At 51.1% G+C, this 68,282-nt stretch overlaps 1 protein-coding gene across 2 annotated transcripts; it reads left to right on the forward strand.

Annotated features, from left to right (window-relative positions):
• The first annotated feature begins 15,202 nt into the window (after positions 1-15,202).
• LOC143423145 (homeobox protein prospero) lies at positions 15,203-51,271 on the forward strand. Of its 2 annotated transcripts, none has more exons than XM_076894244.1 (5): positions 15,203-17,749; positions 18,345-18,830; positions 22,159-22,313; positions 49,476-49,620; positions 50,842-51,271. In XM_076894244.1, the coding sequence occupies exons 1-5, from the start codon at positions 15,212-15,214 to the stop codon at positions 51,019-51,021; spliced, it is 3,504 nt and encodes a 1,167-aa protein (XP_076750359.1). In that variant the 5' UTR covers positions 15,203-15,211; the 3' UTR covers positions 51,022-51,271. The 2 variants fall into 2 exon arrangements, with proteins under 2 accessions (XP_076750359.1, XP_076750361.1); XM_076894246.1 differs by having other exon boundaries at positions 18,360-18,830; positions 50,842-51,267.
• Positions 51,272-68,282: the final 17,011 nt, after the last annotated feature.

Raw genomic sequence — 68,282 nt, forward strand, 5'->3', positions numbered from 1 at the left:
AAAACAAATTCAGAGTGCGGTGGAACGTCCGTATATCTCTGGTCGTTAAAACGGTTCGCACAGTCGGGACAGAGGCGAACGGAGCACCGATTACACGACACTGTAAATCATGAAACGGTGACATAACGCCTCCTACGCGAGCACGTAGCCTTGTAGTTGTCGGATAATTAGCTCGATGCTCGGCCAGTCTTCGTAAGAATCATTGCACGCGAAACTACACAACTGAGACCGCCAACTTCTCTGTTTCTTCCATTACTTGACGTAGAGAACTCTGCGTTCTTTCGAATTAGGAATTTATCTACGATCGTCTTCGTCGAATCAGAATATTATCATCATCAAATTGTACTCGATCACGAACCAGTTGCCACAGCGAGGTAGCTGTCAGACAGAATTTCAGTTAAAGCCTTAAATCAGTTCGAAGAAGCGGCCCGCTCCCTCGCGCGTCCATTTAATCGTCTACTTCGTAATTTTAATTTGTGAGAACCTCGTGTCATTAACACCCGGCCGACCATTTGCCGCGTCTTACTTATATTCGACTTAAAGCTTAATGAGAGCCACACGGTAAGTTCGTGGTTCGCGCGCTTAATGACGTCGAAGGTATCAGTTTGAAGGGAGGACGCGGCGGCAAAGGGGGCGAACGGGGATCCCGGGCTTTAAGGTCGCAGGATTATCGATGGCTGGCGAACCGCACCGGCTAAAGGAGTCATTTGTCTTCGTAGCCACTTTGCTTGTCAAATCGAGCCGTCCTATTATGAAGGCAGCGCCGTTGGACGCCTTAGATTTAAACACGCTCGTTTCCAGCTAATATCCTGCCGCCTCCGGAGCGGCTCCACTTTTCAGACGCCGTTAACCCCTTTGAATGGTGGCGCGCGCCGGTTCGACTTTGGTTCCGCGCGACCCTTTATCCTCGCCGCTTGCTCCTCGCGATCTATAATTACCGTCTTCGACGTTGACAGTTCGATCATGCGCTGAACCTTATTACGTGTTGGCTTCCACAATTTTAATGGTCTACGAAGTGAGACAAGGTGTTAAAATTAATTAATTGGTCTTGGAAGACACGCGATTCCACTTAGTAGAGGTTTTGTCGAGCATTTTAGCTCCAACCAACCATATAATTACAAACGTGATGTTAAGATGAAATTAGTTAACAACTTCTCTCATAGTTCTAAACTAGCAACACTCAATGTGTAGTCAACTTGGGGAGAGCGTTATTAAGTATATGCGAAGCACACAATACTGGATAAAATCGTCTACAATATTGCGTCATGTTTTCCCTGAATTGAGACGTTAACGAGACAAGATTAGCCGAGCTATATTCAGTCACGATCTCCAATAAATAAATTACCACGATAATCACTTATAGATATAAACCGTACATCCACAGATCAGTCGTGCACCGTGCGAAGAGGACAGCCGAGTGTCTCCTTCGAATTCGCGGACGAAGGAACGCGGTGGCGCTCGTCTCCCACGGCGAACGGAAATGTCGAGGAACATTTTCTCTTTTCAGACGGCACAGCGGCGCATCCACGGACCGCTAATTAGCATTCTCATTGAAAAAGGCTTTTCCTCGAGCGCTACCTGGTCCTTAGATCCGCGAACGTGAGGCACGAGCGGGGAATCTCGCTCGAAAACGTGGTGGAAAGGCCAGCGAGCGCAAAGGGGTGCGCCGGAGCCGACTGGCCGTGGAAAGAGGCCGGTCACGCGCCGTTTCCGGAGTTGCTTGTCGACGAATCTGCTTATTTGCTAATTCGGAAGCAATGTAAACAATCGTGGTATCACGGCTGGGCGACACGAATGGCCGAGGCCTCTCTGGTCTCTTTCAGGAGACGAGCTTCACTGACCACGCGGTTACGACGAGAAAGTATAGACGAGTCGCGTAAGCGGCGCGGACGCGGGTGCGTTGGGTCAATAAATGGCCGATTCCCGCGATCGTCCAGGTGTATCGCCTTCCGTGGCATTGTCAACAAGTTCCGGATCTGAGAAACCCGGCTACGCGTCTATCTAGGTGCCGCGTACGCACGGTTCTCTCTCTCTCACCCGCGTCTACCGCGCGTCCTCGTACCCGGTGCTACCATTTTTTCTTCTTCCACTTTTCTCTTCCCACCGCCTTCGTTCGCCTCCTTTTTCTCGTTTCGTTCCATCCGGAGCAACCGCCGTGGCGCGCGGGTCCGCGATCAATTCATTTTCCAACGACGCGCGGCGAGCGTGTGCATTCAATTTCTTAATGAGGTTTATTACACTTCACTCCTTCTCCGGCGCGCCGCCCGCCGCCCTCCCGTACCTCCGGCTCACCCTCCGCCACCGCCCTTACGTTCCCCTTTGTCCCGCGCTCTTTTAACATTCGCGTTTGATAATATTTTTATTTCCCTGTTATTCTCACGCCCCAGGTGTTTCCATTGTAACCTCATTAACATTGCCGCAACTCGATACACTTTGCACCCCCGTCGCCCTTTCTCGCTCTCGCCGCGGCCGCTCCCTTTTCTTTCCTCCTTTTTCCTTGTTTTCCTTTTTTTCTGTTTTTTTTTCTCCTCTTTTTTCTTTCCCTTTCTTTTTCAATTCTCTCTGTCGCCCGTGTCAGCGTTTCGTCGGGGCGCGGGCAACGATCCGCGTCTAGACTACGGTTCTCGACAGATTTTCCCGAGCCGCGCGGAATCGTTATTTTTACACCGGGCCTACCGGTGGGACTGCGGGAACCCCGCAGGACAGGGACGACGATAACCCAGGCCTACGTTCTCCCGCGGCGTTATCGCCGCGGCCGTAACTGCGACCGTGCATCCAGCGGCGTTCGCGGAAACTTTTTCCTGTTCTTTCTACGCGTCCACCGTTCCGCGGCCCCTTCGCGTCCCTAACCCCACCTCGTTCCGTCCCTCTCTTTCTCCTTCACGAGCCCCGGCTCCCTTTTCTTTCATGTCCTGCCGCAAGGTCTCGTTTTATAACCACGTAAACTCTGTTTAATTAACGCGTGGACTGAAAGAGGAGGAATTTTCGATGTAAGCGGCGCATTGCACAGCCGGTGCATAAGGTACGCGCGCATTCGCGATGATCCTACGTCGGTGATGGAGTCGGTCGAGACGGCGCGCGGCGGAGGAGCAGAGATGGTTAGAGGTCGGTCTGCAGGGGTTGCAACAGGGAGGACCGTAATACCGGCGCTGGTGGTCGTAACGTTGATGACGATGGTGGTGGTGGCGGCGATGGCGGTAGTGGTGGGTACTTGAGAGAGCTCGCCGTTTCCCTTATTCCTTCAATCAACGTCAGCTGGGGAGGCGAGTCTAGTGTGTACCCTGAGCAAATACTCGCGTGCTCCGCACTAGAGCAGCATAGAGCTCAATGACTACATCATCCACGAAGGTGGTGGTTAGCTAGACGCGCCTTTGCCCCATCCGGGCAGACAGTCATCGAAATCGATTCTTTCCGTGAAATAAACGGCCAGCTCGCAAATACAGCCCCGGTATTATAGTAAATACGCGGCCGGCTGAAGCGGCGCCCGCTGAAAAACGTTCCTGCCCGCGGGAAGATGCGACCCCTTCCGCGTGAAGACGCGCAGACCGCCCGTGGTATCCGACTCTGTTGCACGTTATTCCGGGAAAACCGTTGGAGATTTAATGACGCGCCCGGATAAATTCGGCTAAAACGTTATGTAGCCGTTCACGTGTACGAAATTACGCGCTATGTACAGCGCGGAATCGATAAATCATTGACAGATGCCTCGTCCATAACGAAACTCCGAAATACTCGGGCAAGAATAACCACCGAGTTCGAGGGGAAAAATGTGCCAATTTTCGCTCAACTTGTCCTGATATGTATCTGTCTGGTATGCTCGATAATCGTTTATACATTCTGCCGTTCGATCCGAAGTTGAACATCGCCGAAAATGTACGCGATATCGAATTAAGACCGCGAGAATCCAGCCGTGACGCGGCCGGGGGAATTACGTAGCGCGTTCGGGCAGCGCGACGGGCTGTTCCTCCGTTTAAACGAACCGTTTGGGTGTCGATGTCTCGCGGCTCGAAAGGTCTCGTTAAAATAGGAAGGAAGAGGGCCGGATACACGGCGGTTATGCATGCATCATCTAAACAAGCTGTTTAGACGACTTCAAGTTAACCCAAATTGACTCAATTGGATTAACCGCGCCGTGGCTCACCCGACACTTGGGAACCGGCCTGTACCGGCGTCACCGTATCCGCGAGAGAGCCAGTCCTTTGCTTCTCATGCAAATACGCGTCGCGTTATTCCACCACTTCAGCCCGTTTCTGCTCCCTCGTTCCTCTCTGGCCGAATCCTTTTTTCTCACCCACCGGCCGCCGGTGCCCCGCGCCCTTCTTCTCCACGCTGGTGAATTTAGCTGGTTAGCTGAATTGACGGCGTTTGGGAAAATTGCCTCGTCTACTACGGTCCGCACGGGGCTGTCGGAGGGGTCGCGGGGGTGAGCGATGATCAGAGGCGAGCTCTCACCAAGAAGTCCCTCCGCGTCTTCACCGTTCGCCTGTCCCTCTCGGTCCTGCGAGCAGCGGGGGCGCGAGCGAACAGCGTCGCTCGGTGTGCGTGGCGAGCGGACCCCGTCGACGCGGGCCACGAAGAGTCTTCCGCTCCTCGAGCCAGTTTCGCGTGCACACGTGACGCGGTGACGCACGTTGTTCTCCGCTGGTTCTGTCTCTCATGTCAATTTGCGAGCGAGGGCCGCGGAAGGAAGAGACGGAGAAGGCAGAGAGGGCGAGCGAGGGACCGGGCGGCAGAGGAGCGACCAGAGAGAGGCTTACGTTAAATCGTAGGATCGGGGGAGTGTTGGGTGGATTGAAGTGTCCGTTCCTTGGCTAACCGGGTACCCTGTCCGTGTACGGTTAATACGAACGCTGCCTCCTCCGCCTCCGCCTCCGTCGGCCTCGACTGCTCTACGGTCTCTGTTCCTCCGCGGTACCCCGGCCAGTCTCTGTCTTTTATTAACGTTGCACCCGACTGGGCTTCTCCGCTTCTCTCTCCCTTGGCCGCTCTCCGCGATATATGGATCGTCGGAAGTCACCTTCCTCATTATCATACCAACAGGCTCGCTCGCTCACTCGGGCACAGCCTTCATCCTGTGCCCTAGTCACTTACGGATCGCGGGTGACCAACCCAAGTACAGGCGGCCCGGTCGTCGGACGACCCGGTAGGGTGGACACCGGATCGTTCTGGTAACCGCGAGAACCACTGCCCTGGGGGACAAGACGCAAGTCCATTATACTCAATCACTGCGTGATTGGCTCAAACGATCGGACCACCGCTCGCCGCGCGTCGTTCCACGGAGGTTCGCGCGGACGTACCGCGTTGAGTTTCGTAACGTCAAGAAGGAAAGATCCTGCTTCGCTCTGGACCACTTCTCGTCGCCCTCGAGTTTCCTCTTCCCGTTCATTTTTATACCCCCCCGCGCGCGCGCGCAGACGAAGCTCTGGCGGGCTCGACAGACTCGTTCCTCGGCTCGACTTACGTCGCAAGATTAAAGATTTGCGTAATATCTTTGTTATTAGTCTGAAAATTTGGTAATCATTTCTTCGCGACGTCTATATGTCGCCTTTCGATACTAACGGGAATGGAGAACCAGGAACGTACGAGTTAGTCTCTTCTTGGCTGTCGTCTTTGTACCACCAATTCCATTCTAATTAAGGGAATGGCCGGAACGAGTATGGTCGCGCGTAATCAAAGACAACTCCGGCGTCTGTCTCCTAGTTCATCAGCATTCGCACGATAAATTGATTCGCGGTAACCAGGTGTTCCTAGTTTCGAGAACGATCAAAGGTGTGTCCCGTGCATTCCGTTTCCAGAACCTCGAATGTAGACCAAGGTCCAGCTGCAACAAAAGCCACGCCGTGGCTCTAAACGACGCAGGGCCCCACTTCGTGTCTATCTATTCCCACATCTGTTCCTCTCGATCCGAAGGATGACTCTTCATCTCCGCTCTGATCTATCCTCCGCTGTTCTCCCTTTTTTTTTATGCGTGTGTTTTTTCCTTTTCCTTTTTATTTTACCTATTCCGGGCAGATTATCAGGGAACTGCGTTGGAAAAGGTAAACCAGGCACGGCTTTGCGTTCGCGCTTTGTATCTGTAATCTGGATCGTGGCCGTTCGCCGCACGAGCACCTTAATGACGTAGAATGCGGTCGTACTCTCTTTTTTTTTCGTCCACCCCCCAAGGGGTGGACAATGGCGGGCAGATATCTGCGGCCACTCGTATCGAAGCTTCCGTCAGCCGTGGCGCAATGCGTTTCCCCGTTATTTCCGTTATCTCGTCGAGCGTGATGGCGGCATAAATTTGTAAATAACGGCTCGAAGAAGCGCGGATCGTCGCCGCGCTCGCTGGCACACATTCCGCAATTGCCTGGGACTTGGAGATGGCGCGGACGCGCTGTACAGGGACGCGATCGTTCCGCTCGAGCCAAACGTCGCGGATAGCGCGGAATTTTGGCAATTGAATATAATTAAGTAATCCCGCGGACGACGGCGGCCGGATCGGCGGACGACGGGCGAAAGCCGTCGCGGCGCGAAACTGGAGTGCACGCTGGCCGATTGCCATAAGAAGACCCCGCCGCGATACGCCAACGACAATAACGCCGATAATCCCGCTGCCTCCTGGTTGCCAATATGCCGCGGACGTATCTGCATAACTGCCTCGAAAACTAGCCCCTGGCCAATAAAAAGAGAACAAAGAAAGGCCTGGTATCCGTCGTTAAGCCTCCTACGATCCGCTTCTCGTTGATTACTCGACTCGCGAATCTGGGACTGTTGCTTGGCACCAGGGACCAGAAGGAGGTGGAGCGTACCAGGGTGAAAACTCGATGCTCCACGGAGTTGGACCGTCCGGCCGACCGGTGGCTTTCGACCGATCGATGCCTCGAGAGAAAAAAGAGACGCTCGGTGGAAATGATTAGAGATACACGGATTATCGTAGGGACAAGGTTCTATCGTATCAAACGTGATTGTCCATCCATCGAGTTATTTGCATTTTAATCTAAATTTCTGGGTACATTTACATTTTAATCTACGATCTATGATACAATCCTTACACGACGCAATGACGTAACGTGTAAATCGACCAGTGAATGAAAAAGTAATTAATTGCAGCAATTTATATACGATACACGTCCACCGGTTAGAATCTGATTCTGTACGAAACACTTGAATCCGCTTGCACGCGCGGGACGACACACCCCAATGGAGCGTTCCAACGTTCTTGTGTTTAGTCTACAATTATCGTCGACCCCAAGACGCAACAGTGTCCCGGGCACCCTTATCTACAGCGGATCGGCTCACTACAAAATAGCACGGTGTCGTCGAAAGGAAACAGCCAGACCGTTACTCCACCCATTGGCACGAGTCAGCCGGGCTTGCGCCGGTTGATTCTTAAGACGTTGGCGAGGCAGGGGTTCGTTTGTGCTCCAAGACGTTGGGACAGACCTCGCCCGGGTCCCAACAATGGCAACAAGAAGCCGAAACGTCGGTTACTCCTCGCTAACGGCAGCTGGCACGCGCCCTCCTTCCGATTCCCTTCGTCTGCCGTCTTCTTCGCCCTTCCTTCTGCGCCTTGAGTCGACGGCGTGCTCGCTACTGGGGAACGAGGGCCACCAGGGGGACCAGAAGCCAGTCTCGAGAAGTTACCTTACCTGAATCCGGTCGTGGGGATACCTGGACATTTAAATCGGGCGACGCCACCCGGCGGAACCACCTGAATGCCAGCAAGGGGGCCTCCTTGATCTTGCAGTGGCGTCGCTCGTAAGGGGTGCGTCGCAACGCTCGATCTTGCTTTCCAGTCGATTTTGGATTAAGTAAACACAGGGTGATCGCGGTGACACGAGCATTTTTATGGCTGCGGTTTTGAATTGAATATATTTTTACAATCGTAATTTAAAAAGCAATTCGATATTAGTTAGGGTTAATGAGGATCGGAGAGAATTCTATTAGAGTCACGAGGTTGTTAGAATATACGAGTGTTCTTATTAGGAGATTGAAATACTGTACGTATTACTTCCCGTTTATAAAGTATTAAAATACTGGAATATTTATGAGGTACCATAAAAGTGTCATGTATGTACGAATTGATCATAGAATAAATCATGAGAGACTGGGGGTACATGATCCACAGCAAAAGAGAATCGTTGATTAAAAAAGGATGTAGAAGAAATTTCGAAAATTCGATATAAAACGAGGGAGGCACTGGCGACCGCGAACCTGGCTAAACGTTGACAGTTTAAATGTCCCTGGAGACTCGAACGGATGCCCCCTCGGTTGGCGTCTCTACGCCGCTGAGGGCAAGGACCGTTGTTCCTACTTCCTTTCCAGAGGGAGGACGAAGGGCGCCGTAGGATTTTTTTGTAGCTTTCAATATTAGACGTTAGCGTTTCCCACAGAGAGAAGTCATGGGAACACGTCGGGCGAGAGGCCGCAGAAATGTCTCGTAAAGTTCCTCCGGAGGAGATTTGCGATCGCACCTTGGGAACTTTTCCAAGCGAAGGAACCGCGTTCGGATTTTTCCTCCCTCCGATCGATCACCCTCGTGTTGACGAACTCGCTGCTTAGCTCGTTATCGAAGGGAGTATGCAAATAAATAGTTGAATAAATGATTTATTGTTCGAAGCAAGCGCGAAATAAGGGAGAAAGTTAGAGTACGCGAAACATTCCGGCAGCCAATAGATTTGAACGCTCGACGCTCACCCCTTTAATTCGTGGGATGCTCGGTGATCCTTTTTTTTCTTTCACCCCGCCTCTCGTAATTTGCAAAATCCGCCGTTAATGTCGGGCAATGTCACGGGCAGATCAGGCCGGTCTCCCCATTCATTCCGCTAAACCGAAAAATTCCAGCATCATCGGGGCTCTCGCGGGTGGTAAAAGTGGCGCGCTCATTATCGCGCGTATTATCTGTAACGCGGCATGAATGGCAACCGAAATCGAAATGAAAACGGAGGAAAGGTCATGCTCGCGTGCCAGGAATAACACGTTGGCCGTGGCGTTGACCCACATTGTTTTTGAAACGCGATTAAACTCATTGAAAACGACCGAAGGTAGATTAATGGCCCTGGGTCGCGTAACCGCTCCGCGGAAAGCGAGGTAAAAAGCGAAACAAATTTAACGAGCTGTGAATTATGAAAATCGGTGACAGGCCGCCGCTTTTAAATGCCTCCCTCTACCACCTACCCACCCTCATCCTCTCTCTCTCTCTCTCTCTCTCTCTCTCTCTCTCTCTCTCTCTCTCTCTCTCTCGCGTTCCCTCCTCATCCACTGACTGGCTCTCCTCTCTTTCTCACACTCTCTCACTCTCTCTCTCTCTCTCTCTCTGTCGTGCGCGCGCGTTCGCGAAGTTTGGTTTGGGCGCGTGCCAGTGAATCGAAACGATTCGAATGCAAAATAATAATAAAACAGTGGATGGTGTACGTGGCGCCGCGGGGGTGACGCCGGAACGGGGGGGTGGGGTCGGCAGCGCATTAACGCAATTAACCTCCAATTAATAACACATCAATTGACACCCGGTCAACTTGTTGCATCGGAGCAACCCGATAATATGCAGAACGCGTGTGAGCCGTGCATGTACACACACAAATCACCAGCCCAGTTGCTTTCGTATGCGTGTATCGTTGCGTATATATAGAACAGAGATGTTCCTACTCCCTCTCGCAGTCTGTCTGCCATTCGATCTCTGTCTCGCCGTCTCTGTCCGCTGGTATCCGTGTGGGTGGACTGTATGCCTGTCCGACTGTCCGTCTGCCAGCTACCTATGCACCGAATGCAAATACGCACTAACGGTTAGGCGTCACGAAAAGCCAACGCGTTTACGTGTCCACGAACGCGTTTCCACCGCGAGGGGTCGTGGCGCACGACGCGGGGCATAGACAATAACGAAACGAATGTTACGATAATTTTCTATACGGAGGGGACGCTGGTGCATAGCGATGCGTGCGGATCGTACACGTAGAGCGCGCGATGGACATGGGCTGATGACCATAGACGGGTTCCCATGCGCAACCCCCTGCGAACACTCCCGGCCACATGACACCTACAGGGGGTGGAATTCCGATGCACATGCCGTTGCCGCGTTACCTCGACAACGCCATGTGGAGTACGCGCGCCATGTGATATTCACCAAGTAGGAACTTGCTGCTATGTCCACTGGCACACACGGCTCGAGCTGCACGCCGGAAGGAAGTCGTTGCCGATCGCAAAGTAGAAGTAGCATCGTTTCGTTTTTCCTGCGGGTTCTATACTATATAATGGATCACTTTGGTTCGTCCAACCCTCCTTCGAGAGAGATGCGTACTGGTTAGATTCTCGTCTCGTCTATTTCTGTGGTCCACTGTGTAGGGACGCGTGAGTGAAGGTATCGTCTTCTTCTTGGAGAACTTGTATATATTCTGGCTCAACAAGTGGTAGTTCTTTAGCCTGTCCTTTGAGGATACGTATCCTTCGTTGGTCTCTCTCGATGGCACACTACTACGAGCGATACCAATGATGACTGTCGCGAGACAAAAATAAGGTAGCGCCTCTATAGGCGTCCACACAGAGGGCAAGTAGCTTGGAAAGCGAAGAAACTTTTCCAGTAGTAAAAAAGTTTCTCCAACAATAGGATATTCCGATGGCAGGTTTCTTCGTTTCATATCGATTCCAACGCGATCAACCGTGGTCCCACGGTAGACCAGTGCACCCAGACGCTAAGAAAAGAATCGGGACGGGAACAGAGGAGCACTGGCCTCTTTCAATACAACGGTGGACTCGTTAAAAAATTTCGATTCCTCGTTTTTCCATTGGATTTTCATGCAAGGTCGATCCGCACGATGGACGGTAACAGATTAACCAACGTTATCCTCGCCCCGAGCTCTTTTGTCTTCCGGTCTCCTCCTTAATTACCCGAGCTGTAGGTGGAAGTTGTCCGCGTCGATAGTTGGAAACAATGCCCACCTTAGATCCCCTAACCCTTTAACGATGAGAGTCTTCGGTAAAAGTCGACGGGATCAGCCGTGGAGAATATAATCGACGGTTACTTTTTTAACGCGACGATCTTCTCTTCGCGACGTAACTCGGTCCTCGTCTTGCTGCAAAGCTTTCTGCCTCGTTTTCCTTTGATGATTACGTTCATTAGGTGTTCAATTCGAGCGGAGTTCGCGACGGAATTATTGAACGGATAGTGGGACAGGACAAGTCGGTTTCAACCGGCGATTTTCTAATCTCGTATCGCAACCCCACCGGCATGACCTGTAATCACCCCTTCGAATCAAGTCACCTGCTTAAACGGTAAATATCGCATGACGCACAGGAAATGGCTGTTGGTGGTTCATCAGGCTGTTTTCGCCACGCTCGAAGGTGATCGATGCGAATGTCATTGCCCATTGAAGTACACGGTTTAGTAATCACAAAGTCACGTTTATTACTCTCTCTCGTTGACGTGTTTTGCAACTCGTGCGTGCTTAATCATTTCATCGTATTTCGGGGAGAAATAGACGTGCATCGATGCGGAACGATTTACATTTGTTAGCTCTCCGATTAAAACTTTCGCCGTTCGTTCGTTTCCTTTACGGTGACATAAACATTCCGATACGTTAATTATCTTGGAACTGAACGTAATACACGAGTACGTAGCTTCAGGATTTTCGAGATCACTCGGGCGTGAAAGGTTACTATTGGAGTACCGTCATGGGAAACGTCCATTTAAAATATGAAATGCGAATGTATGCTCTATGCAAGCCTATATAAATTGCTATACAATATTTACAAACACGCGCTAAACAGAGGGGCAGAGAAAGGAAATGTTTCGAGCAATTTGTTCCCAGATTTCGCGAGTGAGAAGTTTAAGGGCTGTTACCAACGAATTTCTTGAAACTCATGGTTATGAATCGAACGGCGGCGCATCTGCTCGGGCCGGCATATAATATCGACAATGGGGTCACGAAAGTTTCTCGAACGCATCGCCGCAAACACGTTCCTCGCGTGTAATTAGCCCGGCGTGTCTACTTCCGAGTCGAGGCGGCAGGGGAGAGTTCCTAAAACCATTTCCGGCCGGGGCACCTTTTTATTCTGACCGTCCCACGCATGGTGGCACAGGGGGGAAGTGCCGATTAAAAGTAGGAAGGACAGGCCTTGTTGACCCCCCTCGAAGCGTTGCGTTCTTCGAGGCAGGTACGATCGCAGACGTTATCGAGCTTGAGACCATATGTCACCCTTTCAGCCAACAAATACACCCCCTCTCTGCTACCTAAGATAATAGCTAGGGAGCAGTATCTCAGAACAATTTTCTACCCGGGTAACACTTGAAAGTATGACTGTACAGTCGTAGAAACACGTATAATTAAAATTGAAAAGTTTTCAATCCCAAGATCCATCTTTTTTGCAACATCGCAAACAGCGACGATCATGGCAAGCTCGTTGGTAACAGAAACGAGTTTCGCGGTAACTTTCATCCCCGTCTGGCCGTAGGGGACGATTTACGCGATTCGAGAAAATAAACGGAAACACCGGATAATCGTTATTCAATCAGATGCATCGCCGAGGCAAGGGAATAATCGATGAATTCTAAGCTGTTGGCTTCTCACCCTCTTGTTGCTCGCGCGATCGCGCGAACGTCGGAGGTGCGGCGCGAGGCTGGGTACGCGCGCGCACGCGCTCGCCGGCTCCGTTCGAGGGAAAAAGGAAAAAAAAAGGCAGAAGGAAAAAGAAAAAAAACAGGAAGAAAGGGAAGAAAAAAAGGAAAAAAAGAGGTACAACGATTCCGTGCCTCCACCAATTCGCCGCTTTTGCCACGTGTTGCTATATATACGCGCACACGTATTCGTCTCTCTTTGAGCCTTCTTGTTGCTTGGCGAGCAGCGCGCGTATATATACGTCTAGCCGTCGATATATACGTACAGGGACGGAGTGCTCGTGTCCTCGAACGCAGGCGGCTCGTGCGTAGGCAAACTATGGAATATGTCGGCCTATTGAGCGCAGGTGCTTTAAGCTGCTCAGCTGTTGCTTCGAATCTCTCGTGCACATTCACGCGGGCGTGTACCGCGTTGATATCGGTGCACACCGAGCAGAGAGCACACCGCCGCCGTATCGGCCGCCCCGTCTGCGTGCAAACGCAGAACCGACTCACGTGTTCCACCCACGCACTTATGCGTATCGGCAATTGAATGGTGGAACGATCGAGCCCTCGCTTGCGAGCCCTGTCGTCGGTGAATGAATTCGTTGAACGGCCGTCGATTATCATCCGTCCTCGGAGTCCCTCGAATTGCGCGAGTGTCGCGGGAACGGTTTCGATTATTCACGTTTCGGATGCGAAGTCGATTGTCCCCTTCTTTCGTACGCGTTCGCGAGTCAGACGGGGATGATCGCTTCGCGAAGAAATCTCATCGTTCTCGATCATCGATCGACGACGACGCGTAGTCTCCGATAAGGGGTAATTTTCTTATGTCCTCTTGTCTTCGCAGAGAAATTCTGACGTTTTCGCTGCAAGTGCGTCTTCCACTCTTGGCGGGACTTCGGACCAAGTTGAAATGCACACCGTTCGCGTTACCGGTCTATTCTTTGTCTTGACGGTATGATCGATCACTAGTATTTTTAACCGGTAACACTTGCCATTCCTCTGGTGCACGTTCTCTAGAGTCACGTGACGCGATCGGACGATGAACCGATACACTTCTCTCTGGTTGCGTGACCCTCGTTTCTCGAACGAAATCTCACCCTCTCTTGTACGATTTCGACGAGAATTTCTCCAATAGAGAAAAATTCGAACCTCATCTGGTAGAAAAATGTTAAACTTTGATGGACGTTATTCTAATTAGATGTCGCAAGGTATTAATCGTGTTGTTGGCTGCGATTAAATTAGTCCAAGTAGAGTTACGCGAAGGGAGAATATCAGAGGCAGAAGTAACGAATAGGGGGTCGAAGTGTGCACAATATCAAACGTTTTTATCCGCGGAAGCGATCGCGTATCTATATATGGGACGCGTTTAAAATAAAATAAGAGTTGACGAGTGAACCTCGCGTAGCCTCGATATATCGATCGCGTCTGATCGAACGCGGACACCGCGTGGCACCGCGCTCGTCTCGCATGAATTAGTAACTAATGCGCGACGTTTCTGTTTGCAGACGAATAAGAAGACGCGCGGAAGGTAAATCGAGACGAGGGAGCGTGGGGCACCCAGCCCTTTGGCGAACTCGAAGGATGCCGCTCCCAGGCGGGAGCACGAGGATTCCGCCCGCGAGAGCACCGGCCATCGTAATCCGCGCCACCGTAACTATACGCGTGACCGTCACCGTGAGTAACATCGTATCGGCAGTGACGAAGATACGCAACGACAACGGTAGAAACAGTAGTGAAAGTGGCGGAGCCGGTACGCACGGCGATAGGAAATTAAGGGAAAGCGAGAGCAGTGATTACGGTACCGAGTACGAGCCGCGTCTCCTGAGAAGAAATCGTCGCATCGAGACGAGGACGAGCCGCCGACACCGAGTTACCGAGAAGCCCCAGCTGTTGGCGTCAACCCCAAGGCGGAAGGAGCGGGGCGAGGAATAGTGAAAAGAAGGCAGAGAAAAGCCGAGGGACGACGGAAGAAGAGGAAGAGGAGGCGCGAGAAGAGGAGAAGAAGGTGAAGAAGAGGAAGCAGGAGTTCGTCGGGAAGGAGAAGGGTGCCGACGTCGTCGTCGTCGGCGGCGGCGGCGGAGGAGGAGGCGGCGGCGGCGGAGGAGGAGGAGGAGGAGGAGAAGGAGAAGGAGAAGGCGAAGCAGGAGGAGGAGAAGGAGAAGGAGAAGGAGAAGGAGAAGGAGGAGGAGGAGGAGGCGGCGGCGGCGGCGGCGACGGCAGAGAAGGAGAAAGAGGAGGAGGAGGAGAAGAAGGGGAAAGAAGAAGAAGAAGAGGAGGCAGCAGCAGCGGAGTCAGCGGCGGCAGCGGCGGCGGCGGCGGCGGCGGCGGCAGCAGCGGAGACGCCACGGTGGAGAAGGAGGAGAAAACGAAAGAGACGGAGAAGGAGACGGCGAAGACGAAGAAAGTGGAGAGGGGCGAGTGTCGGCGATTAGAGTGGGGAAGACAAGGTAGAAGGAACGAGGAGAAAAGGCGGGTGTGGTAGGGGTAACCGGCGGGAGTATAGTAGAGTAGAGAAGCCAGAGGAGGCAGCGCGCTGAGCCACGAGGGGCTATTCGAGCGAGAAGGGGAGGGGTGACAAGGAACCCTGGCGGGGAGGGGACGCGGAGGCCTTCGGGGGGCCGACCAACCAGACGGCCGATGATGTCATCGGGGGAGGAGACCGAGTATTTCGCCCCCTACGGAGCAAGTACGGAAAGCAAGCAACAGCGACTCCAGAAGAAGCAGAAGCGCACCAGACAGCGCGTGGACGCCGGCGAGCCGCGCAACAACTACTCGAGTATACCGCACTTCACCTCCCGGCCATCCTTCCACGGCGGCGGTCTGTACGGTTCTATCTTCGGTAGCAGCGGACCAACGCATCAGCAACAGCAACAGCAGCAGCAGCAACAATCGCAGCAACACCATCAATCGCAGTCGCAACAGCAACAACAGCTCCAGCAGCAACAAGCTGGAGCGGCAAGCAGTCAAGGTCACTTAGGTGCAGCTACGACGGGTCCGAGCGCTCAGCAGCATTCCGCCCACGCGGCATTCGGGTTCTTCGGGGCACCGGGTTACGGCCCCGCCAAGATGTTGAACGAGCTACTCGGGCGACAGGTCAAACAGGCCAGTGACGCCGGTGGCTCGCCGCCAGAGGGCGGCCACGGGATGACTGGTGCCGGCATGGACCCTGCCGCTAATTTGCAATCCGGTGCTGTAGTTAATTGCGACGACCCCGCCACCGCCGAGCTCACGCAGCACATGCTCCGCGACATACTCCAAGGGCGAAAAATCTCCGCGCTCTCGATCCCGGAGCAGCCGAACAACAATAACAGTATACACAGCAACAATAACAATACCACAGCGGATCTACTTAAGTCTCAGCAACAGCATCAACAAACGAATCAACAGCATCAACAGCAGAACAGTGATAGTGCACGTAGTGGAACAGTGCAGAGTGGTGGAGAGGAGAGTGGTGATGGGAATAACGTCGTGAACAACGCGAATCACAGTGACCGTGATACCGTGATGCCGGGCGATGCGGAGGATAGCGCCGAGGACGCAGCCGCGGCCGCACGTGCCATGGAGGAGGCGTTCGCCGAAGCTGGTATGGAGCCCGGGGCCAATCTCGACGGATCCGACTGCGAGCAGAGTTTGCCGCCGAGTCCCACGCAGCCAAGGTCAGGCTCCGTCTCGGTCAAGGAGGAGATCCAGGACTCGTTGAACATTAAGCGCAGTCCCAGTCACTCCCCTTGCCCGATCGTCCCGAAAACGGAGACCAGCTCCCCGACCACGGAAACGAAGCGGGCTCGCGTCGAGAATATCGTGAGCACGATGCGCAGCAGTCCGGCCCTGCAAACTGCCACGGTGAACGGGTGCAAGAAACGGAAACTCTACCAGCCGCAACAGCAGACGGTGCATCTCGTTCTCCAGCACGGCGTCAACGACGCCACGATGGACGACGAGGAGGAAAGCGAGGAGGAGGAGGACCCATCGACCATCAGGCAGAAACGCGAGGAGAAGGACAACCTTCAGAGCCAGCTGAAGAAGCTCCACGAGCAATTGGCCGTGATGCAGCAAAAGTATAACGAGCTTACGAGTAGAATCGACTCGGACGCGAGCGAGAGTATCGGTGCGCCGTTGAGTCCTCAGCCACCGATCAAACCACCGCGACCTCATCCGCCACGGTACAACGGACTCCCGGCGCTACCGACCGAACACCCACACGCCGCGGCGGCCGCGATGTATCACATGGGACACAAGCTCTACCTCGAACAGCAACAAGCTGCTCTCGAGAGGATGAAGCAGCACCAGGAGGCTGCCGTCAGGCAACAGCACCACGAGCAACAGCAGCAACAGCACCAACGACAAACTTCTCCGCCACCCCCTCCGAGTCAAGCGCAGCAACCGAGTCAAAGCAATACCGGCCCGTCCACGCCGCAAACGCCGCAAATGCAGCCAGCGAGTACGCCTCATCAACACAAAGAATTCCAGGAGAGGATAAACGTTTTTAGAGGCGCCGCGGCGGTAGCTGGCTTGTCGGGGCCCCATATCACGGACGAGGACCTACAGGGTCTCTCGGACACGCTTAAGGCGGAGATCACGTCGTATTTGACGAATCTGATCGACAAAGTGGTTACGAGATTCGTCCAGCAGAGGAGGTACCTCGGTAAACAGAGCGAGGCGGCCCAAGTTGCCGCCGAGCAATTGAACAAGGACCTTCTGCTGGCGAACCAGATGCTCGAGAGGAAGTCGCCGAGGACGAAAGTAGTCGACAGAGGAGCACCGCAACCGCCCGGTGGCCCAAACGGGCCACGGGGGCCCCACAACGGCGGGCCCCCACCTCCACAGCCTACGGGTTTCCCACAAATCGGATCCATGGGTGGTGGGCCCCATGGTCCTCATTCTGGCCCCACGGAAAACAATCTTAATCAAATGAACCAGCTGACCTCGCACGTGAGGGCGAGCAACGCGATGTTTCAGACGCCAAAACCGCCATCGATGTACAACATGGCGTCCATGCAGGTGCAACAACAACAGCAACAGCAGCAACACCAACAGCAACGCGAACACCAGCAGAGAGAACAACAACAACGCGACCAATATTGCAACCTGAGGGGCGACGAAAGAGAAAGCAGGGACTCGGAACAGAACGAAGCTCTCTCGCTCGTCATGACACCGAAAAAGAAACGACATAAGGTAACTATCCATTTTTGTACGAATATCTCGAATCTTTGAAAACTACCCCTCTTTGTACGAGGGTCCATCGATAAGTAACGCACGCTCGATGCAGTAGTAGTCCGTAAAAATTCCAAACCCTCGATTAAATCAGAATCCAAACACGAACTTTTCAATCGCGAAACCCCGCAAGATCGGCTTTACTCCTTTCCGCATTAGAACCTAACCAGTTTCCGTTTTCCAAATTACCAAACATCCCCGCAAATTATCAAGGAGGGAACAGGTGGTGGTTTCCAGACTAAGAATCGATCACACGATGGTTACACACTCGCGCACACTAGCCGACAAACCGACTGCTGTTTACCCTAACAATAACCCCAGGTAACGTAAACTATTTAAGATCGAGCCACCCCTGGACGAATGATTTACACGACGAAGAAATTGACGATTCGATTAAACACTTGGATCAATCTGATCAACGATCGAAAATAACTTGAAATAAAATCTACGCGTATAGAAACGAGCGTGCGTTAATTATCGATGACACGAGTGAACTAGCTTAAGCATAGAATATAAGAAACTCTCTTGCACAATGGTAAGTCGAAGTTTCAATCAGTATTCGCCTTGGCAGGTGACGGATACGAGGATCACCCCGAGGACGGTGTCGAGGATCCTAGCGCAGGAGGGTAGCGGTTCGCAAGGAGGCTGCGAGAGTCCACCGCCTCCGCCACCACCAAGAACGTATCACGCGCCACCGCCGATGCTGCCAGTGTCCCTGCCAACCAGCGTGGCGATACCGAACCCGAGTCTCCACGAGAGTCAAGTGTTCTCGCCGTACTCGCCGTTCTTCAACCCTCACGCGAGTCACGCGGGCCAGGTACCACCACCGGGGCCGCACCACCTGTCCGCGAGTCCTCCGGGCGGAGGTGTGGAAGTCAGGGATTCCCCTCCACTGCCTCATCCGCCGTCTATACTGCACCCCGCCTTATTGGCGGCTGCCCAGCACGGCAGTCCAGACTATGGACACCTCAGGATGGACAGCAACGATCGGCCCAACGACTGCAACTCCGATGACATCAGCTACGACGGGATTCAGCCTACAATATCCTTTACTAATACAACTTGCTCGTCGCAAAGGCGAAAGGGCAGAGAGGGCAAGAGAACGAAAAAAACCGAATTAGTCGTCTCGATGTCTCTGGTTGAAGAGTTGGAGAACGTCCAGAACGGTGTGCCCCGAACACTGGGGCACGCGTTTGTATAATAGTTAGAGAAACTGTCGAAGTTTCCGCTGGGAACCCGGGGTATCCTCATCCTGTTATGTCGGAGGAACAACAAACGCCCGGGCAGGATCGCCGTCGACTTCGAAGCGTTGGTAATATCGCGAGACGACACGGTCTGGATGTTCTCCAAAGAAAGTACGATGGAACTTTCGATATTAAATCGGAAAGAGCACGCGGTTAGGATCGTGGATTAAAGGGTTGGATATGAAGAGCGAAAAACGAGCGTTAAGGAGTGGTAGAAAGGCGAAACAGTTGATGACGATGCTTAGGAATGTGTTTTTTCATTTCCTTTTCGCCGCTGTAGAAGAGAACGGCTAGAAAGAGAGAGAGAGAGAGAGAGAGAGAGAGAGAGCTCGAAAACTTCGGAGAACAACGGGGAATTTTACGGGGAGAAAAAGCCAGTCCCGCCATCAAGGAGAAGGAAGTCGGTAACAGTGAGCAGCGATAGGGGTGGAGGGTTGGAATAGGCGGCAACCAGAGGGGTAGGGGTAGCTCGGACGAATGTTAGATTAGTTTGCCACGGAGTTAGGCTAATGTTGGCTGCACCTACGAGTAGAGTTTGTCCGGCAACAACGCGCGAGGTCGAAAGTTCTTTGCCTACTCGGCCCGCCCTCGGCCTCGAGTCTCACCCAACTTCGCAAGCCAATAATCTGTCCCGCAATTTCGGAATTTAACCGCGGAAACAAGAGAGAGGAGGGGGGGTCCGCGAACTTCCGCTCGCAAGCGTCTCCTCGACTTATCGTAGATAAGCCACTTCTACTACTTCTCCGACGGTATGAGAGAATTCACCGTAGGAACTCCGTTTCTGCAGGGTCAACTTCCCGCCAACTAGATTCCTTATGCCGGATCGTCCATATCGAATTCTCTGTTACTACCACGGCTAAGTTGCTCGTCTTCCATCTTCTTCGTCATCCCGTCTCATCGTCCAATCGCATCGATCATTGTCCGCGTAAACGTCTCTCTTCTTTTCCTCTTATCCATCGGTGCGACGCGCCACATGCTTCCACGAGACGAGGGAAAGAGGGATGCTCGAACGCGTACCCAGGGTGGAAAAAAATGGTTAGCAAAATGCAGCCACGATATACGCGTGTATATCGAGTCGAGGAAACAGGAATGATCGCTCTTCTCGTCAATAGTCTAAAAGCGAGATTAACGAACGAGAAAAGTTCAACACCATCCGGAAACGGCATCCCTCTCATTTCTTGCGAGCGCTCTCAGCAGCGGGAAAGGAAGACAGCGCGGGGGTTGCGGGCGTTAAACGCGTCGCGCAACAATGCAACGTCGCTGGGACTGCATCGGCGTGTGTTGGTCCGGGTCGTTCGATCGGCAGCGCGGCGTTCTTTGCCGCCTTTTTAGCCAGCCTTTGATGTAAAATCAATGGCGCATTTTTTCACTCCGTTCTCTTGGGGTAGGTCGAGCGCATCACCACGGCGCTAACCCGGTGTTCACCGCTCACCTTCAGATTTACCCCTGTCTGTCGCCGTTCCAACTGGCCTTCGACGTATCCAAATATGCTTTTCACGCCGCTCGAGTTTCCTTCCCTGCGTTCACGGGCTCCGGGTTGGTTCACGTTGGTGAACGCACGCCGTGAGGGGTGGTGAGCGCAACGATGGGGTAGACAAACGTTTCGGTGTATAGCTTAGCCGGTGAGGCTGTTGGGGATCGGGCATCCGTTTCTAAGGAAACTAATGTAGCGTGTCTTCGTTCTATCGTACGAATTACGAGACCAGTGCCGCGTAACGATTATCAGATATCGAAGAATATCGATTAGCCTGTTCGAATTCAGGTAACTTCAACGGGGTGGTTCCTCTTATTAAGAGAAACGAAGGATTAGAATTTTGTTTCTTCTCATTGTTTTTATCGATCAAAGATCGCGGCGTGACCAGATCATCTCGCACGCGGGATTACGAAGCTAGCTAAACGCTACGCTGTTTCTTTTCTTCGGCCGTCTCTCGTTGGTAGTGTTCGAGGTGTCACGATTACGTAGCACAATAAACGCGAGACACGTAGGTAGTGGATGCGGGCCCTGCGAACAGTTAAGAGGGATACGCGAGGAAGGACCAGCTCGATGATCCAGGGGTGGCTGCGCCCCGGAATAACCCTTATTACAGTCTGGCATCTCGTTATCGCCCATCGACGATACCCGCGCGCGCAAAATGCGACGCGCGTACAACGTTTGATGCGAACGACTACACTTGTCGACTCGTTCGCTCGTGAACGACGACTTCGCTCGTGCGCGCCGAGAGTTGGCGCGTTGACAGTAACACCAATGACGATAGGCGTTCGTGAAAATTGTAAACGTTCCACGCTTTTCCCCTACCTTTCTCCCTTCCTCTCTCTTTTTCTCTCTTTCTCTCTCTCTCTCTCTCTCTCCCTCTCTCTCTGTTACACGCATACATATACGGTATTAGATAGCTTTCAGCGGATCGAGTGTCCGGGAAAAACGTTGTACAGATTTTTCGCGATTATTCGCTACTGTGTCCCTTTCCCAGCTCCGCGCAGAGTAAATCGCGACGCGAATAGTGCTACCGCACGCTCGTATTGTACTGCACGGTGTGTTCTGTTACAGGACGATCATTTCTCGATGCAATTTATCGCGATTAGATTTTTAAGCGAATTTCATCCCCCGACGCAAGGGGAAGTGGGACGAATTTTCGGTTCTATTCGGAGGAAATGCCTCAAGGCACAGACGAACCGCGAGAGATTGAACACAGGGATTAACCAAATAAGAATGCGATGAAACCACATGAAGAGATCCTATTACCGATAAGAAATCGGTAAGGCTTCCGTTGAGGATACGGCCAATCGTGGGTCAACCTCGTCGAGAACGTTCGAGCGATGCTACCCTCGCGACACCCACAGCTTGTACGATTTCTAATCCAATTTGATACGAAGGAAACACGATTAAGTTTGAGATATTTGCGTACACAGATACACTGATTTCCGTATGGAACGCTCTTCCTCGGATCGAACGATCTACGTACGCAAACTTTATCCATCGCCACCGTTCGATGCTCTTTCCTACTCTCTCTCTCTCTCTCTCTCTCTCTTTTTCTCGATAGAAGAAAAAAGTGCAAATTGCAAGGTGTAAATCATTTCTTTCGATGAACGTTCGACAAGCAACAGAGTATTTCCTTAACCACGGTGAACTCGTCGATGCTGACACCGATACATCTGAGGAAGGCGAAGCTGATGTTCTTCTGGGTCAGGTACCCGTCCTCGTCCATTCTCAAGATGTACTTCCCCGACATCAGGTTCAATAAGAACAACACTGCGCAGCTGGTCAAGTGGTTCTCCAACTTCCGGTGAGTACAAACGGCATCACATTGAGAATTTACGGTTAACCGCGGAAGTCGAAGGATTGTTACCAAGTTCGAGTAACGGTGCAGATTTCGTAACATACGCTGTCGAGAAACAATCGTGACGTACGCTCGGAAGGATATGAAAATGATCAATGTCCAGAACAGCTGAAGATTTCAATAAAAAATTCTCCGGTGTAACGTTGATAAATTCACGAAAATATTTCCTTCGACTTCCAAAGTCCGATCGCATGCGTTCACTAGTTATCTACCATTAAAGAGAGCGAAAAAAAAACAAATCCTCTCACTAGAGGTACCGATCGAATTTGCATAACATTCCCAGCGCGCGTCGTGATTTCCGACAAGAGCACCCCTCCATCGCGGATATGAGGTATCGTCTTCGAGCTCGTAAATCCCCGGAATCGTTCCGAGCGGAGCTCGTGTCGCCACTCCCCAGGTAGAATTCCCGTTGTCGCGACCGGGTGAAAAAGGTTACGCGGGATCGTGGAAGACGTCTCTGGCGCGGTCTCCCGTTCCGTGTGTATGCAAACGAGAACGAGCTTTTCAAGGGACCGACCACTCCCCTGTGCAGAAGCGGTCAGAGCCCAAGAGACGAGAGTCACGATGGGTGTGTCCGAATCTTAATTACCCGCTCTTCGGCCCGGGAATAAGTAACAGCGGCTACATTGCGGTCAGGTATGGAGAGCGTAGGAGTCAGCGGCGAGTACCGACGTGTGCTGGCCACAACAGGCATTAGCCTGATTATAATTAGCCTAAGTACAGCGCAGATCCGAGATATAAGGCGGTCGAGAAGGTCGGACGCGTGCCCGTGCCTGTGCCCGGTACATTATTGCCGCTTTCTTATCGCGAGAGACGCCCATCCTCTTGGAGACCATAAGTTCTCGCCGACCTCCGACATTCGACGTGTCCGCGGCTCGATTGCCGCGAGGGGTTGCTCGCCGAGTCGTTTATTAATTGAGGGCTGGTGTTTGCTTAATTGAAATTACGGTCCTCCTTTGACATTGGAAGCATCGAGGATTCACCTGTGCTAGAAATTTATTTCCATCGGTGGGGGGCAAATCGATGTGCTTTTTAAACGAGCAACTTGCTTGGGGGATAACGAGAGACTGTAATATGAGTTTTTTATTTCGTGCCTTGGAGTAGCAGTTTTCGAAAATCATCTCTTACGTAAAATTGGCTGAAAGTTAGATGAAATCTAGAAAATGGGATGCTTTAAACATGAGCGCTTCGAATATTAGGAAGAAAGTAAGTTCGACGATGTTACGTTCAATTTTACTTGTAATCGACGTTTATGAACGGAAAATCGGAATGCGCGAAAAACCTGGCAGAATTTTGTAAACTATCTCGTGTCTGCGCGCAGCTTTAATCGTAGATATACGTATTAAATTCCATTGAAATTAACAATGAAAATTTTCGCGTGCGTTGGCAATACGTTATACACTGCGTTCGATTTCATCATCGACTTCCAATGTCCCCGTCATTTGCGCATCGTACCGCCGATCACGTACGAAATATTCGAGGCATTCGAGCGAGCGGGGGAGACCGGCCGCGAAATTTAATTAACGCAGGAAAAGGTCCATTAAAAAAGTTGGTCCCATGGAAATGAGTAAAGGGTACACTTAAAATTTCGTCAGGGTAAAGAGAGCAAAAAAAAAAAAAAATAAAAAGGGAGGAATGAAAAAACCGGCGCTCAAATTTTATTCCACGAAAATAACAGCCGTGGTCGAATGGTCGGTACGCGAATCGCGGGCGTGGTTCCCAAATCGCTTCTAATCTATCGCTACGAATCGGAATGCGACACGCGCCAAAATTTCGTGCGGACGAGCAACGCGGGAGAAAGATCGCCCGCGTGCATTTGTCAACCCTGTGGAGATAGAAGAAGAAAAATGAAAAAAAAAAAAAAGTAACGGAAAAGGAGAAGCAAAAGGGCACGATGGCTCGGTTGCACCGAGGAAGTTGTCCCTCGTGTCGTTGCCCCGCTACCACCCCGCGCCCCTCGAATATCTCATCCCCCATGGCCCTGTTTCGTTCGTTCTCTCTCGAAACATTTCCATCGAAGGCAGCGAGGAAGAGAATCGGCTAGAGTGGTTGATAAGAGAGAACGAGCGCGGAGTGTGTTTGCAAAAGTTTCAAACGTCCAGTGGAAAAAATTGCATCGGAGACCGGCTTCCGTCGTTAAGCACAAAGCTAATTACCAGCTTGAATATATTTCGGTACATTTTGTCGTGTCAGGGCCGGAGGGGTCTTCGGTCTCTCTTCTTCGACCTACCGTCTCCGACCCCACACCCTCGATCTTCTCTTTTCCTTCACCGCTGTCTCGTGTACCGCCACCGCTCCGAGATGACGAATCAGACGGAACAAGCGAAACACGACAAGGGTTCTCTCGAAATTTCTTTCAACGACGATCGACGGTGCCTACGGAAGCCAAACTCCTTTTCGTTGCTCGTTCCTCGAATTTTATTCCACGTAACTCTTTCACTACAGTCGAGGAAAATAGAACCGCGGAACCTGAGATATCTTTTTTTCTTCTCGTTGGATTGCAATCAACTACTAGCTAGTCGAATTCGCGATGTCGCGCATAAGTGAAATCTAAAATTGTTTTTAATAAAGTAATTAATGGAATTTTCGTTCGTTAATAAGATCTCTGTTTCGAATCTGTATGTCGAGGGAGGTGAATACGACGAGCGAAACGGTAATGACAATTAATTTCAGCGATAAAATTAACGCGTTCGAGGCGGTCCGTCCGCGACAGTAGAACTATCGCGAGGCTGGTGGAGAGAATTAACCGCGGGGGAAAAAAAGATCCACCCCTCGAACGGTGCCGGTTATAATCTCAATGTTTCTAGCCTGGTCGTGTCCATAAATAATTACCCGCGTCTACCCCGGCGGGCACCCCTCTAACGATCGTGAAAGGGAGAAATTGACAACTTTCCTCTTGATAATCCTTGCATATTAGTTTCGTACAAGTTTCCCGTAAAATGGCGATTAAAGGACGACACGAAGGTGCCAATCTCGCGGCTCATTAGGCACACTTTCACCCTACGGACCCTCTCCTTTGACGACTAATCACGTAAGGGTTTACCCCGGACACTTTTTCCTCCTGGCTCTACGGCAGTCGTTGTCGAGCGTGCTCGATCTGATAGCCTAATGCACGGCTTCCTATGCGGAAATGCCTCGCCACATTATTCTACGCTGCCTACGTGTGTACCCTTACGAGCCGCCCCTACACCCTTCGCCGCTCTTCGCCGGCGTTGTACTTTTGTCACGAGAACCGAGTCTGGCTGTTCCGTCCTCATCGTCGTCGTCCACGGTTTTCCAATTTTCCACCAGCTCTTCGACCGGTTTTCATACGCGCGAAGAATGTTCGACCCAATTTAAGGGCGCCGGTACGATCGATCGATCGACCCCTCAGATTCGACGATGGCCTGCGACCAAGTGAATTATAGACAAGATTCAGATAAGAAGCTGTCGAGATGATGAATTTTGGCTCGATCGAGTAAATACGAGTGGTAACGTTCGAAGGATCGATACGATCGATAAGAAGTTCGCATGGAAATTGAACGTGGCGATTGCATCTTTTACCAGAGTTGATTCATCGCAAAGACGCGAGAGAACGTATCGATTGAATCAAACGTTTCAACTGTACCCACTCTCGCGGCTACGCCCGTTAAAATAATAATTCAGAAAGTGACACGTGACACGCGCCACCGGATGATGTTTCCTTCGGTTATCCGCGCGGCGAGAAAATCGGTCCCGAAGCAACAGAAGACGCAACAGAATGGTGCCGCGCGGGGGGTGCACAGGGGTGGGCGATAGGGGCGGTTTGAGCGCGGTGGAAAGCGCGAGGGAGAGAGCGAAAGGAGACCAGGCTGGAAGGAGAGGGACGAGCTTTCACAAAGCGATTCTTCGCACCCTATTTTCTCACGCGCACGTCGAATCGAAAGCACGTCCGATATCTTACGGAGACTCGTTGACGTCGAGCGTACATCATCGGATCTGCTTATACCGACGACGATATTGACAGCCTTCGTTCGATGAAGCTTGCCCGGGGGGGATGATTGGGGTCGTCGATGACAGGGTTGCGACGCCTGTCTCTCCCTCTCGGCCCTTCTCCCGTCGCTGTCTCCCTTTCACGTTCTCTATCTGGTCGCATCACCAGCTCCGTTAACGTCTGTTTGTGCGCGAAATAAGGGGTGGCGGTGAAAGGGGAGGACGGACAGCGAGCGAAAGAAAGGGTGAGACGCGCGCGGACTCGGGTTAGTTCGTTATCAGATCTCACGGTAGGACACGCGACTCGGCTAAGAGATTCTTATCGTCCGGATGGAAGGAATTTTATGTCGTATAATGGACAGGCGGTCGTACACGACACAAAGACACGAGGCCACCGATGGATCTGCCTCGCGTGGAGCCGCACACCGGCTTCTCGGTACCGTATAAAAGGCCACCGCGATTCTTCATCCTGCTCCTTTTATACCGGGTGCGCTCCTCTTTTTATTTCTGCGGTCGCGTTTCCTGCGTTGTTTTTAGCGATCGCCCCAGCTTAATGCGAGGTAATTCAGGATTTGCGATGTAACTCGGGATTTGCGGTGGAGATAAATGGCATCGAAGGGGTGTTCCTTGCGAATTTAACTAGTCAAATTATGGATAATTAACCGAGGTTCATGGAAATTTAATTTCCATATACTTTTATTATTTTCCTAGCAATCTTTATTCTTGTTAAATTAATAAATACCGTAAGTCTTGTAATCGTTGTGTCTCGAGAAAAGGAGCCGCGGCAAACACCGTCAGGATTTAAGTTTACTTAAACGCGGTTAATGACTAAGCCAGCAAAGCGTCCAGAACGCGAGCGAGGTATTTAATAAAAGGAGAAGGTGTACGTTATAAACAGAGGAATCAAAAGCTCTCGAGCAGTCGAATAATAAAGTCGACGATGAATTTACCCAGTCACGCTTTCGAGGGGTTGCTTATCGTCTCGAAATCCTCGATACTTCTTCAACGAGGGTGCCAGGGCGCCAGTCTCTCCTCCTAATTTCTCCTTCGCCTCGTCCTTATCCAACGGTGATCTGCTTCCCGGTGGACATTACCAGCCAACTCGCACCACCCTGGTCCCGTCGCTGACCACAGCGGTTGGGGTAATGACGCGGTAATTTCCTACTAAACAGGAATTTCCTTTTCCAACCCCTACGCGCCGGACACGGAAACACGTGACTGGTTGTTAGCGTCCACTTTTCTTCGCCTCTTTGCCGTTTCGTACGCGCCGCTTCGGGCGTCGTTAACAAGGAACACGGAATATTTTATTTCGACCGCGAGAAAGAAAGGGGGCGACCGGAATAATTTAATCGATAACATTCAAACCCGTCGAGAGATTCTTGTTTTTATGTTTACCTTAAACAATTTAACGCGCGCGCGGGACGTTCGTCGGTATTTTTATGATGTTTCCTTCGATCGATGTTTCGCTCTTCCCCTGTTTTTTTTGGGGGGCGCGTTTCGCGGATGCAAGTTATGCAGAATAATTTCTCAATGGAAACGATCGATACAGATGTTGCTCGGTCGTCTCAACGTTCTCAGGTGAAACGGTGTTTAATTGGAAACACTGATCGCAACTAATGGATCGTTGATTAATTTGTCGATACGAAATCATGGCTACTCTGATTATTACTGTACTTCCTGCGTTTAATGTAATCTTCGTTTACTTGTCTTTCGAGCTTCCTACGGACTGCTCCATTACAGATCGCTTACTTATGCACGATTAATTGCCGATTGTTATATACTTGGCGCAACCATTCAGAAGCTACATTACCATTGATTATCGTCCTTTAAGTTATCGACAATCCTTTACAAATTACTATTAGAAAATATAATTTACGAAGACGATCGACTAGTAGATACAAACCCGTTGAAACGCAGTAACCCTTTACAGCTACTTGCAACGAACAGAGACGATATGATTACTAGGATCGCGAACACCGAGGTTAGAAACGATTAAAATTGTACAGAGACTGGTAGAAGGGTCGGGGGCGGCGTAAACGCGAGGAATAAGAAATAAGCGGGGGAAGTGAAATTAAAGGCTCGGAGGCGGTCGTCCGTGGGTTCACCGAAATCTTGACTACAAACGGGCCGAGAGGACCGAGGGGGCGATCTCCAGGCGCGGGACCGCGCGTGTTCTCTGCTCCTCGACGGCGCGGGTTGCGTTTTAATCCCGCAAGATCGTGCATGCCTCGTAGGTGGAGAGAAGTGCGACTGCGGGGGGTTGGCTGGGTTGACGGTGGTTGCAGCCGGCGAGGGATAGGTTAGCGGCGGAAGGCGCGCGTAGGCGGTCGCGTGGTAAACAGGCGAGAGCGCGGGCGAGGGCCATTTAGCGAGAAGGCTAGACGCGAGCGTTCGTCACGCGTGTTCGCGGCGTGTACGCGCGCGTGTGCACCCATACGCGAACGATGACGAGCGAGGCCCCGGTTTCTCTCTTATTGTGAGGAATAAGCTGGCTGCAAACCGAGGGGGGAGAAAGAGGGTTGGGTGTAGCCGGAGAAAATTCGAGCCTTGAAGGTAGTAGACACATCGGGCGTAGAGGACCGCGGGTGAAAGGAAGAGGGTAGGCCGCGGAGGACGGAGAACGATGGCGAACCCATACGTCGTCTCGTACGCAGACGTTCGTAGGTAACGTGCAGGAGACTCGAACGCGTGCTTACGTTCGTAGGTAACGGCCCGCTCTACCGTGCACGAGCTCCGGGGTAGAGCCTTGTAATTACTATGCTCTCGTAATCTTTTCTACTTCCACCTCCACGTGTCCCCGCCCGACGCTTCTTCCGGCCTGTTCCTCTTTCAATGCGCTACGCGCTTCCTGCCCGCTGTTTCGTTGTCCCGCGAGCCACTCTCGCTCGTCCTCTTCCGTCAGACGCTACGATTTTTGGTCGAGCGATACGCGCTGCCTGCGCGCACCAGCTTCATTCCCGAGCAGCGTTCATAATTTTGTACAAATCGCTACGAGGGGTATCATGGAAACGAAATTTCCATTCGCATCTCCCGTTTCCGCCGCGTCTGTTCGATCGAGGAGAGAGGACACGTCTTCTTGGGATCGTTGACATCGGTTTTCAGCTCTCCGTTTCGCCCTCGAGGATCCGGGAGTTTCGCGTCTGAGGAAAGTCCTTTCTCGATTCGCTCCTCGTCCCGCGTGCTGGAGAGTCCGGTCGTCGGGAGAAAGAAAGGATCCTGGGCGAAATGAGCAAGTACGAGCTCTTTGAGACAAAAGCTGGTTGAGAAGCGAAGAGAACGAGAGAGAGAGAGAGAGAGAAGAAGGGGGTGATAGGGCCAGAGGTAATACATCGAACATAGAAAAGGGTTGGGGGGTGGAAGGGGGTTGGAGGAACAGCGGCGGCAGCGAAAAGAGGATGGCACGTAGAAGGGAGGGAAAGGAGAAGACGATGACGAAGGGGGTGGGCGGTAGGAGAAGAAAAGGGGTAGAGGAACCGGAGAGAATGTATCGTGCCAGTTCCGTAGCCAGAACCCTTTAATGAAAAGAAGGAAACTTTGGTCTTTGACTTTCGGGCCGCGGCCTTGCTGACGGCTATACCTGTTTCTCCGAAGGGTGGAACACGAAGGAATGGAAAAGAAGAAGACGCCGGCGATCTCTTCGGCTGCCGCCAGGCCCTTGAAGTCCACAAAGGAGCCCTCTCGTTCCTCGTGTTCTCTTCCGTGTCTCTGTGCTTACACAGTTGCGCACGTCCTGCACGCGCGCACGTCTGCCAAAGACGTACACGCACGAGCCGTAACGGCCGACAGCGAGCGAGTTATATAGGTGGTCGAGCGAGATCTCGAGGAATTCGCGGCAGCTCCTTAATTAAAAACTCCGTGCACGGCACAATGGAGTGGCAACTCTTTGGGCACCGCTACTTGCTGCCACTGCCGCTGCTGATGCCGGCTTTCTGCAGACAGGTATCTATAATACCGACCTACCCTACCGTCAGACTTTTACTTCCTCTCCAAGGCCGTCTCGTTCTTCCTGCACAGCCAACTCCGATTCACGACACGAGGAACTGCATTTATAGCGTCAAAAGGTGTTATCGTGAGCGGGGCTATCTGATTCGCAAGATTCTGTTAAGTCGCTTCTATAATTTTACCGCCGTTGGTGCACCACGCTCGCGTCTCTGAAATCCAAGAAACGCTTCATTGTCGAACGTTACCATGCGACGCCTCTTTAATTCCAGCGTATCAATTGCGAATATTGCACGTTGGAATCGATCACGGTCCCAGTCCGACGATCGCTTTCCACAGCCGCGCGCGCACTTCTACCCGCGTATCTTCGCGCGACAAGAAAGAGCGCGTCGCGCGAATTCCCGCGAGGAAGCAAATTTTTCGGGAGAAGGGTAATCCCGTTTATGGCGGTGCAGCCGGGATGAAGCACCCTGCATCGAGTCAGCTTACCTCGTACGTGGTGGTTGTGCGCGTAAACGGCAGTCACTTAATTAAAAATTACTTAATTACGTTCTTGGCACTAATTAGTGGCGCTTGGCTCTCTCTCGCCCGCGCGGCACGGCTGCCTAGCCACCGCTGCCACCACCTTTTTTCTCTCTCGCACGCGGTCCGCCCATACCACAACCTCCTTCAACCCTCTCTCGCTTTCCTCGACCGTTAGCTGCCTCCTCCATCTCCTCTTACACCCTCCTTCGCTACCGTGCCACGTTCCACAACCAGGCGGCAGCGAAGTCTCTGTCTTGGTGCATTCTTCTTCTCTCTTCCGCAACGGCCTCACCCACGGCGCACGACCCCCCGCCCGCCTTACCACCCGCCAACAATCCGACACCCTCCGTTCCCTCTCGTTCTTGCCCTTTTTCTTTCCCCGCTCGCCGGAAGTCAGACTAGCAACGAGTTACCCGAAGCGCCGTAAACTTCCGGTTAACGTTATTTCCCTTCTTATTCGGTTTTCTTCGCGGTTTTCACGCACCGTCGACCCTCCACCGAGTTCCAGCCTCGCCCCGCGCACCCTAGCCCTCGCTCCGCGGGGATTATCCCTTTTGTTGCCGGGTACACGACTCTGGAGTCATCTTTCAAACTCGATGGCTGTACGCGCATACCCGCGAGTGCAACCGGCTTCCGTTCCTTCCTCCTCTCGTTTCGCGGATCGAGCAACGAACGTCTTGGGTTTTAATATCGCGTCCCAGAGCGGGTAGTTCGCAATTCGTTAGCGATTCGCGCGTCTCTCGAAGGTCGATCGATCCTCATCGGCGATGAAAACGAGCAGCCAACCCTACGCCGGCGACACCTTCGTCGCCCCGCGAACGATCAGAAAGAATAGGAGCCACGATCAGACAGGCGTGGAAGAGAGCGAGCGGGCTTGCTACCCTCGCGAAATGTCAGTGCCGTAACATAAGGGGTTCCTGCTGGCGTTGCAGCAGGCTGCGGCGGCGGCGGCGGCAACGGCAGCAGCGTCGTTCCTTTTCGAATTTTTTGATAATGAACACAAGTACGAGAAACACGACGGGTATTGGCTGGGCGGCAGACAATGCGGTGGCCGCAGGGTTATCGCGGGAGGAACAACGAAGGAGGCGGGGGCTAGCTGACGGGGTTTCGATGGGAGCGAGCCTCGTCGCGGGGAGAGAAAAGGAGATGGAGGAACGAGCAGGGAAAAGGGGGCGGCGGAGGGTGATGCCAGGGGACTTTATAGGGGATGTAAGCATCGCCACTGCAAGGCTAATCCGCCGCTATGAGCTGCTACTTGCAGCATGAGTACGGTACACTCCCTACCAAAGATTCTCCTCGGTGGCTCCCCGCGCCCCTCTCGACGCCCCCTCGGGGAATCTTCTTTCCGGTTCTTCCCGTTGGTCGAACGGAACGGTTCGTTGACCCTGACAGTGGTGAATTCGCCGAGAAGGACGCTTTCTTTTCTTCGCAACGCGAAAGATTCGCGCGATAGGGGTAGGTCCCAATAATGATCTCCCCGTCGTATGCTCGACGCTCTCCAAAACTATCATCGAACGTTCAATTAATTAGACGGAAGCTTAGTTGAGGGATTTATCGTGGGGTCAGACCGGATTGCGACCCGGTACGCCGGATTAAACCGTATCGACGCGAACGAAGAAAATGGTAGCCGTATACAATTGATTAGATCCGCAAGGGTTGCGGTACGCGATACCGCACGGTGGCCTGATTATGTAAAGCCACTGAGATTCATATAGTACCGCGGGTATTTAATATCTCGCGGAAAATGCTTGTGACGTTTTAAAGAATTTTATTGTCCGCGGCGTATGAGCCGGGTCCGAGGGCTCGTTATCCGTATTCGCCCATTGTTCATCGAGTGCATTCCTGCCGGGCGCAAATTACTCCGAAACATCTGCCGGCTGGGGGTACAATATCAGCAGCCTCTCTGCCTAAGAAATATCGAAAATAGTTGGGCCGATCCGCGAAGGAAACACTTGGCAACCTGCCTAGTTCCCTCTCGGCGGCTTTGCTCCGGTTTGCGCTACTTGCCGATGCATTACTTAGCTGGCAAGTGCAAGCAAGCGGCCGCCGAGCTTGCACGAGCAAGGAGACCTAGAAAATTCATCCGTCCGCTGTGAATGCGCGCCCCGTCTCCTAATGCGGTGCTTACTTTTTTCTTTCGTTCCCCCTATTTTTCTCTCTCGTTTCTCTCTCCCTCTCTCTCTCTCTCTCTCTCATTCATTCACTCTCTCCTTTGCGAGCCGTGCATCGCGATCGCCTTCGCCGCCGTCAACGTACTCGTGCCCGCGTACACACGTACGCAAAAGGGACTCGACGGGAATTAAAATGCGATATTGACCGCGTCCCGGGCTAACTAAATATTGATCGTTCTCCTTTGCGATCTCCTTTTGTTTCGTTTGCGGCCGGGAGAGGCCAACTGACACGAATATCCTCCTTCTCTCCGCTCTAAGACGAGACTAGTGGAGTCATTAACGGGACGGCCTCGGTTTTCTCGCGACACTGATTCCACTTCTTGAACCCCTTCGCGTTCTTCTTTCTCCGCGCCGTTTAAATACAACCACCGCCTGCCAGCGGTAATTGTTTTCCGCGGAGCCGGCGGTCGCGCGCTTTTCAGACGCGGCTACGAGGAGAGAGGGCGAGAGGAAGTTTTAGAACTAAGGCTGAAGACCACCGCGGCCCCGACGGAGGTAGAAGGACCTGTACACGTTTTAAGCGAATTAATTCTAGCGTGAGCTCGTTCGAGCAGGTGCAAGGCCACTTTCCGCTTGCGTCTGATCGTTTTTAAACTGATTCCACTTAATCCGGACGTTCTTTCGTATATCAATGGTTAAAATTGTTTCAACGAACACCGTACGTTGTGTAACGGGTTTGAAAATTAATTTTCGAAAAATCTGCAGCAGAAAGTAGAGACATTCGGGGCTAAATGCAGATGGTAGACGCGCATTGAAAACGTCGTTCGAAAGGGGTGCTTCAAAGAAATAACAAATCCGAAATTCGGCATGGAACATTTTTAATGAGCGGGTACACGCCACGAAAGTTTATCGCGTATCTACCAGATGGTCCTGGGCCATCCGCAGCTGCACAGTTGAAAAAGCTACTTTCGTTCGTTAATTTCGAAAATTTCAGAAAACCGTCGCGGGGTGGATGAAACTCGCCCAAATTGCCTCCGCATTATCCGCGACACACGGCAAAATCCGCGGCTACTCTGAACGAGGAAAAAATCCGCGTCTCGGAGATACCACCGGATTGGCGTGAGCCAATCTACCCCACGCGGCCGGAACGAAATAGTCAAAGGAATTCTAACCAAATCCTATAATCGCGTGTACGGTAATCCATTATCCCGCGTGTCTCGACAGTCGCGTCGCGCGGTCCAGCTATCGAGCGTCATTTTCCATCCACGTTCGGAAGGATTTCCACGGAAAAAACGTGCGCAGTCGTCTACATCCACCCTCTCCTGCGCTGCTGCGTGCAGGATCTCGCGAGCGCGCGCGCCAGCCGGCGAGATACCGGGCGCTCGTTGCCCGGAGACTCTCTCTCTCTCTCTCTCTCTCTCTCTCTCCCTCCCTCCCTCTCTCTCACTTTTCTCTCGTTCTCTCGTTCCGTCTCTTTCTCTCTCATTCCTGGGCTCCGCACGAAAAATGTGAAATGATAATGTAGCCGGTATCCCGCCCTAATCGGCTTTGTATCCGCCGTGATGGGTGGTGGACCGGGGGGGTGTGGGAGGTTGCAAGCCGTAGCGGCAGCCAGGGAACGAGGGGGGTGGCGGTTCAGATCCTGGGGGCAGCTGGGAGATGCAAGCCTCCTCCAGCCTCTATGGAGGATTTAATTTACATCTACCGGCGAAAAACGCGGAAAACAGTTTATCAAAAAAGTTACCGCGCAGGCTCCGATGGGCAGAGGGATAGATAGAGCGAGAGGAACGGAGACAGAGAGGGGTGGGAACAGAGAGCAGGAGGTGGTTCGGTGGAGGTGGATGAGATGCCGGAGGAAAAGGGGGCGCGGGATAGAAAGAGGGTTCACGGCGGCAGAAATGAAATTGTCCGTACATGGATTACCGTCGACTTCGTTATACCCTCGAATTAGTCTCCCCCTCCGCCCTCCCGCGTCCCTCTTTCTCTCGGCTCTACATGTCCATTCTTCTCTACCTCTATCCCGGTGGCGCATCATTTATTCACCGCTCCTAAAACGGCACTTAAGTATTTTTTAATAAAACCTCTTAGCTCGTGCGAGTACTTATACCTCTGCCATTTATTACGCCACGGCTTTTCTTTTTTTCCTCCCGGTTTCTTTTATTGCTCGTCGGATAAACACCGACTTCATTTTCCGCCACTTCTCCGACGCCCACCCGCGTCCCTTACGACGGGTTCCTTTCTATCGCGGTTCCTCTGGTCGTCGCGCGTCGCGAGCGCGCACAGCCTCGCTCGCGGCGGTAACGCGAGGATTTACCGTAACGCGAAACGGCCACGATCAAACGTATCCCAAGGGTAATCGGAATGAATTGTCAAAAACGGACAGAATGATCCAGGAAGAGGAACGGTCGCGGTTCGATCGGCGTAACTTTAAACTTCCCGCTAATCCCAGTGGGAGCCGGTTCGATGCCTCTTGTGGCGATTCGCGGCAAAGCGGGCTCGCGATTCGAAATCGGCGTGGGCCGAGCGTAAAATTACTGTTTGGGCCAACATTTACCCCGGCACTCGCGGGGGTAACGTTCGACCGGACAGCGACTCTGAATTGATTTCGTTTGAAATCCCATCCCCCATCGTTCCTCCTACCTTTTCCACGTCCACCACTCGCTCTTCCCCTACCTCCTTTTTCCACCCTTTCTCTCTCTCTCTCTCTCTCTCTCTCTCTCTCTCTCGTTCTGGATCGCAGTTCGTCACCCCCTCGTTTTTCTCTACTCCCTCTCTCTTTTGCTCTCGTTTCCTCTGACTGCGTAACTCGCTCCTTCTCTCTCTCTCTCTCTCTCTCTCTCTCTCTCTCTCTCTCTCTCTCTCTCTCCTCCACCCACACTGGCACCCTCTGTCTCCCTCTTGTCCTCCCTCTCTTCGTTTTTCGAATCTCGTCCGGGTCTCCGACGCCTACGTACAGAGAGAGAGATAGAGATACCGGGGCGAAATGCATTTCGATCCGCGCCATTTTCTATCGGTCGTATCCGCGTGTCCAGCCTCGAAACGAGGGAGGGAAAAAACGCGAGCATGCACCCAGCGGGCGACCGGTCGACGGAAGAAAGAGGAAAAAGACTCATTAGCCGGTGCAACACGACACGCGAGCCGGAGAAAGTGATGCTGCAATCAATAACCAGCGACGTTATTTTCTCCATGCGTGGCTCATCGAAATTTCTGCAATTTCGCCACCGATCGCGAGGAACAAAGCGCGTCAACAGTCGCGATTTCGCGGCCGTCACGTGGACCGCCATTGGTGACGCGCGCGGGTCTAGTTTCTTCTCCCGCCGTCACGGGATTCCCGCTGACTTAACACTTCGCCTTCTTCTTCGACGCCTTATATATCTATCTCGATAGAAATTAATCGAGAATGCAATTTTTGACACTGCGAAATCGTACCAGAAGCGTTCTGATTCGATCGACTTTAATTAGGATCCTGTGAAAACAGGACGTCGTATCTAAGAACCATTTGAAATTGATACAAATCGTTTTAGGGCGGACTTAATTAGCATAAATTGTAGAATGCGATTTTGGGGGAAATTATTAATACAGTTTGGCGTTTCTAAAGATGTGGAAAATTTGAACAACGTTCTTTACTCGATAGGAATAATAAAAGTTAGAAACCGTCGATCGGCGATATAATGTAAAACGCAGCGATCGCGGCGGCACATCAAAAGAGCGAATTGCAAAATAATAGAGCAACGCGGTTAGTTCAAAATTCAACGAACCCCGCCGATAGTGGCTGGTAATCAATGAACCTTACGCGGAACAAAGAGATCAATGAACGCGAATGACTCGATGATGCCGGCTAGGAGCAAAACAAACCGGGGCTCGTGAAAACTGGACGAGAGGTGAAATGAAAAGCCTAGTTCAAAAACGTCGGTGAAAGAAAGGGAGGCTGAAAAAAAAATTTTCGAAAATGGAGAAAAACCAAAGGAGGGATAACGATGGAGAGAGAGGGAGAGAGAGAGGAAATGAGAGGGAAATTCGTATGATCCTCGAACAACGACCGGCCCAAACAATAATATTCGCCGTCCACTCGAAGACGGGGCGGAGGGTCGGTGTCACTGGTCCCGGCGCCACGTCATTCGATATTTTTGTCAGTAAAACGATATCAGGCAAATTGCATCTGTCCTTTACACGGTGGCTCCGAGCCAGATCAAACAGTGTTCGTCCCTGGATATTACACTTCCCTCGTCGGTATCCAGGGTGCACTTTCTCGTTCGTATCCGGCAGTCGGGCGTCGATCGAGTGCCTTTCGACGGTAGAAAGGGCGCGCGAGAGCGCGCAATAAATTTAGAGATGCTCCCGGATCAGTTTTATCGGGTAATCTATATAGGGGACGACGCTGCCTTTTGTTTCTCTTGCAGTTTTTTTTTTTTTTTTTTTTTTTCGATCGGATGCGTCGCGGTACGATGCACTTACGGACCGTTAATAACCGTCGCAGAGAGGTTGGTTGGAAAGTTTCGTTGGCCCCCGTCGACGCAGCGGCGTTCGTTGCGAAAACGCGGCGCGGGGCCTGTTAATGCGCCTTTAATTTGGCGCTCCTCCAAAAGAACCCGTTCGAAGCGGGCGCGTAGGCCACGGATCAAGAGGCCTGGGCAATGGCCGCGCGAACGGGACTCTTATTGGCGTCGTATGTAAATCGCCCATATGCCGAGTCAACTCTCTTGAGCACACCAGCAAGCATGCGGGCAAACGAAGCGTCCGAGCCGCGACTATCTTACGACACGACATACGGGCGACAAGTAGGCCGGTGTCGTTAAAGGAATAGCAACCTCGAACGTGTCTGCGAAGAAACATGGAGGTTTCGACCGTGCACGCTCGTTCGACGATCGTTCTCCGCTCGACGCGGACCCTCGGATGTGGGCAAACGGAGCAGGGCACGTACCGCTTTACGCGTAGCAATGAATTTTTCATTTTAACGACCACACGGATGATAGCCTCTGATTCTGAATATAAAAACAGTATCGCGCACGCGACGTATCAAATAATTATAAAGAGACTGTATATATATGAAGATTGTAGCCTGAAAATGAACGAATGATATTAAATCAACGATGAATTTCTCAAATCATCCATTAAATTCTTCCGTTTCACGAGTATTTTCATGGAAATTCGTTTGGCGAAAGGGAACGAAGAATGCCACGCGAAGGACCAATTAACTCGAACTACTGAAAGCATGAAAACCACTTGCCCACTACCAACGTTGGAGGACGGTCCAATAATCGAGCGTTCTTTTCACGGCGCAAGAAACAAGGCCGTCCTGTACCTGGTTTACTGACCGAAACGGTGTCGTTTAAGAGCCATAAACCTAAGCCGGTCGAATATTTACGGTAGCTTCTCTCATCCTCGGCGGTCGACAGTTGTCTAGCAAATCCTATTTACTGTTACCCAACGGTCTATGTGCACTAGAGATGCTGGGAGGGTGCCTATCACCCCTAGCTAACCTACTGCCCTACTGCCATCGGTCTCACCCCTGAAAGAGTCTCCTCTTATATATCTCTCTCTTTCTTTCACAGCCTTTCACGCGTTCTCCATCTCCCTCCGTCTCTCTCCCCGCAGTTGAGCTCTCGCTTCCTTTTTTGCCTCCTTTCCCTACCCCTCTGCCGGCCCGTTACGTCGCCATCTTTCATCGCACGCGTAACGGTCCTTCATAGATCGAATCGTTCGACGATCTCACGATACACGTCATTCTTCGTGGGGCGAACCGAAGGGCGGCTGTGTTTTTCAAGGTTTCTCATACCACGGAAATCGAGCCCCCATCATCCTCGGTCCGCCCTTACACGGGGGTGCCCCTTCGATCTCGCTGGGTTCGATCGGTTCGAACGCGATGCAACGAATATAACGACCAAGTATCGATCGACTGTTTTCCCCGCAACGGCGGATAATTTTTTCTGCGTCTACGCGTTCCACTTTCCCTTTCGTTTGCTAAGAATGCGTTGTACACGTGGAACTACCTAGGCGTGATCGCGTATCAAACATTCCGTTCGATGGTAACGATCCGCGAATTTTATGCGAACGCGAACGATTATTCTAAACTCGAGAAGGACGACGGATACGCGAGGGGGGGGGGGGGGGGGGGCTCCCTTGAAAAACGCGACCTAGACCCGCGGTTCTGTTCCGCGTTGCCGCTCATTCAAGCTTCGAGCCGCGTTCGTAATGTGGTTTAGCGTGGCATGACAGGAGGTAAACTTGACGACAAAGAATTATTGATTTTTTTCTGAGCGGGTTGAACGAGTTGCTGGGCGGCTGAAGCGGTCCCGGTAGGGTATTCGACAAAGGATGTTTTCCGAGTCCCTAACCTAGGTAACCCTTCTCCTACGCTTTTATCGCGTGTGTACGTGTTTCCGTGTGCTACCCGGACTCTCCGTGGCTCTGCTCTTGCCCCTGCGTCAACGTGTATGCCAGGGGTTTGTCCTACTCTCTCTCTCTCTCTCTCTCTCTCTCTTCCTCCATTCCCCGGTCTCTCTTCCGCTCGCCCCTTCGCTTATCCTCTTTCCTCTCTTTTTCGTCTCTCGCTGCCCGCACGCCGTGTGTACTCAGCCGATGCACCGAGGACTTAACTGCCTCATTGTCGTCCCAGCAGGCATCGGAGCTTCGGGACAGATGTGCAAAATTTAAGGTTAGAATACCAGAGAAATCGTCACCGACGTCGAGACCCCGGCTCGTACGCTTCGTGCAGCCTCTTTCATGCATCTCGCGGTGACGCTCGCCTCCCCTTCCAACCCTCGTCGAATAAAGAGACGTCAATGACCGTCGCGATTCCTTAAATCGAATCGGTTGGTACGCGTCTCGCGCACGAATTCGCCACCTGGCCCTTCTCCTCGATTTATGGCCCGGTTTTTATATCGAAGGATCGCACGTGAGGACCCTCTCGCTCTACTTCTCCCACGTCGTCGAACGTGTCCGGCGAAAATCGGTATACGCGAGCAGTCTATCTGTTGAACTCGGTTGAACTTTCGTGACACGATTCATTCAACACGTAAAGACCCGCATGGTTCGTGACAGTGCGCGACTATTCTCGAAGGAATCAATTACGTGAAGCAAATTTTAGGGTACACGGCATTGTTCGATGGGTGCGTGTGGGAAATCAAAGATGTACGGTTCAACGTGACGCCTTTGCTTAATTCGATATTCCTATACGAGAAATTCTTTTTACCAAAAGTAGTATCGTTAAATGGTTAAGAGTAGTTTTAATCGAAAGAGCACTTAGACGCGCTCTCGATCATCGAACGGAAGAATGTCAAAGACCGCCGAATGAAATTCTGAACGGAACGAATCGTTGTTCCACGGTCAACTAAGACGTTCGAGAATGCATCGTAGCGGAATCCGGTAATTGAACCATTAAAAATTCGCTGGGTCCCCTCAATCAAAGAATACGTTTAGAACAAAGTGATCGACAATGCGGCTCCTCGTCCGACATCTCCATCCCCCTGGTGGCCCCTGGGTCGTTGCAGCGACCGCTAGCGGCAGTATCGCTGGCAGTAGCAGCAGCATCGGCAACAGCAGCCTGGCTGAAAGTGCATCCACGTTAGAGCTCGGTCTTTTTGGAGCACAGTACACCCAAATAGTCTAGTCCAGCTTTCGCACCTTATACACGCGAGGCTGCACATGCATAGTGCAACAGCGGGCCGGTGCATCGGTGGTGGCGGCGGCGGCGGCACGGCCGCCAGGGAAAAATCGATCGAATAAAAAAATGCTTGGCCGATACCGACGTGTGACGAGGACGCGAATCGCGGCCGACAGGAGGTGGAGGAGGACGAGGACGCCGACGGGGCTGGAGGAGGAGGTGGAGGAGGAGGCGGAGGAGGCGGAAGGCGGACGGGGGCTTAGTACGGTAGCAGAAGGAGGGATAGTCCGGGACCATTGAAGAGTGAAACCGCTCAAAGCAGCTGCCCCCGCCCCCTCTCTCGTCCAACCTTTCACCCTCCGCCTCGTCCCTGATCCTCGCCCGCTTCGGCCTCTGCGCCCACCGACCCCAGAACCTCGACTCTCTCTTACTCCTCGTAGCTTTGAAAAACACCCCTCTCCGATCGGACGTATCGTGCAGCCCTTGCACCATCGCCACCACCTTTCCCCCCTCGGCCTGGCTACCCCGCTTTCTTCATCTCCCGCTCGCTCGCTCGCCTGCACGCCGGTTTCCCTTAAGGGAAGCCGAAAACCCCGCGCCAAGAGGCCCCCGTGGCGGCCGCGTTGCACGAAACCAGGTTATGTTTCTCCGACTCCGATCCTTCGTCCGCGATTTTCTGCCCCCTTTTTTTCTTTCTTTTTTTTTTTCTCTCCTCTTCGGAGCCGACCGTGTCCGGCTCGATGCTCGTTTTTCAGGGTCGTTGCGCGGCTGCTTGTTGAACCGCGATTGCGGCCGCCGTGGAACTACTTCCTGAATGGGTGGCGAGTCGCGTGTGCCTCCGGACCGTGGACAATTGCTTCCAATTCCCGCCGGTTAATACCTTCTAACGCGTTCCGTTTGATTGTTTTCCTTGCCTCGCGTACACGGGCTCGTGGTTCGGGACGGGCTAAATGCCTCGGAGTACCGATGCGAACTATTCGATGGGAACAACGACCCGACTTGGAACTCGCGTCTCTAGGAGTCTCTGGTATCGACAGGTAAAACTTATTAGAACGTTAACAGAGCCCTTGAGACGCGACAGTTGAGAGCAGACAATAGAACCGAGTACGCGTGCCTCGATTTCGCAGGTACACGCGTACATCGCGAAGCATGTCGTCTTTTCTGTGAAGAATTGCGAACGTACGGATTCTTTTTGCTTGCGCTCGTTAAAATCTATTCCGTGTGAAGATAATTCAATCTTCGACCGTTGATTTCGAGTTACGTTACGCCTACGCGTTCCCCAAACCGCACGCGTAGGAAATAAAAGAAGCCACGCTATCGGTTACCGGAACACCCGGTTACGGGGGACTATGCAAATGCCTTTCGATTTCAATGAACACCGGCTCGCGCCGTGTCTCCTAGGTCGCTCTAATACTCTTTGCATAATAAATTCAATTCGCCGCTGCGCGATTCACATTAGCCGAGCGTGTGCCACGGCCAGGACAAGTTATCTGTCTGCGGATGCACCCCGAACCAACGTTAAGAGAATGAAAACGAGTTACGTGGAAGAGAAAAAAGGAGCTGATCAACGAGGGTTGCCCTAAGGGGGCCGGGGGATCTAAGGCAGCCAGATGTAAAAAAAAAATAGAAAGAGAGAGAGAGAGAGAGAGAGAAGAAGGAGAGGTAAGGGGAGTCGAAAAGCAAGGGGCACACGAGGAGCGTGCATTGTAAGATCGGCGCGTGCGGCACGCGGAGCCTTCGCTGGCTAAGTCTGTGCCCTCTGTCGTAGGAACCCCCGTGTTCAGAACCGGGCCCCCTTTTCTCCCTTCTGCCTTTTCGTGCCGTTTCTCGAGTTCCCTCTTTTATGAAGGGCGAGGGCCCAGGAGCTCATTGTCGTGGGCACATCTGCTGCGCGATCGCCGAACGATTGTCTCGCAAGCTTAGGAAACTTGCTCTGGTCGAAAAAAAAAAAAAAGATGGCTTAGCAGCCGGGCCGGGGTAGCGCGCGCAGACCCCTCTTTCGAGAGATGGTCAGGGGGGACGGGTGTTTTCGTGGCCACCGATGTAACTTTCGCGAGATTCCTATCCGCGTCGTTTCAGCGTCGAACGATTTTTGTCCCGAAGGAAACTGCGACTACGATCTCCCGGCAATTGAAATTTACGACGCGCATAACCGCGAGAGGGGTAATCCAATTCGCGTATCCGTTTCATCCTCGATTCCCTCGGACGATCCTCGTGGAAAAGTTGATCGTTCATAAGCCACGACTCGTCACCCCTACCGAAAGGCGGCGGCCGGATATTACCCCGTCCACCCCGTGGAAGCCATCGGTAAGCCGAACAAACCGCTTCGCCGGTCGCAATCAACAACGTCGACGCGGAGCGAGAGGCGCGCGACCCTTAAGCGAGCGCGGAAATACCGCGCAGGGACGTATCATGCTACTTGGCTGAGTGGCCGTGACGGAACAGAATGAAGTAATCACTTGTTAACTTGTATTTTAATTACTTGATTTTCCGGGCCGCGGATTCGCCCGACGTCGACGACGACCACGACGACGCACCGCGAAGGCGGGACCGAGCAACGGCAGGGCAGAGTCTCGACGAGAGCGTCGCCGCGCCTGCCGGCTGCAAGTCTGAGTACAGATGGCGTTAAAGTGTTAATTACTAATTAAGAAGGGTGCACAGGGTGCAGCATCAAGACCCTGCGCGACACCTTTTTGAACGCGCCCTCTGAATGGACGCTTACGCCCTGACGGGCAAACGCGTGTACTCACCCATCCATCCGCGCTCATGAGCCACGCAACCACCACCCGCGCACACCTACTTTGCTCACCACCGTTCCGAAGCGTGTGCACGGCACGCGCACAGCCAAGCCGTGTGGCTCGATCTCCGCCCGGAGAGAAAGAGACACGGCCGCTTGTCTGTGGTGGGTCTGCTCGGTTGCACGCGCACGAGGACCTGACATTGCTCGATGCGATGCGATGCGACGTGACGCGCGCGCGAGACCACGTAAATACGCGCGCCCACGGCACGACCGCGCGCAGACGCTTAATGTTCTTTCGTTACGTGCACTTTCACGCCTCGTGCCCGTTACCTGCGAGGATAAAGTAGCGGCGCCGCGCGCCGCGCACGACGTTCCTCTCGAATTCTTTGCGAGCCATCTTCTTCCGCACCCTCTCCCGTCTCACGGCCGCGAGACGGTTTTTCCACCTGGCTGTGACACCATCGGCCGCCCGCACAAAGCGGGGCCACGCGTCAATTTATCTCCGCTGATGCCGGCTAAATGCGCCGAGGCTCAACCGACGCCCAACGCCGGTGGTTCTCTGTTAATTGTGCTGAACGCGACGGCATTCTGTAAATGGACCCGTTTCTGCCCGCTGATAATTAGAAGGTGAAAGCAGGCTACCCGCGGTAATAAGGAAACGCCCGGCTAATGTTCTCTCTTTCCTTCCGCCACGGTTATACGTCACCCTCGAGCGCACCTCGACCGTGGACTTTAGTCTCTGGGCGCGCGATTTAGAAGGACGCCCGTGGTACCCACCCGAATAAAGATTCAACGCCCGAAATTCGCCGTCTTTGTGCGCCCAAAACCCCTGTCTAACCTGAAACGGTCCTAAAGTTCACCGTAAATAACCACCTTGAGAATTTCTCTTTATTTAAACGCGTCTCCCTTTCATCAGAATAACGCAGTTTACAAAATATTTAAAAACCTCGTCACACTCGTTGCCCCGGAGTTGGCTACTTTAATATACTCGGCGCCCGCGTTAGTTACAGTTGAAATTAGTATTTTAATGGTTTCAGTTATATTAAGTAGCCTTACAATTACATCGTTTATTAAGTTAACGTTGGCAGAGCGAACTCGCTGCCCAGCAGCTTTGCGTTATCGAATCCGTGCCAATTTCAATTTCGACTCGACCGATATATCGTTCAGTTTATACCCAGGTGGAACGGATTTAAAGGACGAGAAAGATGTTTCGCTCCTGGAACACAGCTGTCGTGTCGCGAGGGGGATGAAACGGTTCGAAGGTGATCGAGCCCGCAGCCGACACTTTGCGAATCTTGGCAGATTGTCGGCCGTTCCTTAAGCGTCTTCTCCCCTTCGAGAGGGAGTCGTCCGTGGGAAAGTTCTGGCAAGAAAGCCGCACGAGGGGTTGGGAGAAACTTTAAGGGTCAGCCACGGTCTTGGGGAGCCGAGGTGTTCAGCATTGTCGAAGGTCGACCGACTTGGCATAACCGTTAAAAGGGAGCCGGCTGGTTGGCTTAAGAAGCACGATTGCGGATCTTTGAATAGGGCCGGGGCGAGGGGGATGAATGTAAGGCGAGAAGACGCGAGACGTCGTTACGCCCCGAGTCACTTTGCGATCTGGAGACGCGTATGATTCCTCGAGCTTCGCCTCGCCCCTGTTTATCGGGTTGTCTTTTAAAACGAAAAGACGGTACGTCGAGGAGGAGGAAGAGAAAACGCGAAAGGGTGAAAAGACGAGGCGCGCTTGAACCGATTGAAGCTGCGCACACGGTTGCTTCGAATGGACGTTTCGACAACGGCGATTGGAATTCGAGAGTGGCGCGTACTTTTCGCGAACGGACCAAAGAGTGGTTACAAAGTGGCGCGAAATTAAAAAAAATACAGCCGAGTGCTGGCGTTCCCCCTTTTAATTGGTGCTCTCGCCTATACGGCGTGCAACCCGTTACAAAAGCGACGCGTCGAAACAGCAACCCGTCGCGATGAAGATCGCGTATGAAGGAGGTTTCGCGTCGACAACCATCATTGCCATTAAACGTTTTAATACGCGGTGCCTCTAAAGCCTCGTCATTGTTGCTTCACCTGTGCGCCACAATGCGCGCCACCATGATGAGGAAAGAATTGGCGAATTTATGGCTGGCGTGCGCCACCCTGTCGCCTTTGTGACCCGGGAGACACTGCCGAAGGGATCTCTGGCTGCGACTCGAGGAATCCTCGAACGGCGGGAACAGTTTCATTGAAAGTAGCGAGAAACGCGTTCGATGTTCGAATGACCATGAAAAGGGACGTTGAATCTGAAACTGGGAGAGAAAAAGGCGTTGCGTGTACCGCGCGTTTAACGATGAAACGAACCCCGATAAGGACGACCAAATTGTGGGAAAGGAGGATACTTCTCGAGTTACGCGGTTGTCTCCCTCGAGAGCGTCTCTCGCGAGGCTGAGGATCGCGAAAAACGCGAGGTAACGATTTCCGTTCGCTGCAAGTGCTAATTATTCCCTCCTCGAAGACACCCCGCATCTTCGCCTCCTTTCTAGCCGTCATCATCACCTCCCTCTCTGTCTATCTCTTTCTCTTTTTCGGTGGGCAAAGGCAGCTCGTAATTAGATGCTAATAATCAGCACCCTCCAGGAGGATCACGCTCTTTTCCTCTGTCTCCGTTCCCGTCCCCGTCGTTCGTTCTCTCCCTCTCTGTCTCTCTCTCGACGTCGCCCCGTTGCAACGGGGCGCAAGAAAACCCAGGCCCCTGAAGAGCTTATTATTATCCTAATTATACAATACTATAATGAATGACTCCGCGGCTCACCCTCTAGCCCTTACTCTCACTATCTTCCTCCCGCCCTCTCTCTCACTCCCTCTCTGTTCTTCGCGATTCCTCCCTCTCGCTCCTTTTCCTTTCTTCTCGCTCACCGTTGCTCTTCTCCTCTGCACTTGGTGGTCGAAGAGTGGCAATTCTAGCACTCGGGCTTTTTGTCAAACCGGCTACGGAACTAGCGCCGTCTCCCTCGCGCCCTTACACCCTATTATGCGGCCGGCCTCGTCTCTCGTCCCGTTTTCTCTCTGTCTCCTGGTGTCTGTTTTAATTAGGCACTTCGCGGATATATATACGTATCTACCATGCGGTATTACGTAGAGGTACATAACCCAGCCGTGCCCAAGCCCAGCCCAGACCTAGCCCAGTCTGCCAACCGTACGTATTCCACCTATACTCGGCGATCCGACGAGCTTGAATGCGGTTGATGGGTGGTTGAGTAAGGATTATAGTCGCAGGTGACACATACACGTTACCTCCGAGAGGCTGAAGTCGGGGGTGGCTCGGCCCCGATGGGTGGGTTGCCGGTGACGGTTCAAGGAGACGTTCGAATAGAGAGACGGAGACCTCCGCTCGCGAGAGCAACCGACGCAGAGAGAAAAGTAAGAGAGAGAGAGGGAGGGAGAGTGAGAGCGTTGGAACGGCGCACGTGAGAGCATGCGAAAGGGAGAGCGGCCGCGAAGGGAGAAAGTGAAACGCGAACGCGGCACAGGGTGGAGAGAGGGAGAAGGGGCGCGCGGGACACGATTCTGCAGAGACACACTCCTCTTTCAATTCTCCTCTCTCGTGTGCACAACCTTCTCTGACTGACTGCTAATAAGAGCACGCGAAATTGTCTTAATTGGCGAGAGAGCCAATCTGGAGTGATCGAATGAGAAGAGACTCTCGCGTCTCCGCCACCTGACTCTTCCACTCGCCCTTTCTTTTGGTCGCTAACCATGGATCGGGACGCGACGCGCCAAGGATCCCATTGTTTTCTTCCGCTCGAAGTTCGAACGCCGCTCGATCGACGAGTGCTCCGTGCCCGCGTCTACCATCTTTCTCTCCTCGATTCCTCGATCCACGAGATCTTGTTCGTTATCTGAAGTGCCATCGCCTCGTGCAGCCGCCGTTGGTCTTATCGATAGTCGAGGAATCTTGTTGCCACTCGTCTCTGGTCGAGAAGTGTTGCTAATACGCCAACGTTTCCAACGATTTATCGGTGTAGTCGGAGAATAAGGGGTTGGAAGGTCTCGTTCGCGTGGTAACGTTTCAACGATAATCCCAACCCCCGAGCGATCGCTCGCGTAAACTACGCGCGGACAAAGGAACGGAACGTCTTCAGAGGGTCCGGGCTTTGAAAGGTAAACGGGGAACCGTCGCGTAAAAAGGGGGATGGAAACACCGCTTAACAGAATATTTCGCGTAGCCGTGGCTAGAGTCGCGGCGCAGCGCGCGGCGGAAACGGCGACGACGACGGCCACGGATATGGAAACGTTCGTCGATCTTCTGTTTCACGAGCCGCGCGCGAGTCCGCCAGGCGGAAGCAATCTTAAAAATTGCTCCCAGCGGCACCGAGCGAAGACCAAGACCCGAAGGTTTGAACCGGTTGCCTCGCATTGTAGAGCATTCAGGGACCTCGAGTTATACAAGCCGCGCGGTACCACTACCGACTCGTTGCTTTCCCGCTGAACCGTACTTCTTTGCATCCCCCCGGGATCCAAAGTGCAAGATCAACCTGACTGCCATTCTCGCTGCCATTCTGGCCTGCTACTCTAGGATACTTCCACCATCGAGGGCTGACTTCTCCCCGCGCGCGTTTAAGGGTGAGGAGGACAGGAACCCCGGAAAGAAAGATCGAGAAAATAATGGAAAAATATCCGGGCAAGTAGCAGCCTGCCGCTTACCCACTCTCTCTCTCTCTCTCTCTCTCTCTCTCTTTCTCTCTCTTCTTCTTCTCCCTCGTGGTTGTCGCGTCAAGTCATTCTCGTGTTTTTCTCGCTCGACTTGTTCGTTCGCGGTACCAAAGTACGCGAGGACGGCTCTCCATCACGTCGTTCACGTCTTTCCACGTTCCTCTCCTTTCTCCTTCCGTTTCCTCTTACCCGGAATGACGGGACGTTTTGACACTTTTCTGCTCGGTAATACATACTTTTGCTCTGGAAAAAATTATTTTTGCTTCGACTGATTTAGCACGATCATTACAGTACTATTCTTCGATGACGTGTTCGATTCGCTGGAAACTCGAAGGGACTATTTTTGGGTTACTATTTACACAGTGGATAGTGCACGGTTCATCCCTGACATTTACCACGTTCACTCGGTATATTTAGAATCCTGTGATCGTTCGAAACATATCACGTCGAACACCCACCTGTATTTTTTAAGATTTTCACCGTGAAGCAATCGATGAACTTCCGTGAATGCCACGTTCGCGTCTTACGCGCGTACAATTTCGTGCGACCCTTTCGTCGACGCGGCCACGAAAAGGGCAAACGCGGCGCGCAGAGGCGAAGTCCGTCGGACGGTTCGGTTGGAAAAATAATTAATTTCGTAATCAACGGGCGGCCGCATTGAAGATGCCGCACAAAAGGCCGGTACCCGTTCAAAGTGCACGTACTCGCGTCACTCTGCGTCCGCGCGACTCAACACGCGTCGTAACCGTTCCTTTCCCGAGTTTTCGGTGAGATCCAACGAGGCGGAGCCACCCCTTTCTCGGCTCCTCCGCGCGGAGGCGTGGGTCACTATTACTATACAAATTACCCGCCAATTAGTGACTTGTGCTTGTTTAACCGCGTTAATTAATGGACGTAAACGGCAAACTTGACGCCGGGAGCTCGATTTTTTTCTTTGCCAGGCGAGGGAAAAGGGAAGTAAAACGCTTATCGCGCGATCCCGTGACGTTTGCGTTTAATAAGGGCTAGCGCGCGCGCGAGCGAGCGAGCGAGCGAGCGAGCCTCTCACACGGTCTCGCGCTTGTCTGTAAACGCCGCCGGCTGCCTCTGCGAGGGTGTCGAGGTCTTCTTGGACGATACAGTGTAACACGTTCTTAATAGTCTCTTTGAACCGCGTTGCTTGCCAGCCGACGAGGAGTTGTACACACCTCTTTGCGACTCTCTCTCCCCTTCTTCCTGCTTCACCTTCTGCCGCTTGCGTCAGACCACTTTCAGTATCGACCCTTAATTAATTATCGGTAGTGCATTAGCATTCTCCGTTCCGCGAGAATCAACGTCGAGCATGGCGCCCACCAGGTTTCGAAGGAGGAAATTATTTTTACCCCTTGTCGCGTGTATCCGTATACGACGACGCGAACCATAACCGCGAGGACTCCCGATGTCTTCGCCTCGGCTGCCTCGTAGGGGTGGTTAACGAACGGCTCTCGATACCCGCGACTAACTCATCCGAATGCGTTAAACGCTCTGAAAAACGATCGTATCGTCGATCATTACTAATTTGTGCCTTTCGATTTCAGGGAGTTCTACTACATCCAAATGGAGAAATACGCGAGGCAAGCTGTTTCGGAAGGTGTGAAGAACGTCGATGACCTTCGGGTGGGAGGTGACTCGGAAATCTATCGAGTTCTCAATCTTCATTACAACAGAAATAACCACATTGAGGTGAGTCGATTTCGTATTTATTACAATTGCTCTCCGAAGTCCTAAGAGTTAAGATGTTCTCGCAAAGTGTCTCAGATTCGTAGTCGAGCGTGTTCAGACGGAAAATCACGGCGAACAGACGCGCGGGGATATTTAAATCGGTATCGTACGCGACACCCTTAATTTCGTTAGAGAAACAAAGAAGCCCTCGTCTGTCCCCGACCACCTGCGCGTCCTATGATTCGGCAATCAAACTCGTGACGCGCCGGCGGGATCGAGCTGTCAGAGTCGAAATTTCGTCGGTAGCGAGAAAATTGCCGGCAGCCGGATCGTTCCTGGCGCGCGGAGGGGTCGTGCAATTATTCGGCGGTCGGCCATGACCGCGCGCGCCGCGTTACCTCGGCTTTCTCATCTCGCGGAAACGCTTTTAAACGAATTCGAAACACGAGTGTACACGGGTCCGTGACCAACGTAGCGCGTCGCGAGACCGTGTTGCCTGGCAAATCACTCGTACGTCTCTCTACTTTCCCCATTGTGGGAGGAGGAGGGAACGGGGGGTGGGTAGGGGGCGGGGGTGCAATTTACTTTCGCCACGACCCGTAACGACCGTTGATTGTATTTGCAGCGACCGCGCGCCCGCTCGCTCGCTCGCTCGCCTGCCCATAAAAGCAACTATTTAATATTATTTAACGAGTCGCCGGTGAAACCTGGTGGCTCCATTCTTCCGGCCCCCCGGCCACAATTGCCACCCGCTTGACGCGTAATTAATTACTCGTGTTCGTTAATAACCCAAACGTACTAATTATAAGTGGAAACTCTTAGCAGCGGCTCGGGCAACGCGGCACCACGGGCTCGTTAAGCGATACACCCGGCGTAACATCGCTTTAATTCTTCGGATTCGCGGCTCCTTAGGTGAACCGTAATGAGCACGGAGAAATTATCTTTCTCATCTCTACGGGACTTTTTCTTCTTTTTTCATCCCCCGCCCCCCTCTGTCTCGCTCTCTCTCTCTCTCTTTCGCTCTGTCTGTCGTTCTTTTTACGTCCCCCTCCGTTGAACGCGTTCGAGATTCCCCGCTCGTCAAACGGCAGTTCGTCGATTGACTCTTTGACGCAGGCACGGGGACTGCTGCGTCTGTCCGCGGTGTCCTTCGTCCTCCGCACGAAACGAGAGATCGATGTCCTCCGTCAGGATGGAACAGCAACGACGCGCGAACTGACAACGACGATGGGAATTTTTCAGGTGCCGAGCAACTTCAGGTACGTCGTCGAGCAAACGCTGAAAGAGTTCTTCAAGGCGATTCAGGGCGGCAAGGACACCGAGCAGAGCTGGAAGAAGTCCATCTACAAAGTGATCTCGAGGCTGGACGACCCGGTGCCGGAGTACTTCAAGACCCCGAACTTCCTGCAGCAGCTCGGTTAAATCCAGGAGGGTCGCGTGGCTCTTCGTGGTGCGTGGGCTAATCGGCGCTCGTCGGCTCCCGGTAAAACCAAGAAATCGAAGAAAACGAGAACAATGGTTAACGAAAGCAAGGAACGGTCAGCGAAGAAGGACCGCATCCGCCAGGAGGTACACGTCCTTCGCGTAAAGCGCGTTCAGGTATCCTTAAACTAACATATCGCAGAACGAGCGTGAGAGTAGAGATCTTGGAAGGTAGAGACGGAAAGAGAGTGAGAGAGAGAGAGAAAGGGATATTAGAAAGCGAGCGAGCGAGAGAGAGAGAGAGAGAGAGTGAGAGAAAGAGAGAGAGAGAGAGAACGAGAGCGAGAGCGAAAGAATGTACCGAGATAGTTAAGGAGATGAGACGTACACACACACACACAGCGTTCGGAAAGAAAGAACGAACACGCGACGTACGGAGGCATCGATCATCAGCAGGAACGATGAGGAGTGCCGACGAAGGATCAGGCTGTGACCTAATCACGAGACAACGTCTGCGCGCGGGACGGGTGTGGATAACTGTTACGCTTCGTGCCTTTAATTACCGATCGAACGTGATCGATCGGGACCGCGAGTTACTAGCGAGGCCACGAACTGTCCACCCTGTCCACGCCGTGGAGACACCACCGATATCGAAACGACGGTCTTGGCAGGAAGCGAAGAAACAGGACGAGAGCGTGGTCAACGAACGGCAAGGAATAAAAAAAAACAAAAGAAACACACAGAAACAGAACAGCTTCGAGCGTCGAGTATTGTTTCGATTTGTTGCGTGTAACAATCGGCCCGCCGATTTATCGCCTAATTTTAAGAAAACTCGTTTCTCCGAGTAGGAATAAATAAGGGAAGCGAGCCGATACGTGCCGCGGCGACGATCGAGGGGGTGAAAACGATGAAACGCCGTTCGAACGGACGCGGGCGAGGTACACGATGGCTAATTATATTTGTCCGTGTATCTTAGAGGAACCGATAATACATATATCGACTGATGGTGGAGCGAGATCCGCTGGACGGATCCTCCGCAGCTTCCGGTTGAGAGGCAGAAGAGGAACCCTTCTCGTGGATCTTCCGGAAACGATTCGCGACTGACGGCCAGCAAGCCCTTCGTCCCGAGTCGTTTCGCGCGCTACGGTACAACGATGGTCAGTTTCACTCGGCATTCGTCACGCCGCGTATCACGCGGTTTTATTAAGCGTACCTCGCGGTTCGATCGAGCGCACCCCCGATCGAGCGTCGTCCCGGTGCCGTGCGCTTCTATAGCGCGATCGTTGCAAACACTCTGGCTCCGGGATAGGGAAACGGAAAGCGAATAGAGAAGAGAGGAGCGGGAGAGAAAGAGAGCCTGGACGATTAGTTGTTGTTCGAACGAGAATCCTAGAACGGCGGTTCGTGCCGAATCGAACTGGGGACGAAACAGCCAAATGTTTTTTCCTCGACGGAAGCGACGCTCGTTTCCGTGGCTGAAGTTAGAAAACGGGCCTCCGACACGGGGCGACCCGTGTAACGCGGTTCGCAAAGGGACGCGGATCCTTTCTCTTAAGTTGTACATAAAAAAGTTTTGTCTCATGATCGCACCGTACGAAAAGGAATAAAACTTGAAGAAATTCGTGGGAGCACGCACCGAGATCGTCGCGATTCGTGCTCGGCTCGATTCGACGGATATTCGTGCGTGCAATTTGCACGGGGCGGAGATCGGTGCGCGCGATGACGCGCGCGCGCCCGTCGATGAGACTCGAGCGGAAACGCGTGGCGATCCCGGGCGGTGTTCGCGATCGCGTAGCAGATCGTCGATTTTTAGCTTAGCGAAACAAATTCTCTGTCGTTGTACAATCTTTCTCGGCCCGATGTACGCTCGCCGAACGAGAGAACGAGACCGGACGATCGTAACGGAGAGAGTAAACCGCGTTGCATCGAACGGGGAACGGTGCATTGAATTATAAATTGCGCGTAAAAGAAAAATGAAAAAAATAATTATGTAGAGATGTTTTTATTAACAATTAATTGATAGAATATAAACGAGGTTAGGCTAGTCGCAGTGACAGGAGTACGAGTAACAGGGACGATAACAGGGAGGGGCGAACGAACGCGTAAACGCGCGAGATATTTTAACGAACGATCCAAGAGCACCGGCGATTATTTCTTATCGAACGAACGTGTGGTAGAATTCTTTTAGATTCGGGAGATACAATTCGTAGAAACGAAAAGTGCGAGAGAGAGAGAGAGAGAGGGAGAAGGAGAGAGAGAGAGAGAGAGGGAGAGGAAATTATCACCGCGTAATGAGGGGGGAGTAAAAGATAAATTGAAAGAGGCTAAATAAAACAATCGTACGCCGGTGCGTAACTATATAAAGTAGATTATATTAAAAGCGTATATGTATATGGAAATATATATATATGAAGAAATTTTCAGGTGTATGTATATATATGTATGTATAATTGGATGAAATTATATGTATATATATATAATGTAGACTTATATAAAACGAAAGACGGATGTTGGCGCGATTGAAATTGCGTAAGGAATGTGTGACAGAGGGTTAGAGACCCACGCCTCCCTTATTCCACTTGTACCCGACCTATTGCACACGACACTCGCGCGCGACACACACACGCACGTACATACACACAGTGTCACATAGGCGTATTAGACGCCTCTTTTCACACACGATGTACAGATCACACACGACACCGCACACGTACACGTATGCACTCAGGCAAGTGCGAATTTTAACGCGAGAATTCATTGCCGACGCTTATGTGTTCCCTTACCACCAACGTTTCTTTTTTTCCGGTACGTAGTCGGTTTTGTAGATAATTTATCGTACGTAGTTATTACAATTGTAGGCACATCTCGGGTGGTAGCGAATTCTTGTAACTTAACCTGATTGCCTTCTCACCATTACTACCGCTATTATTCTCGCTATTATGTGCACTATTATTATTATTATTATTATTATTATTATTATTATTATTATTATTATTATCGCCTATCAGTACTATTATTATTAGTTATGTTATGTATATTATGTGAAAACATGACAATTTTGTTTAAATCGCGATCATCGCGATCTTTAACATCCCTGTTTCGCGTACGCAGGAATTCCCTGTTCGTAAATTCCTGTCTCCCTTTCGCATTTCTCGACATTTTAGTTATTATTGTATTTAGTTATTGTATCACGTCGACGATCCCCTCCACCCCATTAATTATTATTATTATCATTATTATTATTATTATTACCATCATCATCATTATTATGACAATTATTATAATTAAGCATGAGTTACACAAGTGTACACGACAGAGAGGAGAGCAATTAAAAAAAAAAAAAGAAGAAATACACGTACGTACACGTACACATATTACACACGTTTCTGTAAGCGGTGAGTCTTAACCTAGTCACAAGTCACTAAGTGTTTTAATTTTAACGATCGATTTATTGATTATTATTATTATTATTATTATTTTATTTATTATTTACGAAGAATAAAAATGACACACTGGATTCTGAGTTGCCTTCCCGTATTTTTTTCTTTGCCGCGATTAATCGCCGCGACGTTCTTTTCGTTTCCTTTTGTTACTTCGCATCGAACCACCCCCGATCACGCAGCATTATCAGCACCACCACCATCACCACCGCCATAACCACCACCACCACCACTACCACCAGGAAACCAGCACGCACCACTCACTCATTCCCTCTGCTCCCTCCCTTTTTACGTTCCCATTTCGAACATCGTAGTTTCGAATTCGACACCCGGCGAATCGTCTCGCGACGAGACGCTCCGGACAATTCGACTGCCGCGACCTGGCCTACCTTTCATCCAAAAACACCGAACGGGCCAATTACTCGGACGAGGAGCGCGGTGGCGACGTATCCGGGCCGGAAGTCGGCGGCAGAACCGCGCGAGGGGAAGCGTCGGATACCGACGAAACGACGGGGATGAAAGCAACGTCCACGGGGTTGCGCGGTCTTTCAAATTCGTGACAAATTTCGACTCTTAACATGCGACTAGAAGACAGTGGCCTAAAATTAACGTACGCGTACAGCGTCTCCTTCGGCGATGGCCTAAGAATTTTGGTCTAAAAACCGTGTACGTTCGGGGAGGAAAAAGGGAGGGTGACGACGAAGGAGACAACGGGGTGACCAGGCGCGTGGGTACGACTCGCTTTTACCGGCTTCCGACGAGCATTCCGGCAGGACGCCCGGCGTCGCCATCCCGCTGCAGTCGTGCACGTTCGGCACTCAGTTCCTATGTTTACTCGCACCTACGATCAGCGACAAGTATCATCGTTGAAAAACTTTGCCTGGCGAATTCTCGAGGGAAATTTAATCTACTAATGCGCGTCTGCGCCTCGAAAACCTTTATTGCCGATCCCACCCTAAAAAAGATTAGCCCTGAAATTTGAACGTTTCTCTAGGAGCCAAACATGTTGCAATTCGATTGTTTCCATTTATCAACAGGCACCACGCGACGACGAACGCTTGAAAAGGTTCGTCGTGCCGGCAGCTGATATATAATATTCGTTACGATGTTGTGTCATAGGTGAATCGATCGTTGGGGAACGAATAATTGTGAAACGAAAACCGACGAAATTGATCGAGTTTTGAAATTGTTTCAGATCCAGGGGATCGATTATTTTTTTACGAGTTTATTTGACGATCGATTATCTGTAATTTATCGCTTGAACGAACGTTTCTATGCTTTCGTAGGGAGATCCTAGGATCCATCGAAATTCTACACGCAAACGCATTCGTGGATTAAACTGAGCTCGCGACAATTGCGAACACCACTTTTGGCGGTTTAACGTCGCCACGCGTCAACGTCTTTCACAATACTGAGCATCCTCCTCGTAACCATTAAAAAAATGAAAAAAAAAACATTTAACTGCCACACACCAATTAATTTATCGATACAAACAATACCAATTTCAAGCCACTACAACATTTATCTATAATCGATGATCGTAAAATAGTAAGCACCCTGATACTCTGCCATTATTGCGACAAACAGCAACAGCCAGCCAATAGAAAATAATGAAAAAAACCAAAAAAAAAAAAAATAAAAGAGAGCAACGCACGAACGATCAATAGTATTAATTCGTAAAACGAAAACGAAAGAAACCAGCTGACAGCTGCACCCAAGAAGCTCGATTCGAGCGAACGCTCGAGTCTTACTTTAAAAGTCACACGCTATATAAAACAGAGAAACAGAAGCATGCCAAACAGTTGACCGACAGTTCGAAACCGGGATACCGATAATCCATTTCCGAAACGAAGCAGAAAAATCCCGAGTCGTCCTTCTCATCGCAGACAGAGGCTCGCCGCGTCGTTCGCGAGCGTTCTCGAGTAAAAAGTAAATAGGTAAAAGCTAAGGAAAAAGAAAAAAAAGCAAAAAAAAAAAAGAAAAAACAAAACGAACAGACTAATTGAGAACTATCGCGGAATCGATAAGAGAGCGGGACATCTCCGTTTACATCTCCGTGGAAAGCACACGTCGAAGCCTAATTCCCGTGGGCGAAAGCAGCAGCTAAGCGATTTTTCGATTTCTTTCTCCGTCGAACCGAGGATCGAGGGTCCCGACGCGAACGACGAACCGCCACGAATCACGTGAAACTTGTAGAATCGCGAACACACGCTCGAACTCTGAAGACTACGAACGAAAGGAATGAAAAAAAAAAGAAGAGAAGAAAAAAGAGAAAAGGAAACAACAGCATAACGAAGCAGAAACTCTCGTCCAGTTCTCTTCTCGTTCCGTTCGACGGGATCAGCTCGTTCGAGGTCGAGAGGACGCGTCGATCCTCGAACGGAACCTCGAAAGGGTGCTCGTTCGACCAGCGATCGACGCGAGCGTTTCGACGTCGCGGCGGAATCTCGTCGAGCGCTCGACGAAGCGGTAACCGGAAGGAAGTCGAGGCTGGTTCGTAACCGGTGAAAACGAAAGGGATTCCCTATGCCGACGAAACCTTCACAGACAAGTGAGAGCCCGCGCGATCCTGTTCGAGGTACAAACACGTGGACGACGAGACCGCGAGGAAGAAACGAGAATGGGTGAATTAATATGGAGGAGAGGAAAACGGTGAACGCCGATCGACTCGCCGTTATTACGTTTTGTGCAGCGGGGAACGTAGCAAGGAGAACGAGTATATACGTAGATGTATATACACGGGACGAAACGGAAGGGTTTCGAGTACAGAGGAAGGAGAAAGCGTGAAGCGAAGGGAGATGGAGAATAAACGAGCGTATTGTTTAAAATGTGAAATATGGGAACGGAATAATAAGTCATACGTACACATACTTAAACGCGTAAGTTTTAAGGAAACACGTGTAAGCAGAATTAAGTAATAGTATTTAACGTTAAACACTTGCAAGCTATTAATTATTATATAAACGATTAAACTAACGGTAATTAATGCAAAAATAAAAAAAACGTAAATGTACTAAAAGAGAGCCGAGCGGAAGGTCGTATCACGCTGCAGAGAAAGAGGTTCGCGAGCCGCCCGTTCGAGTGGGCGGGCGACGCGGTGAAAAAAAAAAATTAAAAAACAGATACACACACACACACTAATAAACTAATTATTATTATATGATTATATATTATTATTACGATTATTACTGTCGAGTTCGAGAATCGTCGTGATAACGAAAAAGTGGAAAAAAAAAAATGATGTAAGAACTTAGGAGTTAGGCTGCGAGCGAGTGTTGGTTAGATCAGAGCGTGAGAGCGAATGAGCACAACGAGAACATTTGCGTGCGCCTGTGTCGAGAGATGAACACCTCGTGAGACGGGAGAGAGAGAGAGAGCGAGGATGATAGTGAGACAGAGAGAAAGAGAGGGAGAGAAAGGCCGAGAGAAAGTCGGAGGGAAGTTGTGAATATGAATATTACGAAGTACGTTCATCGAGAATAATAATTCCTCAAACTATTAGGAGCGTAATTAGGATATATTTATTATAACGAAATACGCGTTTACGGGAAGATTTACGTGACGCGACGTGACGCGACGCATAGAGTGAAAGAATGCGAGAGCGTGGGGAAGAGAACAAAAAGAAATTAATAAGGGAAGATATATGAAAACGTGTTCTTTTCTGTTTTTATATATATATTTTTTTCCCCCTAAGTAGTATCCGATCGCGAACACGCGACTCGCGTCTGCCAGATACCGGATAGGCGGCCGCGCGATATAAAAATTAGTCTAAGAACGGGGAAGAGTAACGAACAATTTTCGTGTGCTTCTGTTTTTCCGGAAGAGCTGTGCGTGCGACTGAAGGTTAACGCGTGAGAAAGATAGGGTGAGAACGTGGGGAAGCGTACAGAGAGGGGGAGAGAAACGGCGAGTGATAGAATAATTTAGCAAAGCGAGAGTACGATGCGATCGTTTTTAATGCGAGGGAGCGCGTGCGTAAGAAAATTAAAAAGTTTTACGGAAACGATCAGATGGTAGAAACGAGGGAGATTAGAGAGAAAGAGAATGAGAGAAAGAGAGAGAGAAAGAGAGAGAGAGAGAGAGAGAGAGAGAGAGCGAATGACAGATGGGGGGGTCAAATAAGATAGAGGGAAGAGAGAAATTACTGATTGTTGACACCGAGTGAGCAAACTTTCTGTGTGATAATCTCGTAGTACACGTAGCGCGTTAAGTCTACAATACGTTTCGGTAGAAGATTTTTAGGTGAGAGCGGTTAAAACTTTTTTAAGAAAAATTGCAAAAAATGAAGAAAAATATAAATTACGACGGGACGAGAGATAAATGCGAGGCGAGGAAGGCGACTGCTTCGAGCCCTGCGCTCGAGGATTTCGAGGGGTGTTCAAATTTCGAATAATTCGCGGCTCGTTTTCGAAAAATTCATCGATGGCCCCGAACGATCCTCGTTCAGCCATCGTTACCTTGACATATCACCGTGCGTATCTCGAATACCGATTCTCTGTTCGTCGATTGGTTACAGGGAACTCGACGAGGCCGTCGATCACTCCGGCTTGTCGAATTAACGTGGACGATTCGTTTTTTCATTTAGACGGTAGACGCGAATTAAACCGTGGCAAACGCTTCGTCGCCGACCGCGAGACACGAGACGCGATCATCCCACCCTCGTTAATTTACAGGACGACTAAGAGGCAGTCGATACTCCTGCCTCGGCCACGGATTCCACCCCTCGCAGGCCGCAGCGTTCGAGACAGAGTTCGGTTACGTAGACGCCAATCGTTTCGCGTTCTCGGTTCATGGTTTCGCGTTAATCGTGCAATAGTTTACGTTCACCGCGGATAACATTACCCTCGTTTCCATTAAGGGGTTGTTTGTTTGAAGGCCAGGACGGACAGATTCAGAGCGTGAGTAATGTTGCAAAGAAGAAGAAAGAGAAAACTGAAGGGACTAAGATCGCGAGAATTAGTTTCTAATGTCTTTGGCGCAATTTTTGAAAAATCTATTTCGCGGACAGTGTGAATGGTAAAATGGTACGCAGGCACGAGTGACGACGAGCACATGAGAGAGAGCGAAAGAGCGAGTGGGGGCGCGAGTGCGAGACAGTGGAAAGTAGAACGATTGCGGACGTAAGACAGAACGAGCAAGTGTGATATGAAAAAATTCGTAGAGGTAGAGAAAAATTCTAAATTAAAGTTCCTATCGCTTCGCCTTCTAGCCTGAACGTCGACGAGCTGCCTTTAAATAAACAACCCTCCGTACCATGCGACCACATCAATCGCCGTTGAACTACCTCGAATTATAAAAACCACTGACGGCACTCCCCCAGCGACCTAAAACGGCCTGCAAGGGGTTGACTCGTCCCTGCTGCACCCCCTTTCTCCTTGCGTCCTTTACTCGTAACCAGGCACACCTTCCGCTGTACAGATCACCGAACGAGTAGCTGTCAATAACTCCAGCTCTCGTAACGGCTAACGGTCCCCGATTAATACCACGGTCACGCGACTCACCCCTCGCGAGTCGGCGAACGAAAGGTTTTCCACGTCCGCTCGAGAGGCGGTTCCTCGAGCTCGAGGGCCGCTAATACGTCGCGAAGAAGCACCACGGAGCCTCTCGGAATCCATCGCGCGATCTAGGATCCGTTCGAGTCGTGGGGATGGGGGTTGGGGGGTGGTCTGGGATGGGGTTCAAGGGGATAGAGACGTAGACCGACTTTGGGAAACTGGGAATGGTGTAGAAGCGTGTAGGGAGCCAAGTGTCCTTGATGCGACCGTCGTTGAAGCCACGAAATCTCGCGATCTCAACAGGTGACTTTTTCGGGGATGGTTCGAGCAGATGTTTTTAAGGGGAGGGTCACAGAGTGCGGATGTAGAATCGGGAAACGGTATCATCGAGAATGACACGACGGACGGTGGTCGAGAATGGATCAAGGGAGGAAAGAGAGGGTGAGAGAAAGAGAGAGAGAAAGAGAGTCACGGAGCTGAGGAATAAATCTGTACGATTGCGATTTCGGGACTGAGTTCGGAGCCACGGGCGATAGACGTTCGGCGCAAACCGATCCTAATTGAGCGTGAACGTGGTAGCGAGCGGATGAGCCGACAGAGAGAATAGCCGAGCGAATGGCGACGAATGAAAGGTAGAATCGAGCGAACGCGTGGAATGAGTGAAACGACTCGAGCGAGTGCGTTGAGGGAAAATTGAAAGGTGAAGAAAAAAAAAGATGAGAAAAATTATACAGAGAGCGCCGGCCTCCTTGCCTACCGGGAGGCCCCGCATATATATAAAAAGACTAGTAAATGATAAAGAGGGAAAGATTAGGGGAAAGCGTCGAAACTAGGCGAAAAGAGAGGAGAAATTATTAGACCAGTTGTAAGTGTAAGTTAAACGAAGACTTATTCTCCCCCACCCACCCTTTTCGTGCACGATACTTTTGGCAATTCTTTCGCGAGCGTAAGTGCGACAGAGAAAGTGCTGAAGTGTGCTATTTTGCGTGCAACGTGAATCACTTGTGGTTGTGTGTAAGTATAGGAGGGATGCACGACGAAGAGAGGAATAGAGAGGATGCGAGAGAGAAAGGAAGAGTGAGTGATAGAGAGGTCCCCTAAAAAAAGAGGAAAAATAAGATTTTAAAAAAATGGAGGAGGAGAAAGGACGGAATTAAATGGCCCATTATAGATCCGTCGTCCGACTCAGTAGCGCTATCGAAGAGAGCATAATCGATTGCAAAGAGGCAGGCGATACACACAAAGCACCAACAATGGCAGGTACTGAAAGTGTCACTATCCATCCAACCCTTCAGCCACCAGAGTGTGAGAGCAACGAATGACTAGCGGAAAAGTGTGAATCCTGCTTGCCACTAGAACAGATTTCGAACCCCTTCGTTTTAATTTCACTCGCGGGACGTGCTTCATTAACGTGGCCGCGTCCCAACGTATTCTTTCGACTAGACCAGTCAATTATCCAACTGTCGCGAAGTTGACACGCAGCGACATACATTTACACACCGTTGAAACACGATCACCGAATCGTCCGTGAAAAAGAAACGAAAGGAAAGCAGAGAAGAATTGTTCGACACTTGGAACACACGCTTCCTCGTTTCCATCGAATTTTCGAGTGGGAAAGATTCCACGCAGTTCCGTTACGAAAATTTACCCCCATCCCCCACCCCTCAACCTTCATCGCTGATTTCCCCGAGTTTCATCACTCTCGTCTAGCGATCTGTCAGCAGAAAAAAGGAACGCTGCAAAAATTGAAGAAGACAAAGGGAAATAAAATAAGTAAGAAGAGTGAAAAGAAGAAAACGGTGAAACCTACGTTGCGTCCCGAAACTCCTAATTTATCGTTGCGTCTGATATCCTTCGTCTGTGAATGAGTCGAGGAACCGTAATAGGGTGATGAATGATGATATATAGGTGCGTGTACCCGAGAAGAGCACACACGAGATGAGTAGATGTGAAATTGTGTTTTAAAAATATGTCTGTAATTCCTGGCGTGCGTTAATTGCGCACACGTCTCAGCCAGCAAGTCGTGTTAGATTATACGTATTATCGTGTAGGGAATCGTAGGTGTATTAAGGTAAACATTAACATTTAAAATACATTAACAGAACAAATGAAACAAGAAACAATACTAACAAACAGGAGAAGTGTGAACGAAACCCGTGAGCAAAACGATGATGAAATAAATGCAAGATAGAAAACGAAAAGTAAAATATGCAAACGAACAAAAGCGAAAGATGATGAAATGGGAATAACCTCTAATTTAGTAAACGGAACAAAGCAGAAGACAAGCAGTAGCATCGAAGCAACAGGAATACAAGCAAAACTATCTACGTTGATGTGTGAGGATGTGAGCTAGATCGCCGCGTTGAGTCCAATGAAGATAAGTCCTCAGAGATAATGTTGAAGCGCAGACCCTCCGCAGATTGAGGTGATACAAAGGGACGCGAAATCGGTCAGCGCGTCGGCCATCATCGTCGCCCCCGTGGCACGCGTCAGGGGTTTATATAGTCTTTAAAAAGTATCACGCCAAAGACAGACAATACTTTGATAAAAAATAAATGTTAGCCGTTAAATTTTGTCGAAGCCTGATCGATCGTGGCCGCGGCACGTGCGGCCCCGATAGGAAACAAACTTTCGAGCGGAAATATTTTTTTCGAAAGGTGTATCCGATAGTCGACAACAGGGGTAAAAAAAATAAATAAATAAATAAAAAAGAAACGAGATAAATAAGTGAAAACGCGGGACGACGAACGATGAAGCCGACGGTGTCCGGTCAGCTGGAACGTCTTGTAAAGAATATTGTGGGAATTGTTTTTCTGCGCTCCGACCGGCTCGAGCGATCGGGCCGCGTCGTGGCAACCTGCTCACGCAAGTACTTTTTCGGCTTCGAACCTCTGTCTCTGTTCTCTTCTTAATCGAGCACTCACAACCTCGCGATTCTCTACAGATAAAGCAAGTTACCGATCCCACTCGCAAGATTTCTCATCTTGCCAATTTTCCATGGTATTTCGTTCGATCCCGAGTGATATGGTCGCGACGCGGTTTCAACATCTACTGAGTTGCTTTTGAGTAACTAAACTAAATAATATCAAAGCATTGAAGACAAAAGATTTGTAAAATTTCATTGAAAATTAACGAACTATTTGTAGGCAAGATTATTCCAAGAATATACATAAAATAATTCATATTTCAATATAGTCATTGAAACAAGTGGAACAATTTGAAACTTGTTTGAATAATTGACAAATTTAATACCGTGTAACGTTATTTCGATTATATCGCTCGACTATCGATTTGTACAACCGATTTCCGTTGCAATAGACACAGAGCATCTTCCATAGCCGTGCATACTCCGGCTTCGCGAAGAAACTACCCCCCCCCCCAAGCCACGTCGAACGTGAGACAGAGGTCCACAGCCATCCAACCTACTTTCACGCATTACGATATTTGATAACTATATACCACTTTCGACACGAGGACATTCCTTTCGTACAATTTACCGGCGTTTTTCTAAGTTCGCTTTCGACACGAGAAGTTCGGATTGATTCATTGCTGTCCTAGGTTGCGCACAAGACAACACACAGAGACGTGGCGCGGGGGAGCGTCCCGGCGATCGTTTCGCGTGGGCGAACGGGAACGCGGGACGTTCCCCCGCGACAGGGAGCAAAAAATGAAATTCCGTTTTTCGGCAAACACCAAAAAAATGAAGAACTCAACTCGAACGGCGCGCGGGAACGCGCGCGCGCCTCGTCCGACTGCGCGTCGGGCGGGCGCGAGCGTTTGCCCGCGGGCAATTCGAACCACACGACAATAGGTGTTCGTCAAGGCGGCGTACGTCGATCGCCTAGCGGCACACCCACACACACGCGTACAACGACACACCGTGCACACGAGGGACGTAGAGGGACACACGTCACATACGCACGCACACACGTACAACACTCGCGAGCACACACGACGCGCACACTAACACCCGACACACGTACACGCAGTTTCGGCCAGAATCTAAAAGACACATCAAGGAAAAAAGTACAAGTTTATCACGTTGCGCCTTAATGTTAAAATTAAAAGTTGATCAAAAGAGTGGAAGAAGAAAGAAAGAAAGAGAGAAAAAAAATAATGCGAAGCGTATTCTTAACCAAAATCGGCCTTAGTATATACATTTTTTCCAACGGTAGCCGAAGACGACGAACGACGAGCGACCCTCCCACACGTCCTGACCCTCGAAGTCCCCTTTTCTCTAGATTATAAGATTTCTCTAGATTATATCTATAAAAATGATATATTATATATATATATAAATATGTATACATATAGTATATATATATCCGCCGGCGGCGGGACGTTTCGAAACCTCGCAGCAAACTCAGCAAAACCACCGAACCATCGAAAGATTTAGGGAGAGTGAGAGAGAAAGGGAAAAAAAATGAAATGGAGAAAAAAAAAGTATAAAGAAGAAGAAGAAGAAGAAGAAGAAACAAATAGTCTTCTCGGTTCCCGCCGCGTCTAGGTCGGATTCGAAATTCTTACGGTGCGCGTCTACGTTGCAGAGGAAATGGTCAGCGGCCGCACGGCCGCCGGAAGCGGAGACCGGCTGAGCGTTGCCGCGGCCAGCGTGCGACGTGGACGCGGAGCCTGTCTTTCAAAGACCCTCCTCGAACGCCGGAAGGTCGCCAGTCGGTCGTCGCACGGCCCGAACACCCCCCAGCTCTAGCAAACCCCGCGATATTTGTCCCACCGAAACGAAACCCTAACCACGAAACCCTTGCCCCCCTCGAAAAACGAAACGACTCACACCTAACCTCCTGAAAAGTCCAATTCCCATCCGCTCCAGAACGAGGAGCAGAAGAAATTAGAAGAGTGGAAACCACACACAACACACAGAGCATCCGATGAAAAGCGTCCATCCATCAGGCGAGAGAGAATGAGAGAATGAAGGAGATAGACAGGGAGTGAAAGAACGAAGGAGGGGCATTTCCTTTCTCGCGTCAACGAAGAAAAACACTTCCTGCATTGCGCGAAGCTAAGCGAGGACGCGAGTGGACGGGTCACCCGAGGAGAATTATTCTAAGGACTCTCGTCTTCGGGCGGGAACGCAGGTGCGGAATAGAACTCGAGGATGATGACGGTGTACGGTGCTAAGTACGGAGGAACGAGTGGTCGGAAGACGAGGATGCGTAGAATAATTGCGTACGGGAGAACGTACGAGAGCTGGGACAGGCGATGGCGTTGATGGACTCGATTGTCGACTCGCTGTTTCCCGCGGCCGGTACAAGGGGAAATTCGCCGAAAATCCGAGAGACTCGAACAGCCACCAGCAATAAACACGGGAGGAGTAATTAGGTGAGAAAGGTAGAACGTGAGAGCGAACGATAGAGAGATAGAGCGAGCGAGCGAGAGAGAGAGAGAGCGAAAGGGAATCGAAAATTGAAGAAGAAGAAGAAGAAGAAGAAACAGAAAGAGTCGAGGTGTTGAGGAGGGATCGATCACGTATTGTCTCGTCGCGTAGATCCGCGGTATCTTTGCCATCCGTTTTCATTTTACGAACGTATCTCCAAGAGACTCGACCGCGTCTCGAGTTAAACACGGTAGACTGGTACCTGTTGTGGGTGAATCCGATCACGACGGCTGAGCTGCGATACTAGGAGGAACAACAATTTTAGCTACGAAAAACTGATGTACACGTGTATAGATGACCATTGAGAGGAATTAAGTTCAGTTCGATCGATCGAAACGTTGAGGAACAATCACGTGTTCATTTTGATATAAGTTCAATATATATACTTCACACCGCGTACAACCGTTTGGACTATAGAGATTAAGGAATGAAGCACGTACATGTACATACGCATACGTCTAAAGAGAAATGAGCAAGAAAATTCCAAATTCCTTTCTTCAATTCATACAAATTCACTGCTGAGCAAAGAAAAGTTATAGCGACGAAGAGAAATTGACTATGGCAGCTTCTACCCCGTTGTGTTCGTACGCAGTCACAATACTCGGCCGATCTCATCGGTCGTGTCCGCGCATTTTGGCCAGCTCGTCTAACTCACGTATCTATACCTGTTCGTTCACGAGAATCGACGGCGATCAAGCCGAGGAAATTCCAGCGGAAACAAAATGAGAAGAAACAGATGAAAAACAAAAAAAGAAGTGGAAGAGGAGGTAGACAAGTGTCAAGGAGCGATCGTTTCGGCAGACTTCTGGTAAAACGTTTAAAAATTCGTCACGGATACGGGTACGTGTCCGCGTACCGTACAACCACAGGATCCAATAGGAAACCCGGCTTCAACCCTTCGAAATGAGACGCGACGATCCAACCGACCCGGTCCGATCCAGCGAGCACGCGAACAGAACCGCTCGACGGAAGCAACGTTGGAGACGCGCTGAGGAGAGTTTTACCGCGACAACAGCAAACCATCACCCGACCACGATTTAATGAACAATAGATCAAGCACCGAATTCACCACAGCCTACACACACCGATGCAGCAACAGCGAACCGTGACCAGCGTTCAAACGTTCTAGAAGATTGCGATCAGCCACGACGAGGCGTAATGCCCCGCGATTTGATGGAAAGTTGAACGGAAGCAAATTAGCGTAGAGCGTCTCGAGGTATCCCTTCGATCAACAGAGTGCAGCTTGAAATTAAGGGGGCGAAGATGATAAGACGATGGAACGATAGAAAACGAGCAAGCAAAATAAACGTTTAAAGATTGGACGAGGCACAGAACTCGGCCTTCTTCGATTAGTCTTCAGTGTACATAGTAACGATATCACCGGTAGATTGTAATTCAGGCAGACAATAATCGCAGGGACAATTATTGCTCGTTCCTCCGATTCGTCGATAATGTGGACGGGGAATAATCATTCTAAGGAGCGATAATAACGGCGTACCGACGGTAATTATCGAGCACGACGGTGTCGGATGCAGATGCTACCCGGCGCTGATCGATAAAAGCAGCTTAACATTTCGTAGATACCTTAACCTGGACGACTATCGAGAAACTTGTTGATTTCCGTTTTTGCACCGGTACCGCACACACAATTTCCCACCGATCGTTTGCAGCCAACAGAACAGTTTTCCTTTCTCTAACAATCGCTGTATCGACGTCTGATCGAGCAACGACACGCACAGTGACGATCTAATTCGTTCACGATCGATTATCAGTTCGTCCGTAAATTAGAATCATTTACAGGCAGACACGTCGATACCGATTCGACGCAGGTTTTCATTTCCCTACCTCAAACGATGGTCCCGCGTTCTCCAGTCGCGTGGAGAACCGGACATCGGTATTCGCAAAGTTTTCGTTCGATCGCAAACAGAAATGGTGAACTTTGAATGTTACTACACACACGCAAGAATGAACGAAAGAGTTCGAATCCGGCACAAGCACATAGAAACAAAAATAGAGAGGATAGAACGGGAGAGGAGAAACGAATTATCCCATAAGCAAAAAGAGGTGAACGACGTTGATCCTCGACATAGTCTCGGACAGAGAGTTCTAGCTACGCACCGCTGATAGATATGGTATTTCTCACGACTCACTTCTGACGGGACAGCATTACGTATCGAAGCGGCGGTCATCGTACTTCCGGCGATCGATCCGCGATCAGGAGGCCGAGGACACGCTAACACGGTGACGCCCGTGGATCAAACGATAACCCAGCGAACGAAGAGTGAAACCACGTGGAAGAAGACAAAGTCGCTGGCCCGGGAAGCCGGGCGAACGCCGACTGACACCGACCGAATTCTCGTTCAAACGAGAAGGTAGCCCAGTCGAACCTGAACACGAACACACGCGTACACGTATATACACGGTACACGAAAACGCAGAGAACGAAAGATAACGAACGAAACTGATATGAAGTGTTGAAGAAAAAAAAAAAGAAAATGAGAGAAAATAAGATGAGAATAACACGCGACCGATTTTTAGAATAACCGCCACCCGACACGCAGAGGAGAAGCGTCAGATCATGGATCGAACGGTCCGCGGGGGCAGTGGAATTCCCCGGGACCGGTTCCTGGCTGTAACCGTTATACGAATTACACCCCGAGAAACCTTGCCACTTGCAATTCGTTGAAAACGCGACGCGTTCTAAGCAATTCGCATTACGTAGAGACGAGAAACGCGAGGCGAAAAGAAAGCTACTGCGAAAATTGGGAGCGTGTGTGTTTGAGAGAGATCGAGAGCGGGTGGGAGAGTGAGAGGGAGAGAGAGGTTGTGAGAGCGAAAGTGAAGCGGAGACGAAATGGTAGAACGACTGAATGAACGAGGGAAGGGAAGAGCTTTTTTTTATAGGTAGGTGGACAGAGAATGAGGTGGCAA

This window comes from Xylocopa sonorina, chromosome 4 (genome assembly GCF_050948175.1).
Source record: "Xylocopa sonorina isolate GNS202 chromosome 4, iyXylSono1_principal, whole genome shotgun sequence".
In the NCBI taxonomy this organism is placed as follows: Eukaryota; Metazoa; Arthropoda; class Insecta; order Hymenoptera; family Apidae; genus Xylocopa; species Xylocopa sonorina.

What these genes read in the sequence shown, in the direction of transcription:
- LOC143423145 (XM_076894244.1), top strand. Translation starts at nt 15,212, where the DNA reads ATGATGTCATCGGGGGAGGAGACCGAGTATTTCGCCCCCTACGGAGCA. An exon ending in AAGTGGTTCTCCAACTTCCG is followed by an intron (nt 22,314 to 49,475) that starts GTGAGTACAAAC and finishes TTTCGATTTCAG; the next exon opens with GGAGTTCTACTACATCCAAA. An exon ending in ACAGAAATAACCACATTGAG is followed by an intron (nt 49,621 to 50,841) that starts GTGAGTCGATTT and finishes GGAATTTTTCAG; the next exon opens with GTGCCGAGCAACTTCAGGTA.